The 72,089-nt window shown below is 34.2% G+C and overlaps 1 pseudogene; it reads left to right on the top strand.

The window, feature by feature from the left end:
• Positions 1 to 23,996: 23,996 nt before the first annotated feature.
• On the top strand, positions 23,997 to 24,867 carry LOC123780621 (large ribosomal subunit protein eL6 pseudogene; annotated as a pseudogene).
• The last annotated feature ends 47,222 nt before the right edge of the window (positions 24,868 to 72,089 follow it).

Consider the following 72,089-nt stretch of genomic DNA (forward strand, 5'->3'; position numbering starts at 1 on the left):
AAGATGCGTACTGCTATTGTCACCAATATCATGGTGACACATGTAAGGCTGAGAGAAGTTGAGGCAAATTCTCCAAATTTGCAAAGGTTGTAAGTGGCCATAGCCCAGATTCAAAACTGCTAGGCTCCCTCCCAAATACGTTTTCTTAACCATTGCATAATCTAGCTTTTCAACCTCTTCCTCTTTCCACTATTCCATGCCTACTTGACAGCTCTAAAATTGTGTAAGTTTAAGAGAGTATTGAGTTTTATACTCCAAATTATTGGGTTGATGCTCTAAAAAAAAAGCCATAGGTTCTCTCTACAAACAAATACACATTCACATAAATAGGTGCACACTTTTTCAGAGGATTACTGACCCCCTTGAAGCCAGGAGATTTAAATACAAGCTTTCAGGAAACTCAGAATCTCTTCCTTACTCTGTAAGTGGAGCTCTAGATTTCAAATGGATAAGCAAAAGAAGAAATTTACCCTATAATGACCAAAACTGAAGAAATTGATGAGTTATTGTAAGTAAAGCTGAGATAAGATGAAAATCAATTTAGTTTTGTCAAGATACATTACACAGTTTCCCAACTGCGTAATCATTATGGATAACAGTCTCTTTTTTCTGCAATAAATCTATTTGAAGGATGCCCTTTGGTAATGCTCCTGGCTCTAATTCCTTTATATTAAAGAGTTAGCATCTCATGTTAATTATGCATCTGATAATCTCATCCTTGAGCCAAAACATGATATTTAGTAGAACTCAAATAATAAGCTGTCATCTAAAGTGTTTATTAGAATATATGTGTCAAAAAAATAACTTGATTGTGGGGCGCCTGGGTAGCGCAGTCGTTAAGCGTCTGCCTTCGGCTCAGGGTGTGATCCCGGCGTTATGGGATCAAGCCCCACATCAGGCTCCTCCACTGGAAGCCTGCTTCTTCCTCTCCCACTCCCCCTGCTTGTGTTCCCTCTCTCGCTGGCTGTCTCTGTCAAAATAAAATAAATAAAATCTTTGAAAAAAAATAACTTGATTGTGTAGTGGTTAAGAAAACGTTTGAGAGTGAGATTATTGGTTTTGAAACTAGGCTATAGCCATATACTACCCATACAAATTTGGAAAAGTCTCTTAATGTCTTTGCCCTAGCTTTGCCATCAGTGAATTGAGAATAATGGCATTATGTATCTTATTGGAGTCCACTATGGAATTTAACAGTTTTAATATACACAAAATCTCTAGAGTAGAACCTGGCAAATGATAGGTTATCAATGAATGATGGCTCTTGTGTATGTGTGTGTGCACACGTAGGTGTGTGTGTATATATATACATGCATGTATTCTGAAATAAGCTGATAATATATTCCCATTATTGGGAATTATAGGGAATAATGGGAATTATCCCATTATTATAATATATTCCCATTCACAATTATTGTTCCTCATTTCCGACATATGGCCAGTTATAGTTTCCTTATTTTTAAATATAAGATGTAAACTTCTATTATGCTACTCATGAGAAACTGGTAATTTTTTTTCTTTCCTATCAGATCCTTTAGACAAGGAAAAAATACATATGGAGTTCATGTGTGTACAAAGACATCCTTTCTGGAGTGAGGCAGTTCAGATTTTATGCAAACAATGATATCAACTCACAGGAAAACCCAGTGTTTATGAGTTATGGCTATATAGTTTAGATTGTTAAGTTATAAACTAGCAATAAAGGTTTACCTGGGCACGTTGATAGGCTAAGATGCAGAATGTAGATCTCTAACATATGATGAAATCCTCTGGTAGATGAAAAATTATCTAGAAACACAAGGATGCACAAATAAACACACACATATACAGGAAACATCTCATTTTTAGCTGCCAATTCAATCTAATATGACTAGAAATGTCATTCTAATACCACAAATTTAAATTGCATTGCACTTCTCTTTCTAGCAACTGGCGAATTCAATCATAACACATATAGTTTTCATCAGTTTTTAATTTGCTTAATTTTTGTGAGCTGGTGGTTTAGAAAATTTCCCATTTTTCAACCCTAAGACTGTAGGGATAAGGCCATGTGCTACTTTCTCAGTGTCATTTTCATTTCAATATAGATTTTATAGTTCATTACCTGTCAATCAGTTTTAAATGGTGCAGTATTCATTTTATCATGTTCTGTAAAACTGTTTTATGCTTCTTTCAATGTTTTACATTCGTTTTAGACTGAGCCCTATTTATTTCTCTAAGAGCCGTAGTCATCTGTATCTGTGCACATTTGAATGTGTATTTATTTTAGCAAATGCAACATTTTGCTTTATATGATATATTCATTTAGGATATTTATTCAGGCAAGTGAATACTGATGAAGCAGTACGGTGTAAATGCTTTATCTGTGACAAGCCATTTTATGTCCTATGTTTTTAATCATTTCAAACTTTGAAGGATACAATTCAAATACCATTTAAGATGCTGACACTGTGTTTTGCCATCCAATTATTCCTAATCTAATAAAGTGTATCTACATAATTAACATTTAAAGCACTAGGGCAAAGAAACATAAATTTTGAGCCTCAAAGTTTTCACATAAATTAACATTTAAATAAGTAACAAGGGGGAAAGGATATATTTTTTTTAAATGAGAAAGTATGTCTTTTTATAGAGGTTTGTTCCTTTTTTCCACTGTCACATTTTCTTCAATTGACATCTTTCTCTTCGTAAGATAGATACCAGCTTTATTTCTCTTCCTTTCACCAAGAAATATTGACATTTTCTAACATTTTTAAAAATTTAGATACATCATAATTTAACAAGAAAACTTAGAAAAATTTCCCTCAGAAACTAAGTAGTACAGGTATAATTTTACTGAGGAAACAATGTTTTAACTTTTGACCTACTGAATAAGGACAGTTTAAAAAGATGATTCTTATGGCACTCTTTTTAAAGTATACCAAAAAAAGTATTTTCTGTAAACTTGTTTGGAAACTAATTTCAAGTTTTAACAGTAGTTTGTGTGGTATGCTAGTAAGCCAGTTTTCCAGAAAAGCACACAAAATCCTGACTGTAGCATTGGCCAGTTTCCACAGTAAATTTTCCCACCATTGCCAATTTAAAGACACCAACGTTTAAGTCATCAGCTATTTTGCACAAAATACCCATCTCAGCACATACCACTGTTTGCTACCATCTAACCTAAAATTTCTTGTCAACATTAAATGTAGATGTGTATTAATCCAGGTGTCCTTGGCATTTTTTCTTCACCAAATACCTGTTTTTTCTTTGACATAGTGTCTTCACACACTGTTGCACTAGGCGACTTACGCTTATTTGCCATCTTCACTTTGCTTTTTCTCATTTCTGATGTATTGGATTGCCATTCCTCCTCCCAAATCCATGACTTTTCCTATTTTCAAAGTTAATTTCTAAGCTTACCACTTCCTTGAAAACATTCTAGATAGCTGTATTTATTCTATTGGCCAAATCACTTTAGGAATTTCATTATTTTTCCTTATCCCTCTAAAATACATAGCACTTTTGTATCTCAGTAAAACTAGCTTATTTTTATATCTTTGTCACATCATTATATTTATGTATAAGAAAACTTTACATTATATTTATATATAAGAAAATTGAGGCATTTGTACATAGAAATATGCTATATGCTTATGCCTTTATGCTTTGTATGTATTATTTTAATCTATTTTGTTTTTCTTTCTTTGATGAAAACTTCATAAGGCAAGTATCCTTCAGCTAGAACATTTCTAAGCACATAGCCTTCTGCTGTATACACAAGGGAATTCTTAATAATTGCCTGACTTTCTCTAAGTGCATCTTTAACTTTGCCTTTACCAGGCGAAAAAAGTTGCCCATAAGTCTACTTCCTAAACATCTAGGGTTTTTAGTTCTCTGTTCTAGTCTTTATTTAAGTCCCCAGAAAAATTAATAACATTTCCAAAGAAAGCCATTGTCTTCCTTCATTTTGCTTCCTGACCTCTGAACTTCCTGTTTCCCTGTTTATTGTGGATTTTATCCTTATAATACACACTTAAGGGAGAGAGGCATCAAAAGTTTAATTCTTTGACAATTTAGTCCCAAATAACAAGATTAATACCAATGAAACAACTAAGCAATATTGCATCTGTTTTATTTTTTATTTGAAGGAATACAGTGAGAATATAATATACCAAATATGTTTCATTCAGTTATGTCTTGCCCAGAGTTGATTTTTATATTTTCACAAATAAAATGTGTGTGTGTGTGTGTGTGTGTGTTTTCCAGGAAAGCACTTTCTGTAAAAGCAGCTTGAAAAACAACTGGCCCAGAATATGTGATTGGTAGGGCAAGCTGGGAGGCTTGTAAAATGCAAATTGAGTAAGCACTAGGAAGCGGAGTGTTGTGTTGAGTTAGGAGAAATGCCAAAAGTATTTGGAGGCTTTTAACATAGGGGGGATAATAAACCCAACCACAGAAACAGGGGTGACTGCATGCTTCATGTGTTTGGGATGAGTTATTCTATCGGGCCCATAAGAACCACACAGAGAGCCAGCGACAGTAGATTTCAGCATTTGATACTAGGAATAAATCAAGTCAAAGCTATAGGGAAACATCCTGAGATTTAACGGTGCAAGGAAACAATCAAGCTGCCTGCCATTTTTTTTCTCATCTGAAAAGAGAATACTGAGATATGAGGACAAAGCGTATCCAGATCCTACAGATCTGATTTCAGATCCCAGGTCCACAGTTTCCTTGTTGGTTGTGTGATCTAGGTAAGGTTGCTTGATAATGTAGGACACTCGGTTAAATTTGAATTTCAATTAACCAGTTGATTATGATTGTTTACTATAAGAATGTCCCAAATATTGCACAGGATATGCTTGTACTTAAATAAAATTCATTGTAGACCTAAAATTCAAATTTAACTGGGCACTGTATTTTTATTTGATAATCTGGTGACCTTAAACCTAGGCAAATTATATAATATCTCTAAGTCTCACTTATCTCATCTACAATAAAGTGGCAATAATCACACCAAAAGGAACAGAATTTATGAGGAAACACACACATACAGAGTATGTAAAAGTATTTGGACCATACCAGGTACAAGGTAGTTCTTATAATTCTCACTTAAGCAAGCACTGTTCTGGGGTTGTAATCATAAAGCGGCTTTATTTTTCTTCCTTTTGCACCTTTATATTCTCTAGGGCTAACGCTTCCCTTTACTTTTGATGAAATTTAGGCAAAGCCCATCAGTGTGGTCATGGTGGCATTTCTCCAGGCAGTAATTAACTATCTGTTTTCGTTTACTAGTCCTGACATAGCTCTTGATTTAAAATTAAAACCTCTCCCTTTCTCCAGCTTAGTCCTGCCTTAAGTAGAAGCAGGGTAGGGTAGTCTTCTTCCTTTTCACCATTTATTTTTTCTGAACTTTTTCTTCCAGGTTGCATACTATGGTTTCTGACAAAAGTAAGGCATATGCACTGGGAGGGAGAGGCACGGTGTGGGATATCTAGGAGAGAAAAGAAAAGTGGAATAGAAAAGGTTTTATTTGACTGGCTCCTGTAATGTCCTTACCTGTGTTATGTGGGTCTAACCCTGATGCTTGTGGGCCTGGGAGGTGATACTCGTGCCATGACTCATTTTATAGGCTCTTTGCAAACACCATCCTTCAGAAAATATGCCTCCATTTCAGGAGGTCTTTCATTCCTTATTTCATCTGCACAAGTTACTTAAATGGTGGAGCCAAGGCCTCAATGTGGAAAAGTTAGTATTATTGAGACAAAACATCTAATAAATTCAAGATCTGAGAATCGTTGTTTAATGCAGTACTGCATTATAAAAATATGCATCTTATTTTAAATAACATTCATCATACTTTTTTTGTTTAAGATCACTCAAAATGTTTCATTCCTATTTTTTAAAGTCTAAAATAGTATTTGTTTCTTAATGACAAATGTTTCTGATATATTTCACCTATGACAAAAAAGAAAGTAAAACCATAAAGATATTGTCTATTATATGATATTAACAATTCAGTTTCAGCTTCCTGACTTACATTGTTCTTCAAGTGGAAAATTCAACTTCTGGTAGTTATTGTGTGGAATTCTAAAGAATAAGCAAGTTTAATTAATTCAACAAAGAGTAGAGTAAAGTGTCTTCTAAACTCCACTGACAACACTAATGAAACCAAATGTTTTTTTCCTCCACCCAACAGCTAATTTTCTGACTTTCCTGATACCAACTGGGTGTCCTACATTCAATTCTGTTCTAACACCAACTAGGGATGTAGTGCAGACCCCTTACGGTAAAGGCTCAGTCCCACAGACTGCCCCCACTTCAGATGCTAATTACAAGTCTGAGTCACCCATACTTCTGACCAACTGGCAAAACATGAGTGGTTCTCACAAGAATCTCCTCAGGTTTTCTAATATGCTAGAACTGCTCAAAGAATTCAAGAAGTCATTTTACTTGTAGTACTGGTTTGTTATAAAGGATACAACTCAGGAATAGCCAACTGAAAGAAATGCATAGCACAAGGTCTAGGGAAGGGGTACACCAGGCACCCTCTCTAGGCATGCCACCCTTCAAACACCTCAGTGTGCTCACCGCTCAGAAGTTCTCTAAACCCCATCATTTAGGGTGGTGTGTGTGTGTGTGTGTGTGTGTGTGTTAGTTCCATTTATGTAGGCATGATTTATTAAATTATTGGCCATTGATGATTGAACTCAACCTTAAGCTCCTCTCCCCTCCTTGGATATCTGCAGATGGGGCTGAAAGTTCCAGCCCTCTAACCACAGGTTGGTTCCTCTGGCAATCAGGCCCCATCCCGATGCTATCCAGAGACCCACCAACAGTCACATTATTAGCATAAATTCAGGTTTGGTAGAAAGAAACTTGTTATGAATAACAAAAGATGCTCTTATCACCTTATCAATGCTATCACCTAGAAAATTCCAAGGGTTTTAGAAGCTCTGTGTCAGGATCTGGGGACAAAAGCCAAATATATATTTATTATTATCATAGTGTCTTAGCAAAGGTTGCTATAACAAGATATCAAAAACTGGATAGCTTAAACAACAGACATTTATTTCTCACAGTTCTTGGGGGCTGGGAAGTCCAAGATCAAGGTCCGGGCTAACTCGGTTCCTAGTGGAATCCTCTTCTTGGCTGGGACTGCTGCCTTCTCATAATATCCCTACGTAGTGTAGAGAAAGAGAGAGAGGGAGAGGAAGAGAGAGAAAGATGTGGTCTCTTCCTCTTATAAAGAAACAAATTCCATCACAGATGTCCTACCCTCACGACCTCGTCTAATATACTTACTTCCCAAAAGTCCTAACTTCCAATGCTATCACATTGACTAGGGCTTTGAAATGAATTTTGGGGAGTGCACAAACATTCAGTTCATGACAGAAGAGATTTTCAATCAGTGTCAGAGAATGAATAAAGGTCTTCCAAATTTTTAGTTTGATCTTTTCTTACAAAGTCATATAGGGAATCTGGTGGAAAAGTGAGTAACTTAGATTTTACCTATCCCCTTACTGCAGCCCTCTTGCAAAAAGAAGAATGCTTGTTTACTCATTAAATATTTACTGACTAAATGTAGGTCCATAACCCTGAACATGTGAATGAATAAATGAATGAATGGATGAAAAGATGGATGATGCAAACATTTGGGCATAAAGTTTAGTAGAAATAAATCAATAAAAACTTAGTTTCAATCATGTGCTGTAAATATTAATTATAGAAAGTGTTTTTGTTTACTTATAAAACATTTTTAAAAACATTTTGTTGGGGTGGCTGGGTGGCTCAGTTGGTTAAGCATCTGCCTTCAGCTCAGGTCATGATTCCAGAGTCCTGGGATCGAGCCCTCCATCGAGCCCAGATCCAGCTCCCTGCTCAGCGGGAAGTCTGCTACTCCCTCTCCATCTGCCCCTCCCCCCTGCTTATTCTCTCTCTTTCTCAAATAAATAAATAAAATCATTAAAAAGATAAAAATATAAAAACATTTTATTATACTACATTGTCTCTATATTATATATATATGCATTTTTTGGTCACATCTTTGCAAATATTATCTTCTCTTCTTGTATTTGTGCAGTTTGCTTTTCCTCTTGAGTGAATTAGATTTTTTAGACCTCAATTACTAAAACTTATCTTGTCGATATTCTCCTACACTTCAACTTGTCAGGTTTTAAAATTTTATCCTGTTCTCTAGTTAGCAACGATCTCATACAAATTAACATTGTCAGTAATTTAATGAATAAGCTTTCTACTCTAGAATCCCCAAACTCTGAGTACGAATCCCCAAACTCTGAGTACATTTCTCACAGCTAACATGGACCTGAATATCAGTATAGTGACCTCCAACCCATAAATAAATAAATAAATAAATAAATAAATAAATAAATAAATAAATAAAAACAGTGTGGACTCAACACCTATAATTCATATAGCTTGCTTATCATCCCCAGTAAGTGAAACAGATATATGGTGAACCAAGCTCAGTCTCACTAAGACCTCTTATTTCTTGACTATTTTATGGCCAACGGGTCTCTGGTTCCCTCAGGAGCTGAGCATTTGAGATTGTCCCTTATTTACCTGGCCTTAAATTGTGAAATGTTTCAAAAGGTAACTGTTTTTATTTTATCTTCTCCTATTCCCCACTGGACCTTTGAAAGTGCACCAGAAGAATAATTATTAAATAATTAAATTTTTAAAACCCCTCTTTTTGTAATTTATATGAGCCTGCTTATATTTCAGCTTTTAAGGCCAATGAATCATTCCACAAATAGTTATTATCCACTTGCTTTGAGATGTGCCAGATTACAATGGGAAACAGATATAACCAGATACTGTAAAATGAAGGAGAAGTGGAAAATGATAAAAAGTTGTAAAGCCTGATTCATATATTATGAAGCTTAAAATCAAGTAAATTAAGTTATGACATAATTATGAAACAATTTAAGGCAGATCTCTAAGACTAGTTTATGCAAAGAATAGTATCCTGTGGTCATCTATAAAGCAGAGGCAGACTGCCTTGGTTGTCTTCTGGCTCACCCACCTGCAGGCTACGTGACCTTGGACTAATTTACTTAGCTTCTCTGTGCTTTGATGTCTTCGTCTATAAATGTATGTAACAAGAGTGCTTATCTTATCAAGTTGTAAAGCACTCAGGACAGTGCCCCGTGTTCATAATCTTGAAGTAGCAGTTATTGTTATTAGACAAGAGATCTTAGGTTTGTGTCTTAATAGTGCTTGAAAATAAATATTGGAAATGGGAATGCTAAGTCTCTGAAAAGCTATGTGTGACTGGAATTAAGTATTTTGTTCAGAATGTGGATTTGATTTGTTAAAAATATTGAAATGCTGGATGAATAAGAAAGAGAGACTGGTAAATTTCATTATACTACTGATTGATTTTTTTGTTATTAGTATGACAAGAACACTTAACATGAGTTTACTATCAACAAAATCTAAGTGTGTAATACAGTATTTTTGAGTATAGGTACAATATATTGATTTATTTTTAAAATAGTTTAATTCAAAACACTTTTAAACATGAAATTATTTCTAAAGAAATAAAAATATCAGATGTCTATATACATTAAAGGAAAATAAAAAAATAAAACTTTATATTGATTTTTCTGAACAAGGGCAGAATATGTACTTATTCATAGGACATATGCATGTCTTTAATCAGTTTCTTAGTCACATCTGTCTCTAGTACTGTTCCAATGGTATTAGCTGAAGAATGTATTTTTTCCAATATGGAAAATTATTTTTAATTATTTTCAAAAAATATTTCCTACAATATTATTCAGCGTTTTATTTTATGGTTAATAAATTTGAAAGTTCTGGGGCACCCAGGTGGCTCAGTTGGTTAAGCATCCAACTCTTGATTTCAGCTCAGGTCATGATCTCAGCTCAGGTCATGTTCTCAGGGTCCTGAGATCAAGCCCCACTGAGGCCCACATGCTGGGAGTGGAGCCTGCTTAAGTTTCTCTCTCTCTCCCTCTGTCCCCAAAGCCGCTCATGCATGTGCATGTGTGTGCTCTCTCTCTCTTTAAAAATAAATAAATAAATAAATAAATAAATAATAAGTAAATAAATAAAATAAATTTGGACATTTTAACATCTTCAATTAATTTTTTTTGAAATATCATAATATCTTAATTGAGATAACATTTTCTCTGTAGCTGCTGAGCAAATTCTGCTAAATGGATGATATTTTATTCCCATATTCAGTATTAAAATTTATAAATATTTTAGACCAATATTTTCACAAATATCTATCAGAAACAAAATTCTTCAAATCCTTGTTTCTTAATGAGTCTTTTAAATGTTACTAAAAAAATGAAGATGCTGTAAAATCATAGGTTTTCTCAATTTCTTTCAGGTTTTAGTTATAAATTTTCTCAATAAAAACAGGAATTCCCTCTTACTATAGTTTGAAATATTAAAGCTAATTATAGAATCTCAAATGAACTCTTGTAAACTGTCGGAATTCTCAACATTAATTTGTTTAGTTTTGCCCTTTCTTTTAAAAGAATAAATTTTAATGTCTTCTTATTTGCAAACTTAGAAGTTCAGTAGTTACAATTCACTAAAAACTCTATATTTTTAGGACTTCTTTTATTGATTACTTTCATTAAGGATTTTCAACTGATGATAAATAAGATGCAACCAACAGTTAGTGGACTAACACTATCAATTAAGAAAATAATTCTCCAAAGCCTGAAAAAAAAATTTTCCAAAGATTTTATTTATTTATTTGACAGACAGAGAGACAGCCAGTGAGAGAGGGAAAACAAATAGGGGAAGTGGGAGAGGAAGAAGCAGGCTCCCAGCAGAGCAGGGAGCCCTATGCAGGGCTCCATCTCAGGATCTTGGGATCACGCCCTGAGCCAAAGGCAGACGCTTAATGACTGAGCCACCCAGGCACCCCACAAAGCCTGAAAATTTCTAAAATCTGCTTAATGACGGGGCAGAAAAGAGTTTAAAATTTCTAAAATCTGGGGCACCTGAGTGGCTCAGTCAAACATTTCTAAAATCTGTTTAATTTAGCATCAGATTCATCACAAATAATTTTCTGGTTGAATTATTGTGTGAATATTTTTAAAATTGTACATTTTCAAAATTTCATCTTCTATTTAGATTGATAAAATATCCCACATTAGTTGATAGCAGTCATGCATTATGTATACACCATTACCAATTCCAAGTACATTACTGACACAATTTATATGTGTGTGTTTATGTATACATATATACATACATAAATATAGAGATTGAAGTATAGTTGACATACAATGTTACATTAGTTTCAGGTGTACAACATATTGATTTGACAATTCTATATATTACATAATGCTCACCATTTAAGTGTATTTACCACCTGTTGTCATACAAAGTTATTACAGTATTATTAACTATATTCCCTATGCTGTATTTTTCATCTCCTGACTGACTTATTTTATAACTGGAAGTTTGTACTTCTAATCCCCATCACCCATTTTGCTCATCCTCCCACCACCACGCTCTGGCAAACACCAGCTTGTCCTCTATATTTATGGGTCTGTTTCTGTTTGTCTGTTTATTTTGCTTTTTAGATTCCACATATAAGTGAAATCATATGGTAGTTATCTTTGTCTGATTTATTTTACTTAGCATAATACCCTCTAGGTCCAACCACGTTGTCATGAATGGCAGGATTTCTTTTCCTTTTTCTTTTTTTTTAAGATTTTATTTATTTATTTTAGGGGGGTGTGCAGAAAGAGAGGGAGAGACACAGGACTCCATCTCACAACCCTGAGATCATAACCTAATCCGAAATTAAGAGCTGGATGCTTAATCAACAGAGACATCCTGGTGCCCCACAGATGGCAAGATTTCATTCCTTTTTATGGCTAAGTAATATTCCATTGTGTATGTGTATACACATATCACATATCATATCTTCTTTATCCATTCATCCATCAGTGGACCCTTAGGTTGTTTCTGTATCTTGGCTTTTGTAAATAATGCTGCAATAAACAGGGGTGCATATATCTTTTCAAATTGGTGGTATTATTTTCTTCTTCGAGTAAATACCCAGAAGCAGAATTACTAGATTGTATGGCATTTCTATTTTTAATTTTTTGATGAACCTTCGTGCTGTCTCCATAGTGGCTGCACCAATTTGCACCTCCACCAACTGTGCACAAGGATTCCCTTTTCTCCACGCCTTCACCAACACTTGTTATTTCTCGTCTTTTGATACTAGCCATTCTGAGTGGTATGAGGTAATATCTCACTGTGACTTTGATTTGCATTTCCCTAATGATTACTGACAATGAGCATCTTTTCATGTGCCTGTTGGCCATCTGTATGTCATCTCTATTCAGGTTCTCCTTAATGGATTTTTTGGTTTTATTTTGTTTTGGTGTTGAGTATACGTTCTTTATATATTTTGGTTATTAACCCCTTTTGGACACATCATATTTTCATTTAGTTGATGGTTTTCTTCACTGTGCAAAATTCTTTTACCTTGGTGTAGTCCCAACAGTTTATTTTGCATTTGTTTCCCTTGCCTGAGGAGACATATCCAGAAAAATTGCTAAGGTCGATGACCAAAAGATCCCTGTCTATATTTTCTTTCAGGATTTTTGTGGCTTCTGGTCTTATGTTTAAGTCTCTAATCCATTTTGAGCTTATTTTTTGTGTAAGGTGTACAAAAGTGGTCCAGTTTCATCCTTTTGCATGTAGCTATCCAGTTTTCCCAATTCCATTTATTGAAGAAACCATCTTTTCCCTCTTGTATAGTCTTGCCTTCTTAGTATAGATTAATTTATCATACATTACTTTAAATAGTTAAAAAAAGTTCCCTGAAAAATAAGGTTCACCAAACTATGTATTCATTACACTACAGGAAAACACACAGAAGTCTGTCTTCAATGCTGATGTTCTAGTTGAATTTGGAACACTCATATAAAGTCAAATATTTCACCATCGAAAGACTGAACTTCAAAAATCTTTGTTTCAGTAAATTTATTAAGAAATCAAATCTTTATTGAATTAACGTCACTGATTTTTTACAAGATTTTATTTATTTATTTGTCAAAGAGTACACACACAAGCAGAGAGAGAGAGTCAGGCAGAGGAGAAGGAGGCTGCTCACTGGGCAAGGAGGAACCCGATGTGGGACTTGATCCCAGGACCCTGGGATCATAACCTGAGCTGATGGCAGACATTTAACTGACTGAGTCACTCAGGCATCCCATTAACTTCACTGATTTTCTATTTGAAGGATTTAACAATGATATAAAATTGCTTTCTAAGTCCTTCTGTTAATGGAGCCTACATATGAACAATTATGAATTCATTTTTCATATCTGTATAGAAAATTTTTAGTGGACACTATAAATTGAGAACTTTCTAATTATGACCCCAATTCATTCTTTACTAAATACTCACTCATATGTACACACAGGGATTAAATGTTTACATGATGATTTCTGTATTCAGGCCTGCAAATTTTGAGATATCATAAAATTTAAAACTGCTTGTGGATTAAAGCCCACTTAATGGCATTAAGTGAGGTGACCTTTTTTTTGAGTGCTGACTAGTGAAAATTACTTGGAAAAACATAGTGACTGAAAGCCTACTTATCTACTTCTGGAAAATTTCCAACCTGTAAGTAAATGCCAAAAATATTCATAAAATTTTGTTTACTTTTTCTTTTATAAAAGTTAGAGAGTCAAGGCTTGATGGTAAAAGAATCATTTCACAATATTTTGAGGCTATAAATATTATTCATATATATAATCTTAAATATAATCTGAAACATTATATATATATATATATATATATATATATAATCTTAAATTCATTCTTCCTGGAAATTAGACTCTAAGAAACACTTCCTCATTTAGTTTCACAGACTGTCACAGACTGTCATCTAATCATCTTCATATCTTTCTCTGAAAAAGAAAAATACACTTAATCCTTGAAACAACCTGAAATCTATAATCCATTTCAAATGCTTGAAGATTCAGTTCAACTTTGATTTCTGAATGGCAGCCTTAGTTTGTTTTTCTTTTCTTACTCCCTGTTGGGTTATCAATTCATAGTTTTTACTCTTGTGATAATTTTAAATAAAGTGTGCGATCATCTGTGAAATATTTTGCATTAAAGCTCTAGGAAATAAATTTCTTTTTGTTTCAAAGCCAATATAAATTAACATCTATCTCCTTCTACCATGCCTGGTCAGAGCCTATCGGTCATTTTATTTGCCTGCCCAGTTTGGAGTTGTAGACTGAATTTGACGTTTTGTACAACTTCTATTTTCTCAGAGCTGCTACATCTACCATTTGTATGAAGTTGCATTTTAGTAACATCATCGTTCATTCTCCTTATCTATATATCAGCGGGAATTAGATTAGTTGATTGTTATATCATATCTAGACAGAAAGAAAAAGTGAGAAAGAGAGAGAGAAAAAAGGAAGGAAGGAAAGAAGGAAGGAAGGAAGGAAGGAAGGAAGGAAGGAAGGAAGGAAGGAAACTAAATGTATAAATATGTACTCTGAAATACCAAAATAGGTATATATAACATATTCCACAGAGCAATGCCTGGCTTAAGGGACACACACACCCACCGACCCCTTCATTTAGGGTATCTCCTTATAAATTTTCTGTCTGGATTATCATGTCCTCAACTCCATTAGAAAAGTGTGCCGAAAGTACTCCATGTCTAGACCTGGTCATTAATGGGTTCTGGTTGATAGAAATGTCTACCTCAAATTATCTAAGTTTCTATCCAGTGGCTGCGAATCCTGTGGTCAACCATGCCATCTGGTTGGCATATTCTAAATGCGGATTGGGGTGTGGGTACACCTGTGCCCATCTCTCCTCATTGGGGCACTCTGATCTTCTACACTGCCTTGCCTTGACCACCCCACACACTCCTTTTGTTAACCTGGTAACACAGCGGGGCTCCAGTTCTAGTGTCTACCTCTGGTTCAAGGAGCAAGCTTGATGTGGATTTTTTTTCTCCTGACTAGAGTTTTTGTTTTGTTTTGTTTTGTTTTTTAATTTCCAGAATTGTGCTGATGACTTGATTTAGTATCTCTCATTCTCATTGGACTCAGGGTGAGTCAGAGCTCTGATTATCCATGTTTCACTACCAATTACCAAAAACACTTGGACTTCTAGCTGTCAGTGGTTTGACTGAAATGTTCCTCAAATCTATAACACCCCAGAGCAATGGGAGTGATGACAGAAATCTTTTATCCTGTGTGTCAGCGACTGGTACCAAGGGTTATCTCCTCAACTCCTCTACAACTTCCGCACCACATGTCAGGCAGTTTTCCTGTGTGTCTGTGCAACTTCCTATGGCTTCTAAGACATTCCCTTCACAGTCAACGGACTTTTCCCATAGATTTTCTATGTTGTTATGTGATAACATCATGCTCTACTACATAGGTCTTAAGCATGTCAGACACTCTTGTAGCAAGTGTGACAGCCTTTCCACCTGGGAGCCCTTTGCCAGCTCTCTTCTAGTGGTGGTATGGAGAAGGCAGAGATGTAGTCATCACTGGAGATGACATTCTAGGAATGAAGTAATTACAGCTTAAAATGTTCAAGAGAAAAAGATGATTGGAAGATGTATTGTTCTATGTTTATTCTACAAAATTACCAAATGACAAATTTAACAAAATAAGAAAAAGAATCATCATTCACATTTTCCTGCATAATCTGCATAAGACTTGTATTTGTTATTGCCATCAATGGAGTACAATTATTCTTTTTGAGAGTCATTGGAATCCATTATTTCTGGCAGCACAATAGATGAAATAGTAATACGAAATTATGTATCTAGCATGAAACATATGGGAACCTCTGAGGCATGGATCTATATTGTTATAATACAAATTGGTTCCAAAGAATCATATCATAATAAGGGAATCATTACCTTTTTCTCAGAGCAGAGATATGAACTTAGCCAAAAATGGTACATTTATTAATAAAGAAGATACAGAGATAGTTGTTTGTGGATCTTATTATGAAGAGATGGTGCCTGGATGGTATGAAAACTCTCCATGTGTTCTACTAAGATAAAAAAGTAAATAGGTAATTACTTCTTCTTTACCTATTATTCTCCCATTATTCTAAATCCTCATTGATACTGCACCATAGTACATATGGGTCCATAAATCTTATAATATATTTTAAAATCAAGTTGTATATATCAAGAGGGACCTCACAGAGTGAGGCATAATGGGAAGTTTTATCTAGTATGAATATCATACAATAGATATATCTTTAGTCATCTTTTTTTTTTATGGGTAGTCTGTGACACTAGACATTCAGTGAGATTTGACATTGGTCAATGTGGGAAACAAAGGCAAAAGAAAAAAAATAAATTTCCTTACCACCTACAGACTATTGACAAGTCCTTGAAAAAATTACAAGAAAAAAATTAAATTTCCTTACTACTTATAGCCCACTAACAAGTCTTTGAAACAGGGAGAGCGACCTTCCTGTGGGAGCTCAGCTACCTCAGTGTTGACACTTCCTTAAGAGCAAAAGGCAATCTTTGCTTAACGTTATCCTGACCCCTCAGGATCCTTAAGTCTACTTAAAACATATAGAAATTCCTTTGGAAACTTCCTCTATCTCTACCCCCCCAAAATATAGGTTAGCAATCATCCTCCAAGTACATAGCCCACTGATATGCATCTGAAGGGTCTCCTGACTGAGGTTTTACTACACAATAGCTAGCCCCTTCAGGGTCCTGGAAACTTTGTTTCCATTAGAGGCTTGTACTGTCCCTAACCCCCCTCCCAACTTGAAAGTATAGAATCAGTCACCTGTCACAACATCAGTGTAGTTCTTTCTACCCACGGATCCTGTCCCCATGCTTTAATAAAATCACCCTGTTTGCACCAAAGACGTCTCAATAATTTTTTCTTGACTCCGAACCCCAACATTTCCATATCAACATGGTCCTAGGTATTCTAAAGAATCTTGATTCTTGAGAAGGATCACTTGGAGAAGGATCACTTTGAATCTTACTATAAATCTTTCTTGAGCATTAATGTCATTTTCTTATCATTGCTCTTATTGGCAGAAAGAAAACTTGGAATTTTATTAGGAACTTCTGACCTCATTCACCTCTGCATGCCTAGGACAATGGCTACATGCACTGGAAAGTTAACAAATGTTCATACATGGTATTGCAAATAAATTAAAAGAAAAAAATTGAATATGAATAATGAATTATTTTTATCTGTATTATAATACAGTGTTTATGCTGCTTGATTATTTACTATAACCCATAGAAATTCTTAATTTTTTTAAAACAATGTTTTATTTAAAATCAGACAAAAATGGATGATTCCAATGCAAGGAAATAGTTAACTCTCTGGAATATTAGGATTCTGTTTTTCTAATGTTTGAGACTTCCTGCTGAGGGCACTCTCTCTTTTGTTTGTTTGTGTTTAGTTTACCGTTAAGAAAGAGATATTTCAGGGCACCTGGGTGGCACAGTCAGTTAAATGTCTGACTCTTGATTTCGGCCCAGGTCATGATCTCAGGGTCTTGGGATCAAGCCCCACATCAGGCTCCCTGCTCAGCAGGGAGTCTGCTTGTCCCCCTCTCTCTCTGCTCCTCTCCTGCCCCTGCATGCACTCATGTGCACTCTCTTTCTCTGAAATAAATAAATAAATCTTAAACAAAAAAGAGAGATTTTTAAAGCATATTTGACTCAGGCACTATGAGGAAATTATGGAATAGGATGTAGAGTTTGCACAGGAGGCTAGTTGTCCATACTTGGAATATGAATAGGAACCAAGAAGGGTTCTGGTGTTGGCAGCACATATTATGGTCTTTCACATCCATGGGTTCTTTCGAAGGAATCATCTGACCCAGTGCTGGTTGTGTGCTGTGTAGAATCTGAGAAAATGGATTGTGTTGCATTAAATCTGACAACCAAAAGTTGCTTCTATTCTTATATTAGTAACTTAAGCTACATTGTAGTAGTGTGTGTTGATTTACAAAGTTTTGAAGATCGTATTCCTATTCTCTAAATGTATCCATAGATAGTTAACGATAAGATGCCCTGAGCTTTCCTTATGGAAGGCAGTGGAAAAGGGTGGCCAGAATCACTCTACTGAGAAGGTCGTACAATAAGGAATCACCTCCAAATGAAGATGTGGAAATTGAGAGGAAGTTGAGAGTGGGGTGAGGGGATGGGTTTAGGCTAGCCAAGAATATGATAGATAAATGCCACAGAAGGCAACTCAGTCTAATTAACCAGTGAGTTAATTTTAGGAGACTTGAGTTATATGCCACATTCTGCCACTGACTTTGGTAAACTGCTTCACCTTTCTGAACCTAAATTTTCTCATCTGTGAAAAGAGGAGGGTGTAGAAGGTTGAATTAGATGCTATAAAAGGTAAATTCCACTTCTAAAGTGCAATCTGTTCTATGCCACCTTTCCAAGTTTTGCCTGGTATTTTCCAAATCCATTCTTGTTTATCACATAATGTCAATAACAAGAACTGAAACCCTAAGATTAAATTTATATGGAATAAAGGCATAGCAATGCACCTTTAATTAAAGGTGAGATCTTGCTTGCATATGGTAATTGGGCAAAGAATGAATGATTTCTGAGTCCAAGATGCAAGCTGTTGTTCCATTTAAATGGGAAAATTTTTTAAAATTCCATCAAGGGCTATTTATTTTTTATGTTATTTAATAAAAGGAAGTCAAGGAATTTCAGAGTTGTAAAAAAAAGTTCAAGGTACTGACAAGCACTGTATTCTTTGATAGCTGCTGTGAACTGTCTGGATATTACTATATTTATAGTGTAATTAATAAATTGTATTCAATATATTGATGTAGAATAATTTTTTTCAGTCCTAGCATAGTGCCTAGTATATAGAAACACACAGTATATATTTGTGGAATAAATGAATAAGTGTATTTGAAAAAGTAGACAACAAATGGTTAAAATTTTGATTCAGTCACATATTCTGGAGATAGTGCCAGACAATTTTGAAAACATTTGGGTAATAGATTGATATTCAGGTTTCATCTGGATCCTTTCCAGCATGAAAACTTCAGAATGATTGCCATGAAACTGGTGCTTTTTATTACAACCATTAAGCAAAAGATTCATTTAAGAAATATTTAATAAGAATATTATAGGTGATGGGGAAATGGATACATTACTGTTCTTTTCCACTATAAATAGCATAAACTATGTTCAGGATCTAGTCTCTAGAAATTGTTCTGAGGCTAAGAAACTGATCAAGGGAATCATTGGCAAACCCTGCAATTTCTTACTGAAAAGTTTGTCATTATGGGCAGACCAAGCCAAGAAGCATGAGAGCAGATGGTGAAATGCCAAGTATAAAAAAATTCATGTCTCTGTCTAGTATCCTAAGCCTAAGGACTTGGATATGAACCAACACATACTACTGTGGACCCACTGGGGGGCAAAAATTATTCAGCAATCAGCACGGTAAGGAGTGGAATCCTGGAGAGTAATAGCAACACTTCAGCCATCTCCATTACAAATCCTTCATGGTTTCTGGAAGGCCATTTGGAAGGCAGGGAACCTAACAGTGCACTTAGTTAAAGTTAGCTCCAACTTCTGAAGAAGCCTCAGGAAGGGCCATTCAGAGCACTCCCCTCTTCTTTCTGTGCTTTCAGAATTTCCTACTCATCTATCCCTGCAGGTTATTTTGAGTATTAAACAAGACAGTTAAGTAAGATTACTTAGGAAGATGTAAAATGATCTCTATTATCATAAGTATTCAATTAAACTCCAAATTTTCTTTGAGAAAATGTCCCTAAAACTACCAAAACTTTTCAAAATGAAGTTGGTTTGGGTGGTGATATTTGTGGAAACATGTTCCCTTTCCTTCAAAGAAATAGTGGGTTATATAGATAAGGATTCTAAATATTTTCTAGTGTATTATAAAACTTAAAATGTAATATTTCACAGGTAACTTAATAATCTTTTAAATTGATTGTATTTGGGAACTGATAACTATATTATGTGAAAATGCCTCAGACCCCTAATTCATTGGATTCTACAATAGAGTAATACACAAGAATCAATCAATTTAAGAGTGAACCTAGTAAAATAAGCCTACAAGAATCAATGGATTAAATAATGATTAAATAATGATGTTCACCTCATGGAAATGAGGCTCAGCAATGCAAATTAAATTACTTAAAAATAATTTTCCAACTTGAACCAATAATACAATACCTAAATTGAGACTTACTATGTAAATGGGAGAATAAATAACTTATCCAGGTAGTTTTATTTAAGGAGACAGACACCCTAGGCTTAGAGATTTCCCATTAACTAATGAATTTAATGATTTTTAACCACTTAGTCAACAAATGATCCATGTTTACTATTTATTGTGTCCTGTGCTAGAGGCATTGATATAGTAACATAAGGGTTGACTTCAAATGTGCTTTCAAACATTTGCAGTTAAAGCAACAATATTATTTTTGATAATATAGAAAATATAAAAGAAACGTTATCAGTAAAATTAAATTAAGATATTTTCTTTCATTTTATATAATCTATTATAATTTTTCTTAATTCATTATTTACAATCTTAAATTAGATACTAATTCTAAAGGCTTACTTTGGGGTACTATAACAATATTATTTTTCCTTTACCAAATACAAAGCCAGAACTCCTGAGAATGAAAATTTTTAAAGTGTTATGAATTATTGTGTGGGGAATTGCTGAACTGCACTGGCACTTACTCAATCCATTGTACAGTGGCACACTCATGTAAAAACTCTTTATTAAGCATCTGTCATGTACCAGGCACTGTGCTGAACATACACAAAGATAAGATACTGCTCTCAAGGATCTTTCAAAGTAGTTGAGGGATAATTAGTTTAAAAAGTAGCATGAAATATACAAAATTATGCTTTGGAATTTTGAGATATATAAGCAGGGCAATTAATCATCAGTGGTAGCACAACTACTGTTTCATTATTTAAATAGTATTGTGACCCATCAGTATGTACATGTGTATATAAATACAAAATATAAAAATAATTTTTACTTAAGAGTTCTTGGCAGGAATACTTATGACTTTACTGTGGAAGTTGTGAGTGTTTCCATCTGTGGTATTTATCCTCTACATATTTTTATTGACATTAAACTTCTTTATTCTACTTGATTTTTTCCACAATATTTGAAATACTTACCTTAGGAGAAGCTAAGGAACTATTACTGAATGGTCTCGTTCCACTTAAAAAATACAAAGTAAAAAATTAAGTTAGATACAGCGCAAAGATGAATGACAAACAAGCTAGGTCCTCCCTTCTCCTCTTGCTTCTAATAGTAAATGAGGACATTATGTTGTAATGGTTTTGCAGAGGCTAAAGGATTAACTGCGTGAGTGTTTGTGGGGAAAGCTTCTTGATATTTATCAAACTCATTTTTTAAAATTTGGCATATTTTAAACGTACCAAAAATGCATTTAAACTTAACAAACTTGCCAGGATTGCCTCAGATCTTTTGCTTTAAAGAAACAGAATTTAACAACAGAGTGTGAAGCCCCCTTAGCAGCTCTACTTGATTCCCTTCCCCCCTTTTCCTCCCCAGGGATAATTATTTCCCCAGAGTTATGTGTGACATTTCCACCCAGGCTTTAATATTTTAGCTATGCACATATGCACAAACAATGTACTTTGAAATATTCGTCAGTCCTCTCATATTGCACAGCTCCTTCTGTAATATGCTTTTCATTCAACATTTTTATATAAATTCACATTAATACATGCAGACTATGTTCATTCATCTTAATTGCTGAATTGAAATATGCTATATACTATATTTTCTTTATCTACTTGAGTAGTGATAACATTTAAAGTACCACACCACTGTAAATAGTGGTTCAGTGAACATTCCTTTGCATGTCTCATTAGATGCATAGTCAAGCTTTTTACTAAAACATATATTTAGAAGTGGCATGGTGGATCATGTGACATGGGCATCATCAGCTACTCCAGATATTGCCAAGTTGCTTTCAAATTTCAGATCTCACTCAGCATTGCCTATACACTTGATGTTCATGAAACTTTTGATTACTGGCAGTCTGGTAGATTTGGAATGAAATGGCACTGTTTTAACTTGCATTTCCTCAATAGTAATGTGGTTGAGCAAATGTTCTTCTGTTTATTGCCAGTCAGGTTTCCTTCTCTGTAAATGATCTGTTCATATGTTTTCAATTATTTATTTTTTCTGTTATATATTTCTGCCTACAATTCAAATGCTAATCTGCTATGACATACATACATATACATGATCATACATATCTTTATTTTTAAGCTTTGATTATGGTTTTCTTAGTCATATTAAAGCTTATATATATATTTACCCTTATATATTTTAATTGCTGTCGAATGTATCTTTTTTAAAATTTTCTGAATTTCTGTAATTTTGAAATATTTTTTTCTTATCCCACTAGCATAAAAATATTTTCTTCTAAATTTGCATTTGTTTTTTACATTTAATCTTTAATCTATCCAGAATATATACATTTATGTAACTAGGTATTAAATGAGTGTGTGTGTGTATGTGTGTGTGTGAGTAGCAAGATGCAATGATCATTTTTGTGGGGTTTTTTTCCTTCCAACTGGGTGGCCAGTTATCCAAGAATAGTTTGAAAAATAATTCTTACACTCCTCTGCTGATTTGAAGTGCTCATTTTATCACATGTCAAATTCCATATGTGCATGGGTCTGATTTGGAAACTCTAATGCTATTCTTTCTATCTACATTTCTTTTTCTATTCCACTGCAAACACCACAGTATTTCAATTATTACGGTAATTAAATATTGATTTTCCTTTTCTCCTTTTTCTTGAAAAAGTATTTTGATTCTCCTAAGATCTTTTCCTTGTTATGAATTTTTCTTATAAATTTGAGCATCATCTTGAGGTTCTTATTGGCATTGACTTATTGAGAATGGTTTGACTCTTTACAATATTGGGGCTTAAAATCCATTAATATTGCATCTTTTTCTTCTGTATCCTTCACTAAAGTTTAACTAATTTTTATAGACAAGCCTTGCATATATATTGTTACGGTTATTCTTAGGTACATATGATTAATGAGACATGTTTACTTTTTAGTTCTTTCTAATGAGTCATAGCTGGTTTTAATGAATAATATTGTTTTACTATATTTTTCTCTTATTCTGTTCCATTTTATATTTTTAAGTTTATTTTTGTTTTGTTTTGCTTTTGCATTTTGTTTCCTCTTTTCCAAATCTTATATATTCTACAAAATACTGCACACTATGGTCTACAATTCAATATAGAATAGCAACTGTGGTGACTGACATTTTCCTGTTCATAATTATGAAAAGCAAATATCAGGGGCGCCTGGGTGGCACAGCGGTTAAGCGTCTGCCTTCGGCTCAGGGCGTGATCCCGGCGTTATGGGATCGAGCCCCACATCAGGCTCCTCTGCTATGAGCCTGCTTCTTCGTCTCCCACTCCCCCTGCTTGTGTTCCCTTCCTCTCTCGCTGGCTGTCTCTGTCTCTGTCGAACAAATAAATAAAATCTTAAAAAAAAAAAAAGCAAAGCAAATATCAAATTTTAACTGTTTTAGGTTATCTCTGTGCTATGCACTAGAAATTCTTTTCACACAGTGATCTTGAACAACCCTAGAGCTCTATTTATTTATTTTCCTTTTCTCGAGGACCACTATCTTGCACTGTCCTATGTTTGAAAACTGTTTCAAATGTTTTGTTTGCCTTCTAGCTTCCAGGGTGGATGGGCAAGTCTCTCCCTGTTACTTCAACATGGCTTGAAGCTGATACCCAATTCTTAATTCTTAAAATAGTTTATTTATATTTCTTAATTTCGGTTGTCTAGATCTTTTACTTCAGTGTTAAATAGAATCACTTATTTGGGGTGTCCTTGTCACATTCCTCATCCTAAAGGAAGATGTTTAATGTTAGAAATGGATGACATTTGCTCTTTCCCATCTTGCAAGATGGTGAGTGAAAAAGCTGAGAAGCTGGATGCTAAGGAAAAGAAACCTGAAGCCAAGAAGCCTGATCCTGGTGCCAGGGTTAAGAAGGGTCATGTTGAGGCTAAAATGCCAAAGAAGGGGAAGCCCCACTACAGCTGAAACCCTGTCCTAGTCAGAGAAATGCGCAAATATTCCTGAACGGCTATGTATTCCAGAAAGGCCATATACAAGAGCAAGTATTCAATACCTAAATCCAGCTTTGAGAAAAAAAAGAGAAGGTTCTTGCCACTGTCACAAAACCAGTTGTTGGTGACAGGAATGGTGGTACCCAAGTGGTTAAACTGCACAAAATGCCTAGGTATTATTCTACTCAAGATGTGCCTTGAAAGCTATAGAGCCAAAATAAAAAACCTTTCAGGCAGCAAGTGAGAAAACTGTGCGCAAGTACCACTCCTGGGACCATTCTGGTCATCCTCACTGGGCGTCACAGAGGCAAGAGGGTGGTTTTCCTGAAGTGACTGAGCAGTGGCTTGCTACTTGTGACTGGCCCTCTGGCCCTCAATAAGTTCCTCTGTGTAGAACACACCAGAAATTTGTCATTGCCACCTCCACCAAAATTGATATCAACAGTGTGAAAATACCAAAAAATCTCACTGATGCTTACTTCAAGAAGAAGAAGCTGTGTAAACCCACACACCAGGAAGGCAAGATCTTTGACTCAGAGAAAGAGAAATATGAGATTACAGAGCAGCCCAAGGTTGATCAGAAAGCTGTGGACTCACAAATTCTGCCAACAATCAAAGCTATTCCTCAGCTTCAGGGCTATCTGCATTCTGTGTTTGCGCTCACAAATTGGCCTTCTAAATTTCTTACAAAGAACCTAATTAAATAGCTGATCCATCAAAAAAAAAAAAAAAAGGAAAAGAAAAAAGAAAGGAAAGGAAAAAATGGATGATGTTTGCTGGAGGTTTATGGTAAATGCCCTTTATGAAGTTAAGGTGTACCATTTTATTATGGCTTGCTAAAAGTTTTATAAAGAGTTATTTATAATGACTTTTAAATTTGACCAAAAGGTTTTTGGCAATTAATATGTTCTCTTTTAATATGGTAATAAGCTGAATAACATTAATTTCCTGATTTTTTTTTTCTTTGAGAGAGAGAGATGTATGCATGAGCAGCGGGCTTGGGGGCAGATGGAGAGGGAGAGAGAATCTTAAGCATGCGCCACACTCAGCACAGAGCCCAATGCAGGGCTCCGTCTCATGACCCTGAGATCACAATCTGAGCCGAAACCAAGAGTGGGACACTTAACTGACTGAGCCACCTGGGCACTCCTAATTTTCTAAATTTGAACAATATACATCCCTAACCCTGAAATAAATTTGTATACTTGAAATAATGTCCAATAAGGAATTATCTCCTTTAATCATTCCTGAGTATAGTCTAATATTTTGATGAGGATATTTACATTATTTTTATGTGTGTGACTTGCCTGTACGCTATCATTATAGTTTTGTTCAAACTTAATATTTTTTCAAAGAGTTGAATTCCGTTTTTGTTTTCTGTTGAATCCGTATTTTATAGTTGCTGAGGTATGTCCTGTCCTTAATTTTTTTTTATAGTACTGTATCTATAGATTAATTCTGCTTTTTATTTGGGGTATAGCTATTGTAAAACTTACTGATTCTTCTTAAAAATGTAAGTGTTCAAAATCATACATTTCCTGTATTTCAGCTACATTGCACAAATTTAACTTGTTACGGTACAGTGACCATCATTCAGTGACTGTCTTTCCTACTGGGCTTAATGATTTTTGACTTTACTCACTGACAAATTAAATATTCATTTAAAATTTTGAAATACGTGTTCTTTAATGTCACTTCTTCTTATCAGCTCTTTAAAACATGTTGAAATGTGATTTATTGCGATTTTTTTTTCTTAACAGAAATTTATTTTCTAACATTTCTGGAGTCTAGATCTGCATTACTGCAATTTTTGTAAGCATTACACATGTGCTTAGAAAGAACAGGGATTTTCAGAGGTTGTCACAGTGCCCTAAAGATGTCTATTCAAATGAGTTCAAAAATGCTGTAATTTAGATTGCTCAAATATTTCCTATATTTACTTACGCACATTACACGTACACACATACATATTTTGTGTGTGCATATACAGAGGTAAATAATTACAAGTAATATAGTGATATCTTAAGCAATAGAAACATGCAGCTATTTTTCTGTTGATCCAGTAAATAGTATTTATGTACATATTCATACACATGCACATACTCATATACATATGTATGTATATATGTGTAATCTTTTTAAATACTCGTATAAGTACTTCTGATATTTCTGACTTTGCTTCTGAGAGAATTTTTTTTTTTTGACAAATTGGATGTCCTTTGTTAGAAAAAGAGGAAAACAAGGATTTCTGGAGAATTTTGTTTATTTATTTATCTACCTATTATTTATTTATTTATTTATTTATTTATTTATTTTTAAAGATTTTATTTACTTATGTGACAGAGGGAGACAGCCAGCGAGATAGGGAACACAAGCAAGGGGAGTGGGAGAGGAAGAAGCAGGCTCATAACAGAGGAGCCTGACGTGGGGCTCGATCCCACAATGCTGGGATCAGGCCCTGAGCTGAAGGCAGACGCACCGCTGTGCCACCCAGGCACCCCCTACCTATTATTTATTGTTCTAACTAACTGAAAGTCTGGGGTTGCCATTGATAAGGAAGACTGCAGATCAAGCAGTTTTAGTGGCAAAGTGGTACAAATTTTGGTTTTAATTCTGTATAGATTTGGATATTTTAAATTTGAGATATGAGCTAAAAATACAGGTGGAAATGCCAAGTAGGCCATTGAATATTTATGTCTGGATTTTGGTGGAAAAATGAACCTAAGAGTTATTTTGCATTTTTCAGAATGAGATTGACTCGAGAAAGATAAGGCCTTTCTTACTGCTTTGTTTAAAATTATAATCTCCATTCCCCAGAAAACCTTGCCATGCTTCACTGAGTTACTTCTAATGTATTATTTACTTTTTAATTTTGCTTAATATCTTTTCTACTACAATAAAAGCTCTAACAGATATTTATCTTTTTTTTTTTTTAACTGCTATACGCAAGTGCTGGAGGAGTACCTGGCACATATTAGGTGTGCAATAAAGACTTGTTAACTGAATAAATAAATTATACTTTATTACTATTTCTGACCTCTTATAGTTTCTCTCACTTCACTTCATTTAAATCATACTTAAAAAAAAAAAAAGACATTCCCTAATTTCCAAACTTAAAGCTCATCTGTATCATACAGCATTACTCCATGAATTTAATTTTCCATATTGCTCTACCTTCCTGTTCCTTTGTGTTCTATTTCATTAATTGATGGCTTTATCTTTATTTTTTCTTTATTTTAATTTCTTTTAAAATTTTGATTTGAGGGGCGCCTGGGTGGCTCAGTCGTTAAGCATCTGCCTTCGGCTCAGGGAGTGATCCCAGGGTCCTGTGATCGAGCCCCACATCAGGCTCCTCCACTGGGAGCCTGCTTCTTCCTCTCCTACTCCCCCTGCTTGTGTTCCCTCTCTTGCTGGCTGTCTCTCTCTCTGTCAAATAAATAAATAAAATCTTAAAAAAAAATTTTTTTTTATTGGAATTGTTGACCTATCAATTTTCAGTTTTTCTGGTGCTAAAATATTTTCGTCAGAAGCTATGCATTTGCCTCTAACTACTGTTAAGCTGAATCTCACAAAATTTGAAGTAGAAATTAATTGCTTTCATATCTTTCAATTTTTAGAATTTCATTGTTTCTCTGATTATTTCTCCCCTTTTCCATGAACTAAATCAAGAGTTGGGTGCTTAACCAACTGAGCCACCTAGGCACCCCTTCTGTGAAGTATTTTGAAGTTGATTTTTGTAGCTTTCAAATACGGCTTAACTATATTTAAAATTAAAATATATATATTAAGTTTGAATGCATTATTTTAGAGACGCAATAGATAGTAATGCATTTATATGGTGTTTTTATCTAACAAATCAGAGGCATAATTCTATTCAATCTTTAATACAACACTATGCAATAGGTAAGGCAAGTAAAATTATTTCATTGTTTTGAAAACTAGGATTCAGAAATTTAGGGAGGTAGTAAGCAACACGACTAGAACTTGAACTCAGTTATTTTCACCTTTAATTGGGATTCATTTTTTTTCTTCCCAATATAAAAATAATGGTTCAGGTATTGCACTTTTCTCTCACTCTTAGGGAGAAAATAGTATTGGTTGATATAATTGCTAATATGCAGCATTGTAATACATATACATATAAGCTGATTCATATTCCCAATCTTCTTCTCAATTTTAATAAATGCTCCCCCCCACTGCCTCATGGCCTTTTAGTGTTGCTAGGCAAGAAGGCATAAATTTACATTATTAGAATCCTATGCCGTATTGCACTTATTATGAATTACACTTATTAAAATTAACTGAAGCATGAGAAGAGTTTTTATTTATACAGCTATAATTATTTCCAACTTTACAACTGTTAAAATATCTAAGTATCCTTCAAAGAATGTGGACATTTAAAAATGATAGACTTTTAGGTTTGTTAAGCAGAAACTCTTAAAGCAAGAACTTATTTTCAAACACTTCCAAGTAATTTCTGTATTTTTATCTGAATATATCACAATAGCATATTATTTGTTCTGTAAAGTACTGAATATATTAAAGCCAAATCACCTAAGTAAGACAGAATAGTTTTGGCCTCTCACAGGAAGTTTTCTATGGGTATTGTGGGATTTTAGAAATAAGAGAAGTATGTTGTAATGAAATGCACATTGATTTTATGGTCCAGGCATTGAATTTAGCATGTGATTTTACTAATCACCAGATGACCTTAAGCTTAACCTTGCCAATCTTTATTTACTTGTAGGTAAGATTTCTAATTCTAAATAAAATGAAAATTTATAAATGAGTATTAAAATGAGAGTGACACATTCAGCCAACAGAATTGTTGTTATCTTTTGCTTCACATAGCCATCATGATCTTGGCATTATCATATGTCAATCAAAGTACATATAGGAGATAACAATGATGCACCATCTGGAGTACCATCACATTTCTGAGGCTGACCGGTATATTCAGCAGAGGTCACCCGAGGACTAGTAGTCATTACAATTTCATCTTTTTTGCCTTTATACTTGGTTCCAAGTTAAAATGCAATTAAACAGAGAAGACTGAGCTGTTATAAGTCACTTCTGCCACTGTGTGAAGGCAGAAGAGGAGACGATCATTTCTGAGGAAAAAATAAGAAGATCTTTTTGTTCATAGTGCTGCCAAGGTGGGAAATTTGTATAGAAAGTAGCATTGGTGACACCAAACACCTCTTTTGGTCTTGGGTTATAAGAAACTTGTTAAGACAGAAAATTTTGACCAAAAATGGTTATGGTGAATAATTACTTTGTAAATTGCGTTTTAGTCACGTCGAAACTACATCATAGAGAAGAATGCAAAACAAATGTATGCTTTATAGCAACAGCAGTGTGATGCAGAGAAGTTCCTCCCAAAGTTAGGTTCCGGTGTTAAGACTGATGACGGACTCTGGGACAATCAAAGATTTATATTGGCTCAGCACCACATTTTAAAGAGGCAGCAACAGAACATAAATGCTATGTGTGTTTGTATGTTTGCATGATGTGGGTACAGAGGGACTTTGCCAAAATACCAGAGAGATGATGAGCCGAGACATGGGTAGGAAATGAATCTTCAGTATTGCTAAGACTAAATAAAAAAGTCAGTGGGAATCCTAAAATTTTCCTTCAGTCTCCATGTGGATCTTTTAATAATATTACTTATTTAATAATATTAATAGCAATAGTATTACTGATTTAATCAAAAGAAAGCAAACATGGGGTGCCTGGGTGGCTCAGTCATTTAAGGGTCTGCCTTTGGCTCAGGTGATGATCCCAGGGTCCTGGGATCGAGTCCCGAGTCTGGATCCCTGCTCAGCAGGAGAGTTGGCTTCTCTTTCTCCCTCTGCCACACCCTCCCCTTGCTCATGATCTCTCTCTTGCTCACTCTCTCTCTCTCTAATAAATAAGTAAAATCTTTTTTGAAAAAAGAAAGCAAGTACTAATTTTGCACAACTCAGATCATAAAACAGACCCTTGCTAATTTCTTAGAAATGTTCTATGTACCCCTCTTCTTTCACTTTCCAGTATTAACCATTGTTCTGAGTTCCGTGGTGAATATTTCTTTAGTTTTCTTTATTATATTTTCAGCATGTATTGTAAATATACTGATATTCAACTCTATGGATATTCATCTGTTCACATACTGGTATAACACTGTATGAATATTTGCTCCTTTCCCTTACCATTAAGTTCTTGAGTATTACCAAGTTGATACTTGCAACTGTAGTTTATTTGTGTCCTTTGCTATATATTATCCCATTGCATGAATACACCAATGATTTATTTACTCATACTAAGCTTGAAGAACATTTGTGTTGCTTACAGTTCTGAGCTATTTCTAAGAAAATTCTTTTTATCGTCTTTTGCTGTGAGACATATTTGCAAGAGTTTCTCTATTGTATATTCCTAGCAATGGAATTACCTGGCATAGTGTATTTATATATTTAAGTTTATGCCAAAATGTTATCTGAAGTAATCTTATTTACTGACACACACCACAACCACCACCACCACCACAATCATCCCACAAGTAATATACAAAGATGGTAGTTTCACAACTTCACAAAACTACGCCTGTATTGGAAAGTCTAAAATCAAACAATGTTGGAATGCATAGGAGGGGGATAGTGATTAGAGGACAAGAAGATGAAAAAGGCAAAATTCCTTTGCCTTTCTTTTTTGTTTACTTTTATTTTCTGATGGTATTCTAATAATTACTTGTTAAAAAAAATAATAGATATTAGAAAAAGTCTCATTAACCACAAATAAGAGGATAAAATTAATTATTTAGAGATGAATTAACTTATAAATTGATGTATTGAGAAGGCAGCAAACCTATGAATCAGTTTACAAAAAAGGGTAAACATGGATGGTCAATTTACAAAAATTGATTATAAATCAAAAAACTCATAAACTGAAAATTACACATGCAAAAAGTAAGTTCACTGAATCAAACATTCAACCCAAATTTGCTGAAAAAAAATTACATGACATTTTTCAAGCATGTAATATGTACGTTTATGATGGGAGAGAGTTGTTGGTACCTGATGTGATGATGTTGCCAGGACCTCTTTTCTGAGAGCCTCACGCACTTATTCAATTAAGTAGGACTCATGGGCTATATATGTCTTTCAAACGATACTTCCCTCTTGATCCTACTTGATTAGATAAGGGGATCTAATCTAGCTTAACAGTTTCTTTATTGAGAATTCACAGTGAGAAACAGAGAAGTGTAGGTAGGACATGAGTCACGTTAATGCTAAAACTTCAGAGTTAAGGATGATGACATCTGACATCTGTGACTAATGTTATGGCCACTGCCTTAATTTTTGCAGTCTTGCTCTTTACATTTTTCTTTAATTTTTTTGAGCTATCTCTAATACCTTCTAATAAAATTTCATTTTTTCTGAGGAAGTTTTATTGGAGTGGATTTGTGTTATTTTCAAATTTAAGAATAAGTCCTATCATATACAAATAGCAATTAGAAAAACTTTATATAATATATAAATATGTTCTTTTTCTTTTTAAAATTCTTTAAAATTTTTTTTTTAAAGATTTTATTTATTTATTTGAGATAGAACACACGAGCACGAGCAAGGGGGAGGGACAGAGGGAAAGGGAGAAGCAGGCTCTCCACTGAACAGGGAGCCCAACGCGGGGCTCCATCCCAGGACCCTGGGATCATGACCTGAGCTGAAGGCAGATGCTTACCAACTGAGCCACCGAGGTGCCCCTTTTTAAAATTCTTTTTAATTTTTGTTGTTGTTGTTATTTAAGTATAGCTGACATACAATGTAATATAGTTGCAGGTGTACAACATAGCGATTCAACAATTCTATACTACATAATGCTCACCACAATAAGTATAGTCACCTTACAATATTATTACAGTATTATTGACTATGTTTCCTATGCTATATTTTTCATCCCTGTGACTTATTTTATACCTGGAAGTTTATACCTCTTAATCCCCTTCATGTTTCTCCCATCCCCTTCTCCCCCTCTTCTCATATTTATGAGTGTTTCTGAGGTTTTTTTTATTTGTGAGTGTTTTTTTTTTTCATTTGCTTTGTTTTTAGATTCGAAATACAAGTAAAATCATATGGAATTTCTCTTTCTGTGCCCGATTTATTCAATTTAACATGATACGTTCTAGGTTCATGATATGTTCTAGGTTGAAAATCTCCTTATTATGGCTGAGTAACATTCTACTAGTCTTTATCCATTCATCAATCAGTGGACACTTAGGTTGCTTCGATATCTTGGCTTTTATAAACAATGCTGCAATAAACATAGGGTGCATATATTTTTTTGAATTAGTGTTTTCATTTTCTTTGGGTAAATACTCAGTAGTGGAATTACTGGATCATAAGGTATTTCTATTTTTAATTTTTTAAGGAACTGCCTATACTGTCTACCTATACCAATTTACACTCCCACCAAGCATGCACAAGGCCCTCTTTCCTCCACCTCACCAATAGTTGTTATTTTGTTATTTCTTGTCTTTTTGATACTAGCCATCCTGACAGGTGTGAGGTGACAGGTGCGAGATACAGAGATATTTCACCGTAGTTTTCATTTGCGTGTCCCTGATGACTAGTGACTTTAAGCATCTTTTCATATGTCTGTTGGCCACTGTATGTCTTCTTTAGAAAAATGTCTGTTCAGGTCCTCTGCCCAATTTTTAGTCGGATATGTGTGTGTGTGTGTGTGTGTGTGTGTGTGTGTTGAGGTGTATAAGTTCTTTAAATATTTTGGATATTAAATTTTATCAGATATATCATTTATAATATCTTCTCCCATTCAGTAGGTTGCCTTTTTATTTTGTTGGTGGTTTCCTTCTCTGTCCAGAAACTTTTTATTTTGATATAGTCCCAGTAGTTTATTTTTGCTTTTGTTTCTCTTGCCTGAGGAGACGTATCCAGAAAAATGTTAAAGACCATGTCCAAAAGATTATTGCCTGTTTTTTCTTTTCGGAGTTTTATTGTTTTAGGTCACACATTCATATCTTAAATCCATTTTGAGTTTATTTTTTATGTATGGTATAAGAAAGTGGTCCAGCTTAATCCTTTTGCATGTAGCTCTCCAGTTTTCCCAACACCATTTAATGAAGAGACTTTTTTTTTTCCCATTGTATATTCTTGCCTCTAAAACATAAATATGTCTTGGAGTGCCTGGGTGGCTTAGTCAATTAAGCATCTGACTCTTGATTTCAGGTCAGGTCTTGATCCCAGGGTCATGAATTCAAGCCCCTTGATAGACTCCATGCTTAAAACAAAAACAAAAATAAAACATAAATATGTCTTTATATGAAGAACATTCCAAGACAAAATAGATTAATAGCTAACCCAAAGAGAAGAAGTTTTTCTTAATATTTGTAAATATTTAGTATTGTTTTGAAAATATCAAGTTATTTGGGAATAAAAGTATTAGAGAAAACAAGCTAAGTGGATTAGTAGATGTATCTGTATTGTAAGTATTCTAAGTCTTTTGTTTGATGATAGTTAATTTTTTTGAACTTTTATTACCCATTTAGAAATGCTGCCAATGCTATTTCACTGGGAGTTCTTGCTAAAGGTGCTAGGAATCTAGAAATATGGACAAACTGAACAAAATTAGATTAACTTGCCCAAATACAGGTTAATATGTCTAGGGCATTATAATATGAAACAGATTACATGAGAGGGAATTGTTTTGGAAAACAGCGTTGCCAAAAAATTTTCCCTCAAGGATGATATGCCGTATACACAAACACATTATAATATTGTGCCAGCTAGAGACATTACTTGGAGGAATTGCAAGATAAATCATGAGAGCAAAGATATGTTTTGCATTTATTTAAAAAAAAAGGTACATAATGGAAAATAATAATAATATCACCTATTTGAATTTATATAACATCATTCCTCTGAGCACATAACTATATAGTTACCCTTATTGTTTTATTAATCGTTAGTATAAGAAAAAAGTAATCAAATGTATTAATAAACAGTGAAAAAATTGTAAAGTGAAAATTCAAGTGTGGTCTCTTTATGTACTGACAAAGTTCTCCTCATTATATTATATTGCCTCCAGTAACAAGGCAAAATGGAAACAAAAAGCATTAAAAGCAACAAAATCACAGAGTCACCTTTTATTACCATAGTATATAAAACCAAGAATGTAGTTGAATAATAAAAGGAATCTTAAAAATGTGCGTCAACCCTTTCTTATTTCTATAGAATATTTAAGAATACTTATTTAAAGAGATAACATGCAAATCAAATGTTGAGATGGCTTCCATTAAAAAGATAAATAGTGAAAAGAAAGAAAAAATATCATTAAATTTACTCAAGTCACAAGAGGAATCTTATAATGAAGAGGTATTTAGTAGTTGAAACCTAAGACTTTATGTGTAGAGGGATGAACCAGGAACCTAATCCATAAATGGTACTCAGGAAGAGTTAATCTATTTAAATAACTGGAAATGTCCTTTCTGTTGAAAGGTAGCAGTTTGAATGAGCTATAAAGTTTGTGTGTTAAACATCACTTTTAACAATGTATTGCTTTGAAGTTACAGTGAGAAGGGTTTATGAAATATAAATGTAGGTACAGATATATGTAACTCTTTCTCTTCCTCGTCACATGATATCAGACATGGCTGTTTCCATGTCTGCTACCCTTTAGTTTATGCTATGACACAGGGCTGTGACCTTTATCTTTGTTTTTCTCACCTCTAAGAGAAAATGTCTTGGTGCAGAACAGAGTCCAATAACTGCTGGTATCATGAATGAATATTATTTTATTCCTTCTTAACTAATTTTATGTTGCCACATATCTTCATTCTTTAGCAGTATTTCTTCAACTGATTCTAAGTTTAGAGGGGTATTTTCCCACCACAATTGTACCATTGATCTTTCTTTTCTTTTCTTTTCTTTTCTTTTCTTTTCTTTTCTTTTCTTTTTTCTTTTTTCTCTTTCTTTTTTTTGGGGGGGGTCTTTTTTTTTCTTCTTTTGATTTGTTTCTTCATTTGTCATTTATTTTGATGTAGGAGTAAAGTGAAGTTCTCATTTCTTTTTCATGACTGATAATGTGAAAAGATGATGTTAAACTTCCAAAATCATGTTTCTGATTCTTTTCTCTTGTCTTATCGCAACAGTAAAGTAGAAAGATAAAGGAAGTGACAGATGAGGGGGAATGCTCAAGCTGCACTTTTCTTAGTCACATGGGCATCATTGCCCCTTTTCTTGCTTTTGACTTTCTCTTCTTCCTATATTTGTAGTTTATAACTTCCTGTTTACTTTGGGTGTCAGCATTAATGATCTTTAATTAATAGGAAAAAATCTCTGAAATACTAAAGAGGATAAAAGTAGAATAATCATTTAAAAGAATGAAATACCACTCTGATGGTGGAACATTTTTTTTTAATAAAAAGAGTTATAAGCATATGTATTAGGTGGAATCATTTTGAGGACCTGAGTTGTAGGAATTGGTTTTAGGTAATGTGACCATGGTGCCTATCACCCAAAGAGGGACACTGTTGAGAGTAAGATGTGTTGTTACTTTAAACTGGGCAGTTTCTACTGGGGAAATTGAAATATATGGTACTCTTGCCTTAGGGGATAGCCTTGACCTTACAAGCTTAGTCTCAGACCTTACAAGTCTGAGATCAATTTTAAAGGCAGCCACTTGTTCTCAGTACACAGCACAATGCCTGTAGAATAATAAGTACTTAAATATTTGTTGGAAAGAATTAATGAATGTTGTTATATGATCCACATACCCAAAAGAAATGAAAGCAGGGACTGAACCAGATATTTGTATCCCATGATCACAGCCTTATTCGTGATAGTCAAGAGATAGAAGCAACCCAGGTGTTATGGATTGAATGTTTAGATTCTTCCCAAAATTTAGTGTTGAAGTTCAAAACCCCAGTGTGGCTGTATTTAGAGTAGAGACTCTAAGGAAGTAATTAAGGTTAAATGAAATCACAAATGTGGGGGCCTAAGCTGGTATGATCAGTGTCTTTATAAAAAGAGATACCAGAGAGCGATGCACGCTCTGTTTCCTTCTGTATGACCAAGGAAAGGCCATGTGAGGGTGTAAGAAGAATGTAGCCATCTACAAGCCTGGAGGATAGCTCTTCAGGCAACCAAATCAGCCAACATCTTTTATGTTGTACTTACATCTTCTAGAGCTGTGAGAAAACAAATATCTGTTGTTTAAATCACCTAATTCATGGTATGTTGTTATGGTATCCAAGCAGACTAATCCAGATTTTGGTACTGTGAAGTGGAATACTGCTATAGCAGATACCTACGAAAAGTGAAAGTGACTTTGGGCTGGGTAAAGAACAGAAGAGTTTAGAGGTAGGTGCTAGAAAAAGCTGAGATGTCCCTGAAGGGACTGTTCACAGAAATATAAACAATAAAGGCAATTCTGTTGAGGACTCTGGAAGAGAAGAGGAGAGCTACGGAGGAAGCCTCTGTCATTGTAGAGAATAGATACATCATTGTGAAGAGAATATTGTCATTAATATGGGCGTTAAAAGCCATTCTGTTGAAGTTTCAGGTAGAAACGAGGAATAGGTTATTGCAAAGTGGAGGAATCCTTGATATAAAGTGGCAACAAACTGGGTGGAATTGTATTCTAGTGTTGTGTGGAAGATAAAACTTGCAAGCAATGAAATTGGATATTTAGCTGAAGATATTTTTAAGCAAAGTGTTGAAGGATCAACTCCTTACCACTTACAGTAAAATACAAGAAGAGAGAGATAAATTGAAGGAAATATTAGGCAACAAGAACCAGAACTTGAAGATTTGGACATTTCTCAGCCTGTCCATTTTGCAAAAAATGAGAAGGCTTATTCTGAAGAGGACACTGAGAGTGTGGTTGAACAACCATTTGGTGGGGAAATTAGTATGAGTATAAACTGGGAATGTAATCCCTTGTGTCAGTAGAAGCCAGGGATGGAGTTGGAATTGTACCAGTCGAAACACTGCTCACTGGGATGAAAAGAAACAGAGACAAAGGGACAGAATGAAGAAAGGCTGCTAACAAGGACAGGGATAAATCACCCTGAGGGTGATTCAGAGAGCATCACTCCCACCACAGGCCCCAGGAGCAAGGTTGCAAGTCTCAGTTTCGGAGGGCAGGGCCCTGGAGGAGAGCTGAAGTGGCAGAGCCATGGGAGGAGCACAGAGGGCTGCTGCAGCTAACCCTGTGGGCCTGGAGGGTGGAGCAGGGAGCTGAAAAAGATTGTTCTGGAGCCATAACATCAAATGAGTTTTCATCAAAAGGATCTTAATGGACACTCAAGGCATTAAACGATCTTTTGAAAGATTCTAATCTGATTAAGTAGACAAGTGAAGACTTGCTTGCTTAAAGGAGGGGTATATTGAATTGAGGGAAAGTGTTCTTTCTGACTCTGCGATGTACTCAGTCCCCAGATGGCTGATGGCTGAGTAAACAGACTGCCTTCATGGAAAAAAAATTTTTTTCTTTAAAGAAAAAAAAAAAGAAAAAGATCAAATGAAATTTAACTTGCTAGATGAATTTGGATTTGCATGGTTGCGATGGGACCGGTTTCCCCTTTCTTCCTTGCTATGTCATCAAAGATTTCCATGACCTCCATCTCTAGTCTCGTCATAGTTGATATAAATCATGTATCCATGCTTAATTTTCATGGGATGGGGAGGGGCACTGATGACTAGCAGAATGGATTTGGAGGGAAAGGGGATAAATCCATAAGATCATCTATCATATTTCACTGATCGATCTTATCAAGCCATCATATTTAAATGGATTATTAATATATGTGACTTTACGTATAAAGAAATAAAGTCTCTACAGGGTTATATAATTGAAAAAATTACCAAGCAGGTGGCAATTTATGAAGTTCCGTCAAATAACTTCTTAACTCTGTCCACTCTGCCCATTATCCAGTGCTCCCAACTCACTCCAAATCATTATAATCTCTTTATAGACTAGCACAGTAGCCTCTAGACCATGTTCATTACCATCACTGTAGATCCCCTCCACAGCTATAGAGTTCTTTTCAAAATTTACACACCTGACTACATTACTTTGTGGCATAAAACCAGCGTTTTTAGGACTGAGGCCAGTGCACACTGCATGAACTTCCCTTTGACTATCTTTTTTTTTTTTTTTTTTTTTTTTTTTTACTGATTTTTTATTATATTATGTTAGTCACCATACAGTACATCCCCGGTTTCCGATGTAAGGCTCGATGATTCATTAGTTGTGTATAACACCCAGTGCACCATGCAATACGTGCCCTCCTTACTACCCATCACCGGACTATCCCATTCCCCCACGCCCCTCCCCTCTGAGGTCCTCAGTTTGTTTCTCATAGTCCATAGCCCTTTGACTATCTTTTAAGCTTCATGTTGTATAACTTACTTTTCCTTTCCCTGGTCTTTTTTCCGTAAACATGTTATACTTTCTCATAACACAGAGTATTTACATGTGAGGTTCATACTCCCAGGCATCTTTTCCCCCTTTTTCTTTGCTCAATTAATTTCTTCTTATCCTTCAGACTTCATGTCAAGGGTTGCTTTCTCCTGTGTCTAATCTCAACCTCTCCCCAGGCAAGGTCAGATTCCATTATATATCCACATAGATTTACTTGCTTTGTTTTGTGTTTTTCCTTCCATTATGTCATTATTTGATGATTATCTTTCACACACACTAGCTAATACACTACGGGACTAAGAAGTTTGACTAATTATATACTCCTAGTCTATAAGATGCTGCTTAACATTTAATAGGTACTCAATAATCTGTTGTTGAATGAGTAAGTGAGCCAGCAAGAGAAAGTACATTTCAATGCTTATTATTATGCTAAGTCTGATGCAGAATACTACCCCAGAATAATAAAATATGAGAGTAAGTGGTAATGTAAAACAATAAAATATTTTATCAGTTCAGTATTAAAATTTGTAATAAAGATATATTTTATTCTCTCATAGTCTTATTTTAATAGATTATCATACCTCACTGCGATACAATCCATAAGAACAAGGTCACTTCCAAGTTACATAACAATGACTATATAATAGATTTCTAGCAGTATTTGAATATAATTTCTTGGACAACAGAATCTTTACATTATCTAAAATATTTTAACTATTAACTGATTGATGTGTATTTCTGATGTACCTAAAAAGAATTAGAATTGAAATGACCTTCTTATCTAGATCAAATCATAGCCCTTTCTTGAGATGCAGCATAGAATGTTTGTAAATGGTTTTGATGTTCAAAGTAGCTGCCTTGTTAGGATAGGAAAATAGATCGAGAGCTGTTTAAGTTGTATTACCTTTTTGTCATTATAAGCTATTTTGTGTACCGCTTAGTCATTTATATTTCCAACGTTTCATTAACATAGCCATAATGAAGTTTTAGGTTCATCTTTGGTATCAGGGAAACCCTGCAGGACAACGAAGAGTAATACTGGGTTTAAAAAAGAATTTTTTTCCCCCAAAAGGCCAGAACATTGCAACACCATTCACTTGTTTTGTATCAAAACAGATTGTTTTGATGTAAACTGAACTGTGTGTGAAAAATATATATAGCGGTTCCTGGTAAGATAAGAGCTGTGTAATTTTCAAATCTTGTAACAAACTATGTCACCTATTTGAAAAACGTGTCATTTCTGTAATGAGTTTATGTCAGCACAAGGTGTTAGATGGCAGCTCTAGGGAGTGAAATTCTGTTTGTCCACCTACTTTGCATCCTATTTTTGATCTTTAAAAATAGACTGAAGTGATATGTGTGTGTTATGATTCCCTGGCTCTGTTATCTCTGACACCTTTCCTTATATGCACTTGTCAAAAATAGAAGGATATCAGAAAAGAAAACTTTTCATCAGCAGCATACTATGCTGCCATACAAAGACTGTACAAATACTATGAGGATAATGGAAAAAAATTAAAAATTAAAGATCTGGACTTTTCACTCAAAGCCCTTATTTCCTAGACATTTACATTTTCTTCTGCTTTGCCTAGAGATAACAGATGGCTGGATGGTGATTTGGGATGCTAATTAGGCTGCTGTGTTTTTCAGCTAACCTTAGGTAGACACAGTCCTTTGAGGGCTGATTACCACTATGCCATTTAAAAATGCTAGCAGATAACCATTAGCCACCCTTCCATAATGAACTTTTTATAAACCCTAAAACTATGATTAACTCTAGTATATAAAAAAAAAAAACTATACCAGCAAGACAGTAATTAAATGCACTGTAGCATTATGAGATTGATCTTTCACATTTTAACGGAGCTCCAGAACTAGTAGGCATACAACAAATGAAAACTAGTAGTATATTTATGCAATTCATTGAACTCTCTGTAATAGAATGACAGAAAGGGAACTCCAGTGGAAGTAGACAGATTCCCCAGGGGCAGAGTTAAGAGATGGGAAAATTGAGTCTAACTCCATCATCTTGAATAAAACACTGAAAGCTGAAGGGAAAGAACATGCATATTATCTCTGGTAGTATATGTTGGGAAAGAGCTATGATTAGATTCATGAATAGGGAATGATATCCTATACAAAGGGAGATTTTTATCCAGTTGGAGTATGTATGTTTTTAAAATACCACAAGAATTATAAGGGATATCTACATCAATATTTATTAAATAACATCTTAAGTTTACTAATTGATTAAAAGATGTTCATGTTATATTTGGAGAACATACTTAGATAAGAAAATTGTTACATGTTGACATGTAATATCTTCTCCTGAGCCCCAAACAATATTTTTTGAGTAAACATGAACACATTTTTTTTTCAAGAATTGAAATGAAGTTATTTGAAACTTAAGTTTGAACTGAAATACAAAGTAACATTTAGATGTGCAAAGTTGTTGCAGATCTGACTCTGAAGGTAAGTCTAATATGGGAATCACTGCTGAATTTAGAAGTAGCATTAAACAACCTCAAACTTGCCATACAATGTATTTATTTGTCCAGAAGCCGGAACAGGATAAGGTAGTTAAAAACAGAGGTTCTGGAATTAAAAGTCGCTGATTCAAATTCTGTTTCTAACATTTATCTTCCTTGTGAAATTGGACGAGTTCTTTAACCCATTTTAACTTCAGTTTTATCAAGTGACTTAACTCTGCATGGTTGCTGTAAAAACTATATAAGGCAATTCACATTAAATATTTACCACTCAGCTTAGAATGTGGTAAATCCTCTATGGATGATACTATTATTATTGTTATTATCATAATCATCATCGCCTTTGGAGGGATGTGAGAGATAAAATTATGTGTAAATACAGCATACATTCTAGTAGCAAACACAGATTAGAAAAATAATATTTTCTAGGGGTTTTATAAAAATTCCTCCTATAAGTGATATATCCCAGTTCATGTGTTTGGTGGTGGTGGAAAATAATTCAAAAGAATTAGAAAAAATTAAATATACATCAACTGGATTTGGATTAGGAAGAACCTTTCTCTCTTCTAAGTCTGCTACAAAAACAGGTTACTTTTCAGCAGAGTTGCATTGGACTTATTAAACTGCACTTCCAATATATGAAAATTTCAATGGTAAGCATGTGTTTTAATTCCTATCTCCCATCTATGTTAATATCCTCTCACTTCTAAGATTTATACATTTCTATATCAAGCATTCTTTGAGCAATATCCACTAAAGTGCAAGCCCATGGGATCTAATAATTAATACAAGTAGCTATATGCCAATAGTTTTGGAATAAATTCATTAAAATCAGAAAATCAGAGATTCATGGGGCACCTAGATGGCTCAGTCAGTTAAGTGTCCCACCTTCATTTGGCTCAGCTCATGATCTCATGGTTGTGGGGTCAAGCCCAGCATGGGCTGCATGTTCGGTGTGGGGGTCAAAGAACTCAGATCTCTCAAATGTTTATTCTTCATCACATTTATATTATTTTACCCCTCACATGCATATACAAACTCACACACATGTATATACATATATTATTTTTTTCTGAAAATTTTTAGAGTATGTTGCGGATATAATGTTCCTTTTCCCATAAATACTTGTGTGTGTATATTTCCTAAAAACTAGGACATCATCCTACAAAACCTTACAATCATCAAATATCGTACTTGTTTCAATGTATACAATCTACTCTTTAGCCACTCAGTTGTCATTCCCAGGCATAAGTCTTTACTCTGTTTACATATTTATTTATCTATCTATCTCATAAATTTGGATTTCCATGTACATGTCTCTAGCCAGTTTCCAGTGATTCCTGCCCCTAAGTAGGAACATGACCACACCTAACTCATACCACAAAAAAGCCTACCCTGACAAGTAGACGTTCTGAGTTCTCCATCCAAGACTGTGAAATGGAGCCAGTAGTCATCCAGCCAGAAATGAGGTTTCAGCCTCCACAGGGCTCATTAGCCTCAGGGAAGAACACATTTTTCCCACTAATGTCCATGAAGTTGAACTATGTTAAAGCCTATGCCGTTGAACCTAGAAAATGGAAGTAAGGAATATGATTTACTCAATTTAAGTCTAACTTCTACATGGAAGAAAGTTTCTTGTGGAAGGGAGTATGGTAAATATACTCTGCTTTTGCTCTCTCTCATCACCCCCAGGAATGTTTCCATAACAAAACCAAATAAAACATTTCAAATGCAAACAGTAATTCTCTTTTAAAGAAAGCTCCATTGAAAGTGCAAGTACAAAATATAACTACATAATTATACAGCATATATTCTAAATAGTCTGTTACATGAATAATTATACTTTAAACATGAACCTTATAGAAATATATTATTCAGTAGCAAAATATATCTTTATTTAAATGTGATATAACAGGGGTGCCTGGGTGGCGCAGTTGTTAAGTGTCTGCCTTCGGCTCAGGGCGTGATCCCGGTGCTCTGGGATGAAGCCCCACATCAGGCTCCTCCACTGGGAGCCTGCTTCTTCCTCTCCCACTCCCTCTGCTTGTGTTCTCTCTCTCGCTGGCTGTCTCTCTCTGTCAAATAAATAAATAAAATCTTTAAAATAAATAAGTGTGATATAACAATTCACGTATTTACACAGGATATATTCTACACACTACGTAACTTGCATAATTGTACTTTAAACATGTACTTTACGTAAATGTTTTCCATTGGCAAAATCCATCTTTACTATATAAAAATGAGCACAGTGGCCCTTCTCATGAGATTATACATGTGTTTTTGCTTGTTTTTAAGGTTAGAAAAGAGCACCTGTGGAAATGGTTATGTCAGAAATCAGTTAATGTACAATGTCTACTGTGCTTAGTAACTTATCTATTAATTTGATTCTAATAACTGACTTATTACAATATCTTAGAAACTGGTCTTCTTACTCCTGATTTGTCATTTTCTTAAATCATTGCCACTAACTGGTGGTTACATTTTGTTGTAATAAATAAAATAAAGATGGCAAGGGTGATGTTGCTTCAGATGTTCCTATTGTTTGAGTTTACAAAACTGTATGTAATTCACTGATTTATGACCTAATTGTATAATAAAATCAATAGGGAAAATATCTCTTTTCTATTTAGTGCATAGAGAAATAAAATATTTCATGTAATTTCACTTTTTTAAGAAGATTTTATATATTTATTTGAGAGAGAGAATGAGCAGTGTGGAGGGAAAGAGAAAGAGAGACACAGACTCCCCGCTGAGCAGGAAGCCTGATGCAGGGCTCAGTCCCAGATCCTGGAGATCATGACCTGGGCCGAAGGCAGACACTTAACCTAACCAACTGAGCCACCCAAGCGCCCCTCATATAATTTCACTTTAAGAATACCTCATGTATGTGGTGTTAAAATTACTCAGTTATCTTGACTGTGGTGGTCATACAAAAATCCTGCACATGTGGTAAAAATATATAGATCTTTAAAAAGCACACACAGACACACACAAAAATGACTACAAATAAAACAACACATCTAAATAAGGTAGAGTATTATATCAATATCAGTATCACAACAGTATCACAGTATCACAGTATCACAGCACACAACACACAACACAATGTTGGTTGTGATATTACTCTATTGTATTGCAAAATGATACCTTTTGGGGAAATTGAGCAACGTATATAAGTAATCTCTCCATATTATTTCTTACAACTGCATGTGAATCTAAAATTATTACAACTAAATTTCCAACTTAAAAAAAAAAAAAAACCTCATGCTACGCTTAAAACATTTTTGTTCCTGTTGAGTATTACTAAGAAAAAATTTTGACATCATGCACGTATTTATTCCACATCAATTTGAAGTTTATCTCAAGGAATTTTGTTAAACATTCAGTTTGCAGAAAGACTATGCAAATGAATATCATAAAACATTTATTTTGAATATCTGATTATTTCAAATAGAGCAGGACTATTATTTATTATATTTTGGAAAAAAAGCCTTAAAAATGTTAATTTGCCTTTAGCAATCAAAGAATTTGCTATGTTGCTAATTGCACTTGTCTTGTGAGAAGAAAGGTAGATATTTTCTTTTGTGTGTTTTAGTCTCATTTCTCTTGCTTTCTTTTCCTTTACTTCCCAACTTCTCCATCTCCATTCCAATCCATTCTCTACAGCACAGCTAAGGCAGGTTTTTTAAAAATGCAAACTCTTCCACTCCTTCTTCATGCCAAATTCATCAGTAAGTCTTGTGGTGAGAAGCAGATTTATCCATGAAGCTAAAGAAATTTAAGCTTCGGGGTCCCTCACATGCCCAGAGGTCTCCCAAGGCCTTGCACTTCTTTTGGGGTTTGTAATTTTCAGTTCTTTTCTTAAAGAGGGAAAAATATGATTATACTTCAAGAACCATGAAGCTGGAAGCCAGTGCTGCCTGTCATTTTAAATTTCTGGGCTTTTTCTCCCATCTTTTTTATTTCTTTCTATTGCTGGTGGTATCCTCCAAGCCCCTCATCCTCTTTTTGCCTGGATTACAGTAACGGCCAAATGATCTTGTCCCCCTAGGTCAAATCAGTCAAACCTGCCTCAAAGTTCTAGTTCTAAACCTCTAGTCTTAGTTGCACTGACAGCTATTTCCTATCTCCCTTCTTTAAAATTGGAGAAGTCCCTTCTCATCTGAAGGTAATGACCTGGATCTTCTCCCTTCCTACTCTCCTTCGGTCAACTTACTCTTTTTTCACCCATGTGTTCAAATTTTCCTTCAATTTTAACTTTTTTACATGGATACTTAACCTTATTCAGGTTTGTTTCTTCTCAAACACTGAGGCAGCAATACATATACAAAATACAAACAAAAGCCTTGGGATTCCTAGTCCTATCCAGCTCCTGGCCTTTATGTTATAAACTTTTCCAAACTAAACTATGAATAATTTCTGTTTCTCAGTTTCCCCCTCTCCCATTAATTGATTGAAACTTACTCCCAAGATTATTAATAAGTTTTCTGCTAAATCCAGTGTTGTTGTTAAATCAACCTTAGTTTATGTTTCACCTGTGTCACGTGGCATGGCTGCTGCTTCCTTAAAATACACTTCCAGAGGCTCCATGGTGTTTATCAGAATCCTGGTGTCCTCCTACTGGCCTGGGTGTCCTGCAGTTCCCATGCCATTGTTTATCCCTGAAATGTTCCCATATGATGCTTACTTTTTAAAAACAGACTTTATGTTTTAGAGCATTTTTAGATTTAGTTCGATATTGAGAGGAAGACACAGAGATTTCTCACATAATCCCTTTCCCCACACAGGCAGAGACTCCCTTGTTACCAGCATCCTCCATCCAAGGGTGCATTTAGTACAAGTAATGAGACCGTATCTGTTAGCCATCACATCATTATTACATTATCCATAAATTACATTAGGTTTCACTCTTGGTGTTGTACATTCTGTTTGGACAAATTTATAATGACCTATATCTGTCACTATAGCATCATACTGAATATTTTCACTGCTACAAAAATACTCCATGCTTTGCTTGTTCATCCTTCCCTCCCCTCTAACCCCCTGAAAACCACTGATCTTTTTTGTCTTTTCTAGAAAGGCACAGAGTTGGAATCACACAGTGTGTAGCCTTTTCAGATTGGCTTCCTTCACTTAGTAAGATGCATTTAAGTTTTTCCATCTTTTCATCACTTGACAGATCATTTCTTTTTAGCACTGACAAATATTTCATTGTCTGGGTATGTCACAGTTTCTTTATCCATTCGCTTACTGAAGGGCATCTTGGTTGCTTATAACTTTCCGAAAATGTGAGTAAAAATGCTACACACATTTGTGTGGAGGTCTTTGTGTGGACATGTTTTCAACTTCTTTGAGTAAATACCAAGGAGCATGGTTGCTGGATCATATGATAAGTGTATGTTTAATTGTATAAGAAACCTCCAAACTCTCTTTCAATATTGCTATACCCTTTTACATTCTCACCAGCAATGAATGTGTTCCTCTTGATCCATGTCCTTGCCAGCATTTGATTTTCTAGTGTTCTGAATTTTGGCCATTCTAATAGGCGAGTAGTCCTATCTCATTTTTATTTTGTGTTTCTCAGAGGACATATGGTGTGGAGCATACCTTTATATGTGTATTTGTCATCACTATCTTCTTTGGTGAAGCGTCTGTTAAGGTCTTTGGCCTGTGTTTTCAATGGGGTTGTTTATGTTCTTATGGATGTGTTTTGAGAGTTTTTGTACAGTTTGGGAAGCAGATATGCCCTTCGCAAGTTTCTTCTTCCAGATGTGTCCTGTCTTATTCTCTTGACATTGTCTTTTACAGAACAGAAGTTTTTAATTTTAATGAAGTCAAACTTACCCATTATTTCTTTCATGGATGGTGTTGGTGTCATATCTAAAGATGACTCAAAGTCATCTAGGCTTTTTCCTGTTATCTTTTAGTTTTATGGTTTTGCATTTTACACTAGGTCAATGATGCTTTAGGAATTCATGTTTTATGGATGTCCGGTTGTTCTAGTACCATTTGTACCATTGTTCAAAGTTGATCTTTGTTCCATTGTATTGCCTTTGCTCCTTTGTCAAGATCAGTCGACTATATTTGTGCCAGTCTATACCTGGGGTTTCTATTTTATCCCATCGATCTGTTTGTCTGTTCTTTCACCAATCTGTGCAAAAGTGGTATGCTCATTAACCTTAATCAAATATTTATACAAATAAATTGTTAAATATAATCTGTGATCATTTGTTATTTAGGAAAAATACACTCCACTCAGTGAGTGTATGGCAGCTGGATTTGATACAGGAAGGGTTTCTTTGAGGACATATATTTGAGCTGAAATCAGAAGCAGAATCAGAGCAGGTAGTAATTTACCAAAAGGAAGATAAAGTATTGCAGGTAGTGGTGGCAGCAGAATAAAGGTCCTGAGGCAGAATATAGGGCTTTTCACATTTTGGCCATCTATCATAAATTGCAGAGTCTTTGGTAAAAGCACTTTAATTTACTTTTGGAGGATTATGTTTCCTCCACTGAATGTGCTGGTAATGTTGTTGATCAAGTTGTTCTGCCTTCCCCTTGCCAGAGAATGTGTATGTAATCCAAGTTAAGCCAGTCATATGTTTTCTCCTTGGAACATGACTTTTGAACAGGATTTTTAAAAAAATAGAATTGGAACTCATTTGTTTCTGTATGGGCACATTAATACTTCTCTCTAGATTCTAGAAAAACTTTTCTTTTTTTCTTTTTCTTTTTTCTTTCTTTGACTTTTTTTTTTTTTTCCCTCCTGTGCTTATTTCCCTGGCACAGCTCTGTGAACCCTCCCATATAATTCCTGATAATAGGAATGATGAATGTGTAGGATGACCCTTGGGTTTCTGGAAATGTCAGAGATGGCTTTCAGGAATAAGTTTCTTAAGTCTGGTTATAGAACTAGGTGATTAGAAATGCCATTTATAATGAAATAGGGAATAATTGGTAAAAATTATATTTATGTATATTTTGGGTTAGGCATTGAATTTACTAAATTATTAGCAATTTTGAACCATACAAGTGAAGATGTCCAGTAGGCATTGACTATTTGTGTCTGAGGCCAGGGAAATAGTTTTGGGGGTCATCTCCAGCCCAGACTTTTCTGAACTCCAGATACATAGAGCCAACTTCCTATCTGGCATCTCCATTTTGAGTCCTCCAATGTACCTCATACTCTGTGTTTGAAATACCCGAAGCCTGCCTGCTCTCTCCTCAAAAAGCGCACAGTCTTCGTCTTCTATGATTGCTCATCTCAGTGAGAATCATCACTCTCCACCTCGCCGCCACAGCCAGTAACCCAGGGATTATAATTTGTTCTTTCTTCTACAGTTCCCATTTCAAAAACAATCAACAAGATCTCTTTACACTGAAAATTTTTCTCAAACTAAGTTTGATTTTATTATATCCTTATGCCATACCATAATTCTTTGCATTTATTATGCAATTGTGAACATTAAACTTTGCATTTTATCTAGAAATTGAGTGTGTTCCAAAGAGTGATGTGTGTGATCCTTTTAATGTCAGACATTATTCTCTCTGGTTTTACTATTGTTATTAGGTTGCTATACTTAAATTTAATGAAGCATTTATTCTCAATCAAGAAGACCAATGAGATGATACAATTCTATAAGTCTATGGTATGAAATCAGAGTAATAAACTTTATTTGGTGTGAGATGAGAAATGATTGAATATCCCTTCTATTCATTAAGATTCTTTTATTTTTCCTGTATGATATTTATAAGTGAAGTAAATAATAAAAGGTGTTAGGTTTTTTTTCTCCCTAATCTTTGCTGTGAACTTAAGTGGTAAAGGGTAAAGGCGAATCTTCCTGGAGAAGGACAACCTATTCTATTTTATGATCCTAGGATGAAACAATATAAAACAGAATTCACTTCTGACATCCCATGGTAAAGTCAATCCTTATTACAAATCTACTCCTCCTAAACATATAATAAACATATTGAAACGCTCTCTTTAAAGAATAAGGTAAGGGAAAAAAAATAAGACAAATTAACAAATGTTGCTTAATAAATACTATTTCAAATGTCAGCAGAGGAAATTCAGAAATTTTGTACCCAACAAAGGAGATTAATGTATGGATTTATAATATGTATATGTAATCCAGATGACATTTCTTTTGTTGTTCCTAAATTAACTAGAAAAATAAAAGCAAACAAAAATAATCCCTTTCTTATGCAACTTTTTCAATTTTCTCTAAAAAAAAAAGTAAAAACTATCCACATTTTGAAAATTATTCATCCACTGAACTATTTTTTTTTTTTTTAGTATTACTTTGCCTTGCATATTACACCTTTACAGTGCCTTTCACATGTGAAGTATTTCTTAGATTTGATCCATGGACCACTGCACTTACTAAATAAGAAGAAAATCAGATTTCTGATCCCTGCCGCCAATATTATAGCAGAAAATATGGGTATGGGGTCTAAGAATGCATTCAAATTACATTGTTAGTGATACTTTAAATTTTAGAACTAGTGCATTGAAGGGGCGCCTGGGTGGCTCAGTCGTTAAGCGTCTGCCTTTGGCTCAGGGTGTGATCCTGGCGTTCTGGGATCGAGCCCCACATCAGGCTCCTCTGCTGGGAGCCTGCTTCTTCCTCTCCCACTCCCCGCTGCTTGTGTTCCCTGTCTTGCTGGCTGTCTCTCTCTCCGTCAAATAAATAAATAAAATCTTAAAAAAAAAAAAAAAAAAAAAGAACTAGTGCATTGAAAACTCCCCTAAAAGTGATTTTAGTCTGGTCATGCAGAAAGTAAATCAGAGAGTAAGTATCAAACAAGAAAAGGAGATGTCAAGGTTACATTGCTAAGAAGTAAAACTGATGATTATAAAAGCAACATGTTTGTGCTTGAAATCCAGTGGTCTTCCAAATGACTGCAGATTTCGCGGCAAATATGATCTTCCCGAAGCAAGGGAGAAAACCTAATAGAACAAATGTCATTGTCGAGTTTAGGATTCTTGCCTATTTTTTTTTTCTTACCTTTCTAACATGTATCTAACATTTTCATAGCCATCAATAGGTGTTTTTAAATTATTGATTATCATAAAATTCTATATTAATTTCAATCTTTATTCTTTTGAGTGTGTAAATACAGAGTACATTTAAACAGATAAATTTAGAAGGATAAATTCAGCTTTTGAAACACTGTAGTAAATTGATTTTGACCAACCAAATATTTTCTTTAAGAGACTAAGTATATAATGCAGCATTTTTGTATCTTCAAATATAGGAAATCCCCTAATATATATTTTATATCATTAGGATTAAAAGATAAGTTGAGAAATAGATGTTTAGGAAGAGACTTTGGTCAGCCTGATTTCCCCCTTCTGACAAAAGAAAGAATTTATTACCTTTCTGTAAAAAGTACTGAATAATTTAGTGATTTCCCACCCTCACATTTTAGTAAACTACTTTAAGAAAATGATATATAAAGTGTTTCCTTATTAGTGCATGCCTATTGCTTATATTCTGAATAGACCACATTTCAGTAAACTGTGACCAGAGGGCCAAATCCACTTCACTGCTTGTTTTTGCAAATCAAATTTTATTGGAGAGCAGCCAAACACATTTGCTTATGCATTGTCTATGATTGATTTCATTATACAACTTCAGAATTTGGTAGTTGTCACAGAGACAGTATGGCCTACAAACCTTAAAATATTTACTATCTGGCTCTTCACAGAACAAGTTTGCTGATCCCTGTGGAGTATACCTAGCATACTGGACAAGTAGAGTGGGTCAATTTTTATTACTTCTATTATGGCAAATTTATATTCAGGAATAACTGCGAAATGAACTGAAAATAATGGCTAGAAAATAAATGCAGGCAGTGAAAATTTTCTTTTGCTCTACTTTATTTTTATATTCCTGCCATTGAAAAATAATCAAGTAAAAAAAATTGAAATAATGAAAGAATTGAATACAAAAAAAGAGAAAAGAGTACTGTTTTACTTGACTTACATTCAATTAATTTATTTTTAAATGGAAAAACATGGACTTACAATGATCCATCATGGTCATCAATAACAACTTCACAGTAATTCATAAGTGAATTTTAATAAAACTGTCTAGAATGTCTGTAAAAGACATATTTTAGACAAATAGCAAATTGTAACACTGGTGCAATGCTTTCTTCTTTTAGTTTTAACAAACGTAAAGAGAAGAAGAAATTTAAATTTTAAAGAAATTGCTAAAATATCCTCAGCAAAGCAAAGCATTGCACCCATGGTTTCCAATCATTGCTTTAAATTTTGAACACAAATAAAAACTCTAAGTGGAATCAGAATAAAAATGAACAGAAATTTTGTTTCTTTTTCTTTACAATCATTGTACGAACACTGCTTATTTCTAATCCATTATTTAAACACAGTAATACAAAGTACCACAGGAGCCCGAGACACAAACTGTGCCCGAAGCAATACTGAATGATTTTGAACTGCTGTGAATTTATTCTTGAATGAGTGTGGGTATTCTTCCAGGTAGCATACAAAGTTTATTAAGGTATAAGTAATGCATTTGCATGCTAGTTTCAAGGTTATGATATTTTGAAACGCAACAGTAATTTCAACAATTATGTAGCAATTATTTTATTAATGATTCATTTTTAAGTCTCTATACACTGTACTTCCTTATTCCCTACCCTGCTGTAGACATCTCCTGTTGCCAGTCCTTGTTGCACACCCTTTATGCTCTACTGAATCTTTGCAGTGTCATTATTTCTTTATAATTTATCTTTCCAGTTCTTTAATATTTATGTTTTTCTTTACCTACAAAATGAATATATCTTCCATAAATCCTAAATGTCCTTACTTTTCACTCCACTTATAGAAATTCCTTTTTCAAATGCCAAGCCACATGTGTCACTTGATTTATTTGGGCCTATACAAACCTTCACAGACAGAACCAGCAGCTTTCTTCTGTGCTCCTCCAACACTTCATTCATACTGCAAATATACTACTTGTCATATTGTTAAAACCATTCCTTTCTCCCTTCCCTCTCTCCCTCTCATGCCTTATGAGGCCATATAATGTGCTGTGATCATATGATCATCACCAGAGCTAATGCAGTACTCAGATTATATAGTAGTCATTTGGGAAAATTTCTGGAGATAAATGGAAGCAAACTATATGAGGGTTACAAGGGGATCTTATAGTGGAATTACACCTGTGTAATTTGGAGTATTAAGTCTTTAATTTTAGCAATAAAAATTGCCACATATTTGAAAAGATAATATGTCTTTTGAATTCTGTTTCAAGGAATTAAAAATGCACATGCACACAAAGAAAAAAAAGGAATTCCCTAGTTTCTTTTTCTGGTTTAATACCCCCAAATTTTCTTTTTCACCAACTGGGAAACTAATGTAAAGTTTTTGCCATAGACATTTGATTTCAGTCTGTTTACTGGTAAGCTAGAGTAATTATTATTATTGTTGTTATTGAATAAGTTAATATCATTTTTTAATGTATGTAATTGGCTGCATTCATTTGAAAAATAATTTTATTCAGGCAACTTTACCCAGTGCCTACTTAAAGCATTCTATGAACAGATGGGGAAAAAGTAACTACTTTGCTACAACAAATTATATATCATTAAAATAGATTTATTTTCATTCTGGCAAAAATAAAGGAGTCATGTCATTGACCTATTGTTTCAGAAGATTATAATTTAGTTCTTTTTTTTTTTTTTTCTGAGAGGTAAATTCTCTGTTCTTAGCTCTTTTGACATTCCTTATTTTCCTTTAAGAACAAGGTGAAATAACTTCTTTTAGATGGTAGAGATGCAAAGAAAAGAAAGAAGAGCTATTCTCATTGAAATCTTAAGCTGTAGTCTAATTGTGAAAACCACTTTATAAGAATGTCGTATCATTTGGCCTACAATATATTTTTTTTCTGTGACATGTACATCGATTTTACTATAGACAATGTAGAAATAAAGAAATAAACAAAGATCTTCCTTTGTATTATGCTAGAACATTGGGAAACTGTGCCATTTTGGTGCGCCAAAAAAATTATTTTCTTGAATTTCACTTAGTATTTTTCAATAGCCTCTATTGAGAGAAGAGTGCTTTCTTGTTTTCAATTTAAGAATATGGTGGAAGATCTAGCAGGCAGGAAATCTGTAAGGACAGAGCTGAATTGAACAACACTGACAATCAACTGATAGTTGACATCTATAGACAATTTCATCCAATAGTAACAGAATACACTGTCTTCTCAAGTTCACATAAAACAGTAAAATATATCACATTCTGGAACATAAAACACACCTTGATGAACAAAGAGAAGAGAAGAGAAGAGAAGAGAAGAGAGAAAGAAAGAAAGAAAGAAAGAAATCAAATATGTATGTTCTCAGACCAAATGCAATTAAACTAGAATCAATAATGGAAAGGTAACAGGAAAATCCCAAAATACATAGAGATTAAACAACATATTTCTAAATGATACATGGATCAAAGGAGATATCTCAAGAGAAATTTAAAAGTGTTTTGAACTAAATGAGAATGAAAACACAACTTACCAAAATTTGTGGGATACAATCAAGCCCATGATTAGAGGAGATTTTATAGCATTGAGTGCAATTACTCGGAAAAAAAAAGAAAAGTTCTAATAATGTAAGTTTCCATCGTAGATAATTAGAAAAAGAAGAACAAATTAAATCCAAAATAAAAAGAAAAGAAAGAATGAGAATTAGAGTAGAAATCAATGAAATTAAAAACAGAAAATCAATAGAGAAAAATCAATGAAACCAGGGGCTGGTTCTCTGAAAAGATCAATAAAGTTGATAAAACACTATCCGGCTAAGAAAAAAGAGAGGGGATAGAGGTAGTACACAGATTAATAACATCAGAAATAAAAGAGGGGAGATTACTATGGATTTCATTGACATTAAAATTATAATAAAGGAATACTATGAATACTTCTGTCTCCACAAATTTGATAACTTAGATGAAAAGTACCAATTCCTTGAAAGATATAATTTGCCACAATTCACACAAGAAGAAATAGACAATATTAGGTCAGTAGCCATTAGAGAAATTGAATCAATAATTAATAACCTTCTAAAAGAAAGCAACAGGCTCAGATGGGGTTCACTAGTGAATTCTACCAAACATTTAAGGAAGAAATTATACCATTCTCCACAATCTCTTTCAGAGTGTAGAAGCAGAGGAAATACCTCCTAACTCATTCTATGAGGCCAGTGTTAGCCTAATATCAAAACCAGACAAAGATATTGTAAGAAAGAAGACTAAAAATCAAGATATCTCATAAACATTCATGCAAAAATCCTCAGAAAGTACTAGTAAATTGGACCTAAAAATGTTTAAAAATAATGGTATATGGTGATGAAGTGGGATTTATCCCAGGTATGAAAGGCTGGTCAACATTTGAAAATCAATTAAGGTAATGCATCACATCAACATACTAAACAAGAAAAAGCACACTATCGTATCAGTAGGGGCAGAAAAAGCATGTGACAAAATCCAACACCCATTCATGGTAAAAACTCTCAATAAACTGGGAATGAGAAAGGGAACTTTCTCAACTTTATAAGGAATATGCATGAATAAATAACAAAATAAGTAAGTAAATAAATAACTCCTCCAGCTAACATCATATGTAATGGTAAGACAGTGAAAGCTTTTCCACTAAGATCAGGTAAGATTGTCTCCTCTCACCATCCTTTTCAACATTGTGCTGGGTGTTCTAGTTAATACAATAAGGCAAGGCAAGGCAACGAAAGGAAGAAAAAGAAAAGAAAAAAGAAAAGAAGAAAAAAAGAAAAAAAAAGAAAAGAGAAAAAAGAAAAGGAGTGGGAATATAGATTAGGAAGGAAGAAATAAAACTGTCCTTGTTTGCAGATTACAAGACTATCTATCTAAAAAACTCAAAATACCTGACAAAAAACTCCTGGAGTTAATAAACAATTACAATACAAGGTTAACATACAAAAACCAATCATTTTCCTATATATCAACAATGAACAAGTGAAATTAAAAAATTAAAAATACAATGCCATTTACATTAATATCCCCTAAAATGAAAAACTGAGGTATAAATCTAACAAAATATGCACAAGGTCTACAGGAGGAAAATTATAAAACTGTGAGGTATGAAATTAAAGCATTATTGAATACACGGTAAGATATTCCATGTTCATGAAATGGACTCATTATCGTCAATATGTTAGTTCTTCCCAACTTGATCTACAGATTCAGTGCAATCACAATCAAAATCCTAGCAAGTTATTTTATGGATATTAACAAACTTATTCTAAAGCTTACATGGAAAGGCAATAGACTCAGAATAGCCAATACAATACTGAAAAAGAACAAAGTTGTAGGGCTGACACTACCTGACTTCAAGCCTTACTATAAAGCAACACCAATAAGGACAGTGTGGCATTGCTAAAATAATAGACAAGTAGATCAGTTCAACAAAATATTGAGCCCAGAAATAGACTGACGCAAATGTAGTCAACTGATTTTGACCAAGAAACAAAATAAATTCATTGGGGAATGAGAGTTTTTCCAGCAAATGGAGGTGGAACAACTGGATATCCGTATGCAAATTAATTAATCTAGACCAGATCTTGGACTTTTTGCAAAAATTAATTCAAAATGGATCATGAACTTAAAAGTAAAATGTAGAACTATAAAACATAGGATAACATAGGAAAAAACCCAGATGACCTTGGGTATGATGATAGCTTTTCAGATAAAAAAATCAAAGACATGATCCATAAAAGAAATATTGATAAGCTGGACCTCATTAAAATTAAAAACTTCTGCTCTGCAAAAGACAGTGTCAGGGAATGACAAGACAAGCCATCGACTGGAGCAAAATATTTGCAAAGACGCATCTGTTACCCATAATATTCAAGGAACTCTTAAAACTTAATGATAAGAGAACAAAAACACAATTAAAATGTGGGTCAGAGACCTTAGCAGACACCTCACCAAAGAAGATATACAGACGGAAAATTAGCATATGAAAGGATGATGCAAATCATGTCATCAGAGAAATGAAAATTAAAACAATGAGAAGATACCATTACACAACTATTGGAATGGCCAAAATGTGGAACACTGACAACATGAAATTTTGGGAGGATGTGGAGCAACAGGAGCTCTTATCTTGCTATTGGGACACAAAATGGTACAGCCACTTTGGAAGATAGTTTGGTGCTTTGTTAATATACTAAAATTGACTTTCAAAATGAAACATGCTCTTACTAAAATCAAGCAATCATGTTCCTTTTTATTTACCCAAAGAGGTTGAAAACACACATTCTTCATTTCTGTTATAGTGCCTTTGATCTCTAGCTTTTCTTTTTGTTTTTTCTTAGGATTTATATCTCTTTATTTGCACTGGTCATCTGTTCTTGCGTGTTGTCTATTGCATGCATTAGAATCCTTGTTGTATTAATCACTATTATTTTTAAAATCTTCGTTTGATAAGTCCAACATCCCAACTATCTCTGGTTCTAATGTTGGCTACACCATTTCAAATTGTGTTTTTGCCTTTTGATATGCTTTGTAATGTTTTCTTAATTGGTTGACAGAATGTGCTGGGTAAAGGGAAACTGCTGTAAATAGGCCTTTAGTAACGTGCTGGTGAGATGTTGGGGGAAGAGAAGTTTTCAATAGTCCTGTGATCAGATCTCAGTCTTAAGTGAGTCTATGCCTCTGGACTTTGAATTTCGTATACGTTTTCAGGTTTTTTTCTTGCCCCCCCCCCCCCAACCCCCTTATGTAGAACAGGATGGCTAGAATGGAGGTGGGTATTTCCCTTCCTTAGGGCAGTTAGGCTCTGATAGCACTTTAGCAGGTCACGCTCTGGTTAATTAGTTTCTCCTGAGGGCAGATCTTGTTAAGAGCGGAGTGCTCTGGCCAAATTCAAAATGGTTCCTTTCCCCTTCCGCCGCTGAAAGCCCGAGTGTATTTTTCTGATATTTACTGTGGGAATCTGCCAGAGCTCCAGGGGTAAATCTCATTGTATTATGGGGGCTGTTTTGACGATTGGTTCCCCTGGAATTTTTAACTCTCAGACTTGTTGGCACTGAGCCTTCAGCAATTCATCAATTAAAGTTCAGGTTTTCGTACCCCACCACTGGAACCAGTTCCTGCAGCGGTCTCTGCTCAGGTAGGCGCTGACCCTCTACATTTGCCTGTCTCTTCAGTGTTGGGGACAGCTGTTACCCTGTGTCCTCCCCTCTCTGATGGATCTAAGATGAGTTGATTTTTCCATCTGTTCAGCCTTTTGCTTGTTGTTAGTAAGAAGTGGCAACTTTCAAGCTTCTTTCATGGAAACCTAAAATGGAAATTTAATTCCTTCTTAAGATGGTGGTATGTATAATTTAGGAAAAGGGAATATAGATACAATGCATATCAGTTGAAAAATAATCAGGACAGCAGCCACTGTTTAGCACTATTTTAAGCTGCTAGGGAAATGATAGGTACTTTCTTGCAGTTTCCTATTAATAGAAATACTAATATATGAGCTCTGAGAGTTCACATTTGAGGCCTTTTAAAGAGCACAAACTTACTTTTAATGCATTTTTGCAGCATTGCAATATAAAATAATAAAATCATAATTTTAGCTTCACTAATAAGGCAGTAACTATCTTAAAAGAGAATTGCGTGTAGTTTTTCTGAAGGTGTCAGGCTTGTTCCAGATGATTTCATTTAAAGTCGATTGTTCAACAGGAAAACCTTGATATCTAGCTCATGGCAATGCATTTATCATACTATGTTCTTATTAAAAATATTTTCCTAGCAAGACAAACATATCACTTAGATGATAAATATCAGAATCAATCTTAGCCCTCAAACATAATACACTTCTCCATAACGTACCATGTAACTGGAAAATACTGCTATGGAACAAATACAATAGCAAGCAAACAACAAAAACAAACCCCCAGAACACTTGCTCTTGATCTGTTTTGTTAAATTCTGTTTAAAAACCTTTGTAAATATTATATGCTGTGATAGTAATTTACTTAAAACAAGTGATTTTTCATGTCAGTATCAAACTGAAAATTATATATTTTACTCAAATCATATACATTTTGTTGATATATCTACATCCATAAAAGTTGTGAATCGTGGAGGAAGGAAATTCATTGAAATAGCTCTGTATTTGCCTTCTTTATGCCTTAATGTTTAAATCAGTTATGGCACTTACATAAATGATTCCAACAGTTGGTAACAGTATAAGGTGTTCAGTATATTTAATTGGGTACTATATGCCTATGGAAATAATTTTCTGAAGCCTTAAATAATATGGTTCATGTTCCAAAAGTAAATGTTTCTTTGTCTTCTAGTCCTTCGTTCATATAAATGAAACATGTTTAACATACAAATAATTGACATTTAAATGTAATAATATTTTAAGTTTGTAAACCTTTATCTTGCTCTGTGCCATGTTATTGCCCCCAATTACCCAATGTTAATCAAAAACCCTGCTCAAAATATGTTGGGATGAAAAAAAACTAATAATAAGAGATAAAAATAGCTGATAACTCTCCCCTCAAAAAAAAAAAAATCAATGAGCAAAATAAATAAGGATGATGTGACTTATCTTCTTTACTACTATTCTTAATCAAGCAACTAGCTAAGTTTATGTGCTTTGCAGATGGATCAATAGTGGCTCACAGAACAGATATCTATTACTAGGACACAGGTCTATATACTGCTTCTGGTTTGCCTACAGTCTTCAAGTATTTGGGAGATAACTATCTTAGAATTAAATTTTTACATGCAAACAGACATACACTCAATTTTTATTATCCCATATTTTACCTAAAATAAACGGAAATAATATAAATATAAATAAATACACAAAATAAAATAAATTGCCAGATATTTTGCTAAAACAATGATAAAGAACACTTCTTTGAAATAGTTTTTAAAACAAAATCACTTCTACAGTGTGTATACATGTGTACACGTGTGCATTTATTTGTACTTTTGTCCATCTTTGTGCATGTTATAATTTTCCAGACCTTAAATCTCATTTCCACAATGGAATTTGCAAAATGGGCAAACCACGTCTTTGTGCCTGAAAGCTGGATGCTGATCTTCTAGCTCCATGTCTTTTTCATTCTTCACCCTAATCACTGTCAAATTCTTCACTTGGTTCCATGATTGGCTTGAGAACAATTTGGATTGAAATCACACGAGCGACACAGATGGTATCTAATATTGCATCTCAGTTTTTGGCTTGACTCCGTAAGCTGCTTACTCAGTGGTGGAGGAGAAGGAGAGAGCTGCTGACAGATGACACTATTAAGACAATCATAGCCAAGATAGACTGGCACCATTAGAGTGTTCAACAATCTGTTTTATATCTCCATGTTTCTAAGTCCATATTATTAAACAAACGTGCCCTTTTTTACAAGGGACATAACACCTGAAACAGAGGCCACTTTTTACTTTTTAAATGTCTCATTAAGCAGAATGATGTTTTTTAAGGATATCTATATTGAGTATCAAGCTATATGTCATAGAGGTTAACTCTATGTAGTAGTAATATATTAACTTCTATTAACTCATTTAGATATATAATATACATTTATTTTACATTTTTGAAAGCAAAACTGTTATATTTCATTGTAACCTCAAGCAAGTTAAAAATGTGCATATAATATTAATTCAGTAGTTGACTATTGATTTTTAATAGTTAAGCATATTAATTCACCATGGGTATCATTTTGAAAAAATTATAGGCATTTCAAAAGGGTAAGTATTCCTTTCAAGTAAATTATAAGTAGAGTGTATTTATTTTCTAAGATGAATATATATGCAATTTAGAGAGTTTTTTTTAAATCAAAGTACAAAGAGGAAAATGCAAATCAAATATATTTCAATCACACAGAGATGATTGTTAACTTACTGATACAGTTTTTTGTTCCTTTTCTATGTCTATTTCTTAATATTTATGACATCATATATGCTGTTTGTTTAGTAATATTATCTCTATTTTTATTTGTAAGATACGTTGGAAGATGAGAGAAATTGCTTGTGAAAATGTAGCAATTTATGCATAATATAATGATTGTTGCAACCAAAGTTATGAGGGTCTGGGAATAAGAGTAAAGAGTCAACACTTGGCGTTTATTGTTTCCTGAGCATTTTCTCGTGTTCATCTAATGTGATTTTAACAGCAGTCCTCTGAGATAGGCATCTTATATCTCATTTTTCATTTGAGAAAACTATTTTCTGTGAAGATGGAGAATTTATCCAAGTTGATGTAACCTGTGAATAATGAAATAGAACATGATGCTGGTTTTTCCAAATCCAAATCATGTGTTCTTCCTCTACACTTTTGTCTAAGAATATTAGTAAAACCATGTGTATTCTGAAGAATGTATCAGTAAAGACAGCTCATGGGTTAAATGTTTCAGGGAGTATATTAAAGAAAAAACAAACCATTCTAATGGTTGGAATGACCGAACGTAACGAGCTTCCCTTCATTTTTGTGGGCACAGCCTAGATTCGATTACTTTCTATTCCACAAAAATGATTCTACTGATTTTCCTACAGCTAGATTATTATAATGGTTGGTAATATTTTTCTGTCTTAGCCATTGAGCTTTCAGTATAAGTTGCTTTAATGAGCCTTTTTCAAAATGGAAATGATGAAAACTTAGATTGACCAGTTTGCCACAGAAAATTTAGTCTGCTTAAATGGTGAGTTTAGATGTTTTTGTTAGATGTAGAAAATTATATTAGAACTTGATAACACCTAATGTCTCTTATGAGATCCAGCAGTTTTGCTCCTTGTATTTAGCAAAAGGAGTTGAGCACTAATGTCCACACAAAAACCCTGAGCACATATGTTTGTATTTATTCATAATTGCCAAAACTTGGAGGCAATCAAGATGCCCTTCAATAAGTGAATGGAAAAATAAATGGAGGAACATCTAGACAGTGGAATATTATTCAGTGAATAAGAGAAATAAGTTACGAAGCCACAAGATTACATGGAAGAACTTTAAATGCCAAGTGGAGGAAGCCAAACTGAAAAGACTACACCCTGTATGATTCCAACTATGTGATGTCCTGGAAAAAGCAAAACTGTGGAGATAGTTTAAAGATCAGTGGTTGGCAGGGGCACAGGAGAAGGAATGGAGAGATGAACAGGTGGAGCACAGGGGATTTTTAGGGCACTGCAACTATTCTGTATATATATTTGTGTATGATATACATATCATTACACATTTCTCAAAACTCATAGAATGTACAACACCAAGAGAGACCCTAATGTCAACTATGGACTTTAGTTAATAGTAAGGTAAAAATACTGGCTCATCGGTGGTAACAAATGTCTAATGCAAGATGTTAATAATATGGAAAACTGTAATAGGAAGTTGCTGGTGGGAGGGTATTTGGAAATTCTTTGTACTTTTGATTAATTTCTTTGTAAACCTAAAAATTTTATAAAAATAAAGTCTATAATAAGAAAAATTAGGAGAAGCTTAAAAATTTAGAGTTTGGTCATAAATTCAGTGATAAACACATTCTACAAAGTATCTTAATTCTCTACATCACGTTTCAACTGCCATTAAATGCCCCTGTTTTTCTTAATAGCAAAACTGGAAATAGTTATCAATATTCGCTATCTCCATTCTTCTTTTGTTTCTCCTTTTAACTCATCCCATTTTTAACACTCAATCAAGGCTGTTCTTACCAAAATCTTGGGTGACCTGTACATTGCAAAATCCACCGATCAATTTTCAGACCTCTTGTGAAATATTTGACATAGACTATCACTTCCAATTCCTTACTTCGCCTCCAGACAATTCGGTTTTTCGTCCTTCTAGGATGATATTGTCGGTCCTGTTTGCTGGTGTTTCCTCATTTCTTTGACCTCTCAATGTTTAGAGTGCCCTGGAGCTCTGCCTTTGGATTGCTTTTCTTCTCTCTCCTCATTCATTCGTTCGTTCATTCTATGAGCTTTAAATTCCACTTATAAGCTGATGAGTTACGAAGTATAATGGCCAGCCTGGATCTCTCTTTTGAAATACAGATTATTTATCCAAATTTTTAGGCAATATTTTTAGCCTTACCATATCAAAAATAGAATCCTTCTTGTACCAAACCTGCTCCTCTTCGTGTCCTTTTTATCTCAGTGAATGGCTCATATTCTTTCAGTTGTCTGCACCCAAGCCATAGATCCATAAATCCTTTCCCCCCCTTATAACCCACTTTGAATATATCAGCAAATATCATTGGCTCCACTTTCAAAATATATGCAAAATATGAACACTTCTCACTTTCTCTATTTGTAATCATCATTCTCTTCCTAGTCCCCGTCATCATTTCCTGACCAGATTAATGAAACCTCCCTGAAACTGGTTTACCTCCTTCTCCAACTGCCTCATCACAGGCTGTTCTTAATGATGACCTCTCAGAGTAAGAGCCGACATTGGACCGTGAAGCCGTATACCAGAGCAGTCTGATGGAAATATTATGTGAGCCATACATGTGATTTTACATGTTCCAGTAACTGCAATTAAGAAAAATAAGAAAAAGGTGAAGTTAATTTTAATACTTTTATTTTTTTTACATTTAATATCATTACAACATGTAATTGGTATTAAAGTTATTATGATATTGACACTTTTTTGGCATTCTAAGCCTTCAAAATCTGGTGTGTATTTTACATTTACATAACATCTCACATTGAACCAGCTGCATAGAGCTCAGTAGTGTATAATCTATTGGTCAGCACAGCCTTATGGAGTCTATCACAGCAGCCCTCACACCAACTCATTATCTCTTTGCTCTCAGCATCTGCTATACTTCTCCTTAACTCACTTTGGCCTTCTTTGTCTTTTTCTGTGGTTTGAACAGATAAGCCTCAACCCACTTCAAGACCATTGCATTGCCATTCCTTCTCTTGAGGAATGTCTTCTTGATAGCTACAGAGCTCACTACATTAACTCTGAGCGTTTGCTCAAATAATAGCAATTCCACTACTTTCCTAGTTCCCCTTATGCCATTTCAATTTCCCTGTCTAGATGATCCTACTTTTCACCATGTGAAATTTTTAACATTTAATCATTTTTCCGACATGTGCATATGTGTGTATAACATATGTGTGTGTGTTCAGTTTGTATTTCTGCCATCAAATGTAAGTAGCACAAAGGCAAAGATTTTTTGTGAATGCGTTGCTCTGTTGCCCACACCTAGTGCAGAAATGGCTCATATTGGATACTCGGTAATATTTGTTTAACAAATAGTTGTAAAACTGGGAAGGTCTAAAACTTATGAATTAGAAAGAATAATATGGTGTGAGATGATATTTAATGAAAGCAAGCACTTCTGGAAATATTTTGCTAAATGTATATATATTTACCTATTCTTGGGTAAAAATCCACCTCAAAATGTAGTGGCTTAAAATAGGGATCAGCAGACCTTTCATGTAAATGATGATATAATTATCTTAGGTTTCGTAGTCCCTAAGTTCTCTACTGCAACTAGTTGATTCTACTGTTGTAGAATGAAAACAGCTGTAGATAAAACATAAAGAAGTGGGTGCAGCTGTGTTCTAATAACTTCATTTACAAAACAGTGGGCCAATATATGGGCCCTTGTTTTCCAAGCCTTAAAACAACAACCATTAATATTACTTATGAGTCTGTGGGTCAGGTGGGTGGCTCTGCCAGTGTAGGCCAGGCTTGGCTGATCTCACTCAGGCTTTCTAATGTGTCTGAGATCAGATGGCAGGTTGCCTGAGCTGACTGTCTAATCTGGTTTCATTCACATGCCTGGTGTCTAACTGGCTGTTCGCTGAGGCAATGTGAATAACTGGGCCAAGTGTCTTCCATCTTCCAACAGGCTAGCCTGGAAATGTTCATGAGGAGGCTTGGCAATATTCCAGGGAAGAAAATGGAAGCAAGTAAGGCTTCTTGAGAACACATTCTGTTGGCCAAAGAAAACCACAAGGCCATCCTAGACTTAGTGATAGCCTATCAGATTTACTCTTATTGGAGATGCTGCTGAGTCAAAAGACAAAGAAGTATGTATACAGAGAAGTGAAAATGGCATCCATTTTTGCAAGCTATCCACCATTATGTGATTTTCATATATTAAGTCAAGCAAACTATTTCTATGAAATAGTCCATTTTTAAAAATACTCTGTGTCAGTGTCAAGTAAATAATTATGAGCCCAAGATCATTTCCTACTTAAAACAGTCACCATTATCCTAGCTTAGAGCATTGTCTGAATTTGGCAATTAATCTTTGACAGTATCTATAGGTATCTGTATTCTGCTTTAATCATATGTGTCCTATTTTGCTATGACCTAACTTATTAGAACCATCTGGACATGTACTATGACTTTTAATTTGTAGTTTCAGCTAATGAGTCTTAGGATTTCTGTTTTATTATTTACATTATGATGTCTGAAACACATCTCTAGTCAAGTCATGTTAATTATCTTAATTTGCTGACAATACTGAAACTTCATCTCCTGAAAACAAAAAAAAATTCCGGATTTTAATCTCTAGTGTTAAATATCACCACGATGCCTTTTTATTTTGGTAGTACCCTAGAGGTAGTGATTCAGTCAAATATTTTATTACCTGCTTATCTCTGTTTGCTTCAACAAGCTGTTTAGAAAATGAAAGCAGATGGAGCTGGTCAGAAATGTAGTTCATAAAGACAGTTACTTACTCATTAAAGTTTGTAATAGATCTAAGCAGGCAGTGCAGAAAGGACTTTATTTATTTATTTATTTTTGATGGTAGCAATTGATTTTTTTTTTCCATCTACTGTGTTATCCACATAGGGAAGAAAATATTCTCTAAAATTATTCTCAGAGTAATTTACTCTTCAGAAATGTGTGTAAAACTAATAAAAGGTAGGATATGTTTTAATTAATTTACATTTTAATCATAGGGAAAATTGCTAAATATTTTTAAATGAACTATATTAAACTAATTAAAAGAAAGGTATCTATCCTATATCAACTAAAACCACATCTCTATTAGAAGAGATGGAATTATAAATTAATTATACAAATAATTTCAACTTTTCAGGGTAATTTTTTCTCAATTATCTAAATCTTTTGAGTAACTTCTTTTGAAAACTGTCACATTTATCCTTATTACTTTGGAGTTAAATTGATATTTCTTGACACTTGACGAATTGATATGAATATTGAGATGCACTTTGGTATATTGTCTGAGTATCTTCAATTTGGATGATTAATGATGAATGTTATAGCTATTTAAGGAAACATGAAATTAATTTTACTCTGCAAACATTTCTGGCTAAAGTAAGCTATTGTAAGGAGAGATATTGATTAGAACTGAATGTACCATGAAACTGCTTACATTACATAAGTGTTTTACAGTTTAAAAAGTTTGTGAATTTTATTATGGAAGTATATATGACTTAGAGTATCCCCTAACGTTTCTTTACATGAGGTACATGATTAGTAAAAGGAGAAACTTTGCATTAGGAAATTTTCTCTCACAATAAGTGTTTTAAAACTCTTGAAAACATAAATCCCACAATTATTCTTTACTCAGAAACTGGCTTTAGCTTCAAAAAGCCTCAAGCACTCCTAAGTTCACACATATATAGACACACAGACACAGACACAGACACACACAGACACACACACACACACACACACACACACACATTATACTCATAACACAAAGACAATAAAACCTGGCATATATTGTATTGACTTCTTATAAATTAATTGCACAGTTTTGAGTTTGAAAGAACAGTATTCCTGAGGCTGCAGTTTTAATTCTGGTATTTCTATTTTGTCACACTATGAAAAATAAAAATATGTCTTTATTTAAAGTGTTAATTGGCATATTTAAGGTTGATGCATAATATTACAGTAAAATAAAAAGGAATTGAATCATAAAATATTCATTCTTCCATAACAATATTTACTCTCAAGTTTGCTTTCTTATTCTTTCATAGACTTAAAGAAAAACAGCTTTAATTCCTCTTATCTAAGTATTATTTTGATGTTAAAATCCCTCTTGGCTTTGGATCCATGAACTCCACTCAACACCCTTTTATTTTCTTTTGCTTGGGATAGCTAGCTACTCCCTGACTTAACAAAGACAAAACAAAACAAATTTTAAAACCTCAGGTTAAAAGAAAGAAACAAAAAGAGAACCTTTCCTTCCAAGATCTCTCTCTCTCTCTCTCTCTTTTTTTTTTTTTTTTTTTTTTGTCCTCAAATGTATCCTGGTAGCAGTTAAGTCAGCTGAGAAGGTTAGGTTACTCATTATTTCTGCTTAGCAATTATTAGAATCCCAAGTAGTCTTTTCCACAGAAAGTCCCACATTTTATATCATAATGAAGAAAACGTTTGATTCTCGTTAGATGTATTTCTATTTCACTCTGTTATGTGTTCTTGATTAAACTATAAAAACTGTAGGTTTTCAGGAATTTCTGGATTAGGACCTCTACAATTAATTCATTTAAAGTGTTCAAAACTCTTTCAATAAATATCATTTATGTTTTATAATATAACTCTTATATTATAAAAAAATGAAAAAAATGGCATGGTAAAATCAAATAATCATTCCACATTTAATCAGCCTTTCTATGTTACAGAAATATTTATGCATGATCTCATAAGTAATAATAAAAGCAATCTTTTACATATAGTTTGAACCTTCAGAAACTAAAAAATTTTAAATCCCATTATTCTTGTCATGTCCCTCCATGACTTCTGTTAGTTTGCATATCTTTTAATGTGCGTGAAACATGAAAGCCAATGGCTGTGTATTATTACATAGTCATTTAAATTGCAGCTGTATTGTTCAAACATTTAAGTCAAGATACAGGAAAATATTATTTTTTTACACTAGTTAGGCAAGGGTAGTCACAAGACATCACCAAAGTGAGCAGGAGAAAGAGTTACAAAGATCACAACAGAAATCTTTTTTTTTTTTTTTAAAGATCTTATTAATTTATTTAACAGAGACAGCCAGCGAGAGAGGGAACACAAGCAGGGGGAGTGGGAGAGGAAGAAGCAGGCTCATAGCGGAGGAGCCTGATGTGGGGCTCAATCCCATAACACGGGATCATGCCCTGAGCTGAAGGCAGACGCTTAACCGCTGTGCCACCCAGGCGCCCCAGAAATCTTGACTTTAGTTTCTACATTCCTGGAGTAGCCTGCTAATAGCAAACAGACATCCTATCACCATTTATAACTTGCTCAGCAGGAAGCCATGATGCTTGGTCTGTGTTCAGCGAGTGTTAGAAGACCACTGTGCCCTGAAGTAGCTGTATCCTCTTCTAGAATAGGAAAACGAAAGAGTACATGATATGGGGCAGAGATGAGAAATGACATGAATACTAGTGAATGTTGCTACATGTGATTCATGGACATTGTTTATAATACATTTGTGTGATAGAGGTATATTGCATTTTGTTATTTTGTTGTTTCATAGTGTTATGTTAGTTTATAATGAGTTATATAGGGTATTTGGGACTAGAATATTCCACTTAAAAAGATAGGCAACAGCATTTCAGAGTTCTGATATTATAAAATACAAGCATTATTCTTTCCAGTAAGGTGAAATCAAATTAACCTGACAAAATAGAGTCTGAAAAAATATTGAACGAGAGGAGGGCAGTAGAATAGAAGAAAGGAAGAGTGCGAAGGGATTTGTGATTACTATCCTAACTGAAGTGAGCCAAACAACTACTTTTGTAACATCATTTCACCTACAGAAAACACAGACAAATTAATCAAGACATTTGATAAACAAATCAGACAGAAGAGGGGGACCCAAGAGCATAAGGGAAAGCCTGCCCACCGAGCAAGTCTGTGATGGCCGTGATGCCCTGCACCACAAGGGGACTGAGCGTGTACACAACTGTTGTTTTCCTGCTTACTTTATTTTTTTCCTCCATTTGATCATTTCTCCCTTTTTTCTTTTCTCTTTAAATCACCTGCTGTGGGCCTTTCTTCCATTTACACCCACCAGTTGTTTTGTTTGCGCCCCCCCCCCCCCCCCCGTCTTCCTTCCCTACCATTCAATGTTTTCTGTTCCTTTTTTCATTTCCCTTTCAAAATGCAATGCAAAATAACAAAATTTGTTGTTTTGCAAAGAATGTTTTTCCCAAGCACATGAAACCAATTTAATTTAGAAGAGCTCGTAATTCAAGTTCATAACTTCGTATTATGAAGCGTATTATGAGATGCGGTCTATACTATTTGAAACTCTAAGTCGGTAAGGACTGCTCAAAACAGACATACTTCTTACATATTGAATTTTATTTTTTTGTGTAGGTATAACACATTATAAATAGAGTAGCGCCAGATAAATTATCTCTGCAATTTATTTTTTTCTTCTAAACTGTTAATTTTCATAGTAATAACAATATAGGAAAACTTAAGTAAATGTTTAATGAAGAAAATATGCCATCTATATCAGTTTTTTGGCCTAAATAATTAGTCACTGTCTTGACTGACATTACATAAAAATAATGTTAATTTAATTGAATGCTACATTTTACCTTCCACGTGTCTTTAAATATCATATGCAGCATAACATTTTTCAGTTTCTGTTTTATATGATACTGCCTTGGATGATTTGTAAAATATGGTTTAAAGTACAATAAACACAACAAAAGTGATAGTCAAAGAAATAGGGACATGATTCAACATAAAATAAATTCATCAGTCAATGAATAGGACCAATGAGTAAATACAAAAACATACTTAGCACATAGTAGGCACTGCATACGTAGTAGGCACTGTTGACTAGTAATAATAATTATCAAGATGATGATGAGTAATGTTCAAATTAATCGTCCTTAACAGTGATGAAAACTCTAATTAATGAAGTGGGTCCTATTAAGTGGAGGATATAATCTAGATACCTAAATAAATGACATAACTTGTAAAATGGAGTAATATCAAGAGGTTTGAGAATTTCACATGGTCTTGAGCTATATTTTGTGGTTGTTTTATTTTCTAAGTGCCGTGATTCACTTCTAAAATTTATGTATATACATCTACATATAGCCATGTGTTTTTCAGTTTCATATATCTTTAGTCAGATTTTTTCTCATTGATTTGGTAAAGTTTTATTACAAAAATGAGAGTGTGGATCTCCTTTTTTCTTTTTTTTAAGTATATTTATTTATTAGATTTATTTTATTGTAAAATAAAATGTAAAGACATAAAATCATATAAAACAAATATATAATGCAAGAAATTATCATAAGACAAAATGTCCATCACCCGGTTACCCTATCTCCCCACCACCCTCCCCTTCAGCAACCCTCAGTTTGTTTCCTATGATTAAGAGTCTCTTATGGTTTGTCTCCCTCTCTGATTTCATCTTGTTTTATTTTTTCCTCTCTTCCCCTATGATCCTCTGTTTTGTTTCTTAAATTCCACATGAGTGAGATCATATGATAATTGTCTTTCTCTGATTGACTTATTTCGCTTAGCATAATCCCCTCTAGTTCTATCCATGTCGTTGCAAATGACAAGATTTCATTTCTTTGTTGCTGTTGGCTGAGTACTAGTCCATTGTATAATATATACCTCTTCTTTATCCATTCATCCATTGACGGACATCTGGGCTTATAGTTTGGCTATTGTGGACATTGTTGCTATAAACATTGAGGTGCAGGTGCATCTTTGGATCACTACATTTATATCTAGGGTAAGTCTCTAGTAGTGCAATTGCTGGGTTGTAGTCTGTAGCTCTATTTTCAACTTTTTGAGAAACCTTCATACTGTTTTCCAGAGTGACTGCCCCAGCTTGCATTCCCATCAACATTTTTTTCAACAATATAACAATAATATAAATTTCATTATTGAGATAAGAGACCAGAGGCTTTCAAAATTCATACAACTTCTTAGTTTAATATGTTAATAAGGGACAAGGAAATATTACTAATCATCATTTTATTATGCATGCTTAGAACTCTAATACTCATAAGTCATTTCAGATAGAGAATTCTCTACTGTTTCTTCTTCCAAATAAAAGATATCCAATTTAATTCTCTTTCATAAGCTAGCATCTTGTTGATTTTTCTTTAATAAGGAAACCAGGCGTTGTCTATAGTTGCTTCATATTTAAAACTTTAATGTGGTTTCTATTGACCAATCTTTATCATTTATTATTGAGTAAATTGGTGTTATCTATCTTTTTCTAATTAGCTTTAACACTAATAGCCAGGGAAAAAGATTTGTGTGGATTTTTGAAGTCAAATTTATAGAGTGGCTTGATAAACATTTAATTAAAACTATACAATGCCTTAGAGTTAAGATTATATTCTGGTATGTAGAGTTCAAAATCATGCCATTCCATGAAGCAATTACTTCTTATGGAATAAAATGTCTGACTGATAATGAACATTATAATAACGTGATAAATTTTAAATGACGCTGAGAATATTTGTGTTTATTCTGTTGTGACAACATCTTTCTAATTTACTTTCCAAATTTAAATGTGCTACTTAAAGCCTGGAGCATAAAATGAAAACCAGACTGCTAAAATTTCTAGAATGTTCTGATTCTGGCAATGAAAAATAAAAGACTACTTTAGATTCAGGTTGTACACTTTTAAATCTCAAAGGTATTTCCAAATTAATTGTGACAAATATCAACATTAAGTATATACTAACAAATGACTAGATGAGAGCTAGTACCAATGATACTTAAATATCTTCAGGTCTTCAAATATGCCCCACACACTTTCCCACCTTGGTACCTGTTCACTATTCTTGTTTTCCAGTGTTCTCTCCCAGGTAAACTTATCCTTCAAGGCCTATGTAATTACCAGTGTTTCTATTAGACTTTCTGTGATTTTCTTCCCTGGAATGAATTGCTTCTGTTTCTCTGCTATAAAACCTTGTGCTTAACCTCTATTAAAACACATTCTACGTGGTATTGTAATTATTTCCTTAGGTATTTTCCTCTCCATAAGATTTCATATTTCTTGAAGAGAAGGTCTATTTCTGAAAGATTTTGTATCCCCAGCTCCAAGCACACAACCTGATACATCTTGATTATCTAATACATATTTGCTGAATGAGTGAATACACAATAAGTCAAGAGACTCAACCAATCCCAGATTTGAGGCCAGAATGAATGAGCATGCTGTGACCTCAAAAGGTTGTTAAGCGAGGCACTGACAAGCCATCTGGGATTGTTTTGCTGGATGGTGGTTCTTATCTGGCTGTTTGTGGATGTTGTTTATATGAACCCACTGGTCTGGCCTACAGATGAAGTTAACACTCCTTCTCCGGCTTCTTACATGAATCACGCTTATGTGCTGCCTAATGAGCATTCTGAAATATCAGGCCTGACACTTTCTCCAAGTTAATGAAGATAACTCAATGTATGGGATCATGTATTTTATGGTTCTAAATTCATTGATTTAAAACCCAGAATAAAACTGTAACTTGTACAACGCATAACTATCGTTGTGAGACCCATTGGAATAAACTTATCAGAGGAGGCTGTCGAATGCATAAGTTACGTTCTGAGTGTAAGTCTTTCTCTAAGGTGTTCTAACTCCTGTAGGTCTCTAGAAGAGCACTTACTAAATTAATATTATAACGCTTCTGGTCTACTGTACCTTTCAATGAGTTTGCTATATTCTGACACTCTGCCTTCTTTATCCACCATAAATGGGTCCAAAATAGTCCTTCCGTGAAGGCTTCATTTTATCTGGATAGAGCTGTATTTAGTCAAGAATATCCTTGAAAAGCCACTTGGATTTAGAACTCCTAAGGTTTTATATTTTTTCGCAGTTACTGAGTCTTCACATAGCCCCAGATCAGTCACATAACTTCTCTATACCTAGATTTATTCTATGTTGGACGAATAGTGTAGTATAAAAATGTCTTTAGATTCACAAATTAAAAGTTTTTTCAGAGTAATACCCTCTTAGGTTCCTTACATGCAAGGGCAGGAATAGCCCCACTAATGTTACTGAAGTCAGCTCTGTATGCTTGCCAGCAA

This window comes from Ursus americanus, chromosome 17 (genome assembly GCF_024610735.1).
Source record: "Ursus americanus isolate L20-20 chromosome 17, mUrsAme1.1.p, whole genome shotgun sequence".
In the NCBI taxonomy this organism is placed as follows: Eukaryota; Metazoa; Chordata; class Mammalia; order Carnivora; family Ursidae; genus Ursus; species Ursus americanus.